The following is a 72,089-nucleotide window of genomic DNA, read 5'->3' on the forward strand; positions in this document are numbered from 1 at the left end:
GCAGGTACACCTTGGGAGAGTTCTGTTGTTTTAGTTAAATGCCAGCAGACAGCCAGTCAGACCCCTGTCCTTTTCTATTTAGGAAAAGAGGGATCTACAGGCTCTTAGTCACTGATAGAGTCATTAAGTCTTCCTTCTCTCTTTGAGACAAGCCAGTAGAATAATGCTTATGAGGATGTGGGTCCTGGTCATAATATCAGACCTAGATTTCAGCTCCTCAGGGCACTCACTGGGCTCTTGAACTTTGAATTACATTGGTTACAACAGTGTGGGCTGGCCCCAAGCACTTCAACATTTCTTTCAGGAACTCTGTTTACTGAAGGAACTGCAATTCTGGTGTGCAGGGACACAACCCAGCACCAGTGAAACTCACATTTTCAAAATTATAATAATAATAATTGGCTCTTGCGGAACATCCATGCCCAGGAAACATTACAACAGTGTTTGTACACTCAGTGTCTGGCTATTGCTGATTCATTTGGGAAGGGGCCCCTAAACCCCCTTGCTCTGTGGGCAATATTTCAGACCATCAAGATATATAATTATACCTGGGTAAAACCCTGTAAAGTGCGTGTGTCCTCACTAGCCATTGCAACTCTCTACTGCAAAGTTGGAGACAACTTCTTGATCCCCATTCTCGCGTTTGGCACCACCACTGCCTCAGAAGACATGGGTGGAGCACCTTCAGTCCTGGCTAGGAATAAAAGAATTTTATCTGCGTGATCCACTTATAGTTATAATCCCGTGACAGAAGGAAAACATGAATGTTTTTTGTTACAATACTGGTTGGCCCATATATATTTTGGACTTGGAAGAATATTGACCTCTAAATGGTTATCTTAATTACTATTCTATCCTCTAATTAAAGTCATTTTGTCAGAAGTCAAGGAAATGAGATGAAAGTCCTTATGTATAAGCTTTTACGTTGTTACACAGTAAAGGCTCCTCACAAGGAGGCTCACAGCTTATGGTCCAGAGGAAAAAAAGAAAGAGACATTGAGCCCCTCCTGGATAGCCCTTGTCCAGAAGAGAAGGCAGATGCAGAGTACAACTTGCTAACAATATTAAACCCTCCAGAACCACAGGTAATCAGAATGCTGCACAAGCCCCAGGGCTTATTCCCACGGCAGCTTTGCCTTCACTACCTCCTCCTCAAAACTTTCCAGATCATTTGGAATCTGCTGGGGCTACTGACCCACTCCAGTATGCTCTCTCCCTCTAAGATCCACAGGGCACTCATTTCTGCCTGGGTGTTCCCCTTTATGGTGCAGGGCAATTTCCATTAAGACAATACCCAGCTAGAAGGAGGAGGACGAGGAGGAAGAAAAAGAAAAAGAAGAATCCAAGAGACAGATGATAGAGCAAGATCAAAACTCTGATGAAGAATGAGGAAGACCAGAATGATATAATTTCCAAAACTTGTTGGAGCCTAAAGTTATTTCCCTACTGGAGCTCCAGGTGCAATTTACAGTGGAGAACCAAACAATTGCTCAACATGAGATACCCAAATGACTGAAAATATACAATGTATGGTTCCCATGGCCAGAGTCAAGGGAAAAAGGCAACAAAAATCTTTTGTCCAACCTGTAGAATGCCAACTAGGGGATATAAAACTGAAGCATAGCTTCCTCTATATGCCAGAATGCCCAATCTTTCTGTTGGGCTAAGATTTTTTTTTATGTAAATTAAATGCCCAAGTAACATTTTCTCCTGAAAAACAGCAACTCCATGGCCAGGTACCCCCCCCCCCCAAAGCAAGCCACCCTATGATTGCAGATGCAACTCACCCATCTGGGTAGAACCAAAGGAAGAACACATATCACCAGAAATCTACAAAAGAGTGAGTAAGCTTGTTTTGGCAGATGGGATACCTGGTTATGCCAAAAACATGAAACCAGCAGCCATTGAATTGAAGGAAGGGGCACATGCTCCGTATAAGAGACAATACACCCTAAAAGGGAGTCCTTAAAAGACATCCAACCAGTTTTACTAGCCTTCAACAATTCAGTTTTAATAACCTTAAACAAATTAGGTTTAATAACCTTCAACAAAAATCATCCACCAGAAACCTTGGCATCATTAGAAGCAGTTCTGCTGCTAGTTAAAGTTGCCATAATGCACTGCCTGAGTCATCAGAGAGATGATTCCCAAACAACTAAGGGAAGTTGAACAGCCAGCAGAACAGCAAAACAGGCAGCTAAAGAGATGCAGTTGTTAGGGAACTTTGATACCTCATGTGGATTTACCTGGCTTTAAGCCCTATTACAGATTGTGATGAGCAACATGCTTATGAATGGGGCTTTACAAACTCTTTATAGAAAGTCAATACCCATGGGACAATATTACTCCCTGAAGCCCTAGTCTACCCAGTTATGAAACACCTACATGAAGGGAATCATTATGGCCATGATGCTTTGTCAGATTAGTCAGGCCTTATTTAAAAGGACCCCATCTTCAGAGGACTACACAAAGAATTACTCAAGGATGCCACCCATGTGCTAGAAATAATCCTAAAACGGAAAAGTTCCCACCTAAGAAGGAAGTACAATAGAAAGGGATATGCCCCTTTGAAGACTGGCAACTAGATTTCACTTAAATGCCCCAAATTATGGGAAATTTTAAATTTCTGTTGGTGTTCATGGACACTTTCTCTGGATGGGTAGAAGCCTACCCCATCTGAACTGAAAAAGCCAAAGATGTAGCCAGGTTTTTGCCAAAAGAAATAATTCCCTGATTTGGCTTACCCAGAACAATACAAAGTGATAATGGGCCTGCGTTTATTTCAATAAAATAGGAGGTGAGTGAAGCTCTTCTAATCAAATGGAAACTACATTCATCAACTTCACTCACCTCCTGTATTATTGAAATAAATGCAGGCCCATTATGAAGACCTCAGTCCACGGGAAAAACCAAAAAGATGAATCATACTTTAGAAGGACTGCAGCCAAAATTTGCCAGGAAACCCATCTGAAATGGGACAATGCATTACCCATTGCCTTGCTTCATATTTGGGTGGCACCTAGAAGTGGGCTCAGACTGAGTCCTTTTAAAATTGTATATGGGAGGCTTTGCAGATGCAGCTGCCCCGAGTTTCTCCTTGCCAGCCGTGGTCAACCCCACCATGTTCTTCGACATTGCTGTTGATGGTGAGCCCTTGGGCCATGTCTCCTTCGAGCTGTTTGGGGAGAAATTTGATGATGAGAATTTCATCCCGAAGCATATAGGTTCTGGCACCTTGTCTATGGCAAATGCTGGACCCAACACAGATGGTTCCCAGTTTTTCACCTGCACCGCCAAGACTGAGTGGTCAGATGGCAAGCATGTGGTCTTTGGCAAAATGAAAGATGGCATGAATTGTCGGGTCTGCCGCCAGCTGACCCGAACAGCCCTAGCCTCGTTCCTTTATGGTGGGTGAGTGAATGGCCCGGATTCCTCTTTCCCTCATGTCTCCTTTGGAAGGAGATGGGGGAAGACAGCCGTAAAGAGAGGTGAGCACACCGCCGGCCCCAACCAGCCCGTTAAAGGACACTCAGACGTGGCGGGGGTTCTGTCGAGCAGTTCCGTTTATTATCACACAAGCACTTGCTTTTAAAGGCAAATGGGGAAGGGAGGTTTTTACATCCTCCAATCAGCTTAAAGGTTACGGGAGCATGCATCCTGTCTCAATGCTTAGCTATTGCAATCACGCAGTGTTCACGAGCACAGAAGCATGTATTTGGCCAATAAGGGCTAAGGCAAGGTTCCCGCAGACACTCCCACCCTACTTCCTCCTGGTGCCGGTGCCGTCTGCCACGTTAATACGCCCTTGTGGGCCCATAATGGCGCGGCTTGTAATGTCAGTTAAGGTGGCCTTAGTTTTTAAGGCCCGACAATGAATATCGTGGAAGACATGGAGTGCTTTGGGTCCAGGAATGGCAAGACCAACAAAAAGATCACCATTGCCATCTGTGGACAACTCTAATAAAGTTGGCTTGTTTTATCTTAACCACCAGCCCATTCCTTCTGTAGCTCGCAAGAGTACCCCTCCACCCCATCTGCTTGCAATATCCTGTAATCTTCGTGCTCTCACTGCAGTTCATTGGGTTCCATATTTTCTTTATTCCTTTACAAATCTAGCTGGATTGCAGAGCTAAGTTTATTATTATGAAATAAAAGCTAAATAACAAAAATAAATAAATAAGTAATTGTATATGGGAGACCCTTCCAAGCCTCTTTGTTTTTATTTTAATTTATTTATTTTTAAAATTTTTATTGAATCAAAATTGATTATACGTATTTTGGGGGTTCAAATTTTTGTCGATCAAATTTATATTATATAAATTTATATAAATGTATATAATTAGCATATATATTGTTACAAATTGTAATTATTCTTTATGCCCCTTGTCCAATCTCTCCCCATTCCCATGCCCCCTCTCCCCTCTAATTACCCTAGATTTCTTCTCTCCTTCTGAAAGAATAATGGTTACTCTGTTGATCTGTTGCCTAGATAATCTGTCCAATGCTGAGAGGTGTGATTACGTCCTCCAATATTATCATAGAGCAGAGGCGTCTTCTGTCACTCTGAAATGGCCTTTGTGGAGAGAGAGACATCCTCTTCTTTTCTATCTCTGCTGGTGACTCTAGTGTCAATGCACTCCAGTGGTTGGCGGACCATCTGCTTGGTGGTTGTGGTGTCTAGCTACTTTTGCAGCAGCCATGGTTATTGTGGTGGCTGTGGTGGGCTCCCCACATGGAGGTGATGTTTTGGGCATGCTCCTTGGTGCTGGCAGTGTGCCTGGTTGTGGGGAGTGTCTGGTTCCTGGCTCCATACCTCGGGTCCCCAGACAGGCCCTGAGGCACTGGTGTGGTGTGCCTGGTTATGGAAGGGGGGGTCCAGTCCCCAGCTGCATGCCCTGGGTGGACCCCGAGGCACTGGCATTATGAGTGGTTGTGGGTGGGGGTCCTGTTCCTGGCGCCATGCCTCATGTCTCCTGGTGGGCCCCAAGGTGCTGGTGGTGTACCTGGGCTGGAAATAATTTTTTGTCCTTTGCTTACTTCTAACATGGGGGAATTTCCTGTGAAAACCAGTACTTGAGCTGTATTGTTGAGCTAAATTGCTGCTTTGTTGCTGTTTCCCTAGGGAAGGCTTTTTGTGCAGCTCAGGGTTTAATGGTTGACCTTATAGGTACTTTCAGCTCTCCAGAGACTCAGTGCATCTGGGTTGTGTAGAAACTCCAATCTGGGCCTGAGTTTTTTCATCAAACTGCACCCCATGCAATTCTGCATTCCCTACCAGTCTCCTCTAAGTGGTACTGCATTGATTGGGGGTCAGATCAGCTGTCCTTGCTGTGTCCCAGTGTTCTCCCAGTGGGCCCATCTCCCCCACTGCCTGTGCTCCAAACATTTCCCATGGGACAGGCCCTGTGCCAGTCCCTTGTGTTGACTCACCGGCCTCTGAATGGCTCCCCTTTTTCAGCTGTTCTGGCTCCTCACTTCTGCATGGGTCCACGGGAACCCTATTAGAGGTCTTGCTGTTCTGGGGGCCACCAAGGTCCTTTTCTCCCTGCCACTTCCAAGTAACTCCATCTGAAGGGCACAGCGGCAGCTTCTGCGAGCTCCTGCTCCATGCATTCAGCAGCTCCAGCATTAAAACAGCTGCAGCCCAAAATGCTCAGAGCAGTTTTTTCTTTCTCTCATCGTGGTTTCTCATGCCTTCATGAACACTGTAGGTCTCTCCTCCTCTTCCTTTGAGCTCCAGTGGCCCCAGCTTGGCTGATGTTACATTTTTATAGTTGTAAATTGTTTGATTTGAGGGAGAGAGTGACGCTGGGAACTGTCTATTCTGCTATCTTGACTGAAACTCCTTCTCTCAAGCCCCTTTGTTAAGGACTCCCTCTCAACATAGAACATGACTGACATCTGAAAGCTTATCTACAGACCGACTGACTGAGGCCCAGACCAACTGACTGGAGAGGACCCCAACTGACTGGGTCCCTATATGTCTTGCTAACCACCCATACCTCCCTAAGGTTTGCCAATGTTAAGCTTTGGACTCATCACACACAGGTTTAAAAGGCACCACTGGAAGAAGAACCTAAGCCTGATCCATGGACTTGTGAGCTGTTAGAGGACCTCAAGCTTCTATTTAAAAAAGGAAAGTAATTAACACCATGGGTTTTAGTAACTGTCTTCTATTGCTACTCTTATGTATACCTTTGCTGTGCCAAATAAATGATTTCAACTTGTTTTTACAATGGGCCTAGCACTAAACTGACAGGCTACAAGTAGATTTTTGCTGGATAATGTGGGTTACTTTCTCTTTCCAGCACTTCAGGCCTCCCTTGGTGATTATCTAACTCCCACCATTGGATACTTAAGCCATACTGCTTCTTTATGCTGGGAACAAAGAAGCCATATTTATGACCATTGGCCCAATAATACCCCCAAATTAGGCTGGATTAGCCCAACTCTCTGTAAACACCCTATAATCCTAAAAGCAACAAAGTGCTTTGCAACCAGCTGGGAATACAGACTACGTATCTTATGGCCAGGCCCTAATGGAACTAATTGGTTGTGCAGAACTAACGTGTGGCTATGGTTGCCACCCAGATGATTAGGAAAACACTCTCTAGGTCTTTCTTGGACACAAGGGTGCTGCACTAAAACTATCCCCAGCCTGCAAATTACCCCCACCTCAGGCACCGCTGGACTCAATCAGTGTTTCATTGGTGTGACCACTTAATCTCTCTTTTCGTGCCCAAGATGGGGATAAAAAATGTAATCTGGCACATTGAAGCCCCACCTAAATATATCAGCCATGCACTTAACCACACTATATGTGAAATTACTTTAATTAATTCAGAAACAGGCCTGATGAGAAAAACTGTCTTTCAAAATGCAGTGGCTTTGGATGTGCTATCTGCAGCTCAAGGTAGAGCTCGTACTATAATTAAGGCTGAAGGCTGTGTATATATCCCAGATAATTCAGGTAACATCTGACGTGCCTTAGCAGATATGTGATCACAAGTTGTTTCTATGTCTGATCCCACTTCATCTCTAACTGACTGGCTCTCTTCCTGGTTTGGAAGAAAAGGACTGTTTTTGATGAAAAAGGTAGTGTTTTTAGGAATTTTACTGTGCTGTACCATACACTGTTGCTACAATCTTTACAAGGGAATACAGGAACGGTTGACTCAAAGGGTGTGCATTCTCTGATCTAAAGTTATGATACAGAGTTCCATTCCCCAAAAGGGGACCAAAAAATATTTTTTAAAGAAAGTCAAAACATTTAATTCCAAACTCCCTCATCCCCATTTGGTTAGAAGCAGTTAGAATGAGCCCAACACCCCTTATTCGATAGAGATGGAACTAACATTTGGCAACGGGGAGTTTGTAACAGCCTGAACAAAAGTGACTCCATTTTGTTAAACCTTTGAATTTAAAAACTTGTTATCTCCTGTGACCCAAAGCACATAACCTGCAGCTAATTGTCAGAACACAATGACACTTGCGCTCACATTATATACAAATAATTAAAGAAAAATTATTAACTCAGATAGCCATTCATTTCTAGCTTATTAACCCAATCTTCTTTGAGACTAATAGGATCTGAACCCATGACTTGATCCTATGGAGGATGACGATGCTGTTCAGCTCCCACCTGGGAAATTCCTTGATGTTTATGTGCAATTTTTATGATTATGCCTTCATGTCCCTGCTTAGGTCACCATAAATCAACTTTCCACCACAGACCCCTATCAAACCCTTTTGCAAACCAGGGAGAGGAGGAGATAGTCTTTGAGAAATAAGCCCACCATTTCTCTAGGCTGCTGGCTTCCTGATTAAAGGCTACCTTTCCTTACACCGAACCTTGTCTCTCAATTATTGGCTATTGAGCAGTGAGCAAATACCTTTGGGGTGTCGGTAACAGTATCCTTTGGCCATCTTCCCCATATCGTCCTCCCAGCCCCTTATAATCTCCATTCTAGTCTCTGCTTCAATGAGTTTCACTTTTTTAGATTCCACTTATGAAGGAGAGCGTGTGGTATTTGTGTTTCTGCCGCTCGGCTATTTCCTTTAATATAATATACTCTAGAAGTTCATTCCTGTTGTCACAAATGACAGGACTTCTTCTTTTTAAAAGCTGAATAATATTCCATTGTGTATATATGTATCAAATTTTCTTTATTCATTCATCCATTGATGGACACAGGGTGATAAGGTGAATAATGCTGCCATGAACATGGGAGTGCAGCTGTCTCCTCAACATAATAATTCTGTTTCCTTTGGATATTTTCCTAGAAGTGGGATTGCTGAATCATAATGTAATTCTAGTTTTAACTTTTTGAGGAACCTTCATACCATTTTCCATAACTGCTGTGCTAATTTACATTCCCATCAACAGTGTAGAAGGGTTCCCTTTTCTTCACATCCTTGCCAGCATTTGTTATTTTTTGCCTTTTTGATAATAGCCATTCTAAGAAGTGTGAGGTGATATTTCATTGTGGTTTTAATTTGCATTTCCCTGATGGTTTGGAATGTTGAGCATTATTTAATATACCTGTTGGTTATTTGTGTGTCTTCTTTTGAGAAATCGCTATTCAGGTTCTTTTCCCATTTAAAAATCAGGTTTTTGTTTGTTTGTTTCATTTTGTTTTGTTTTTTTGCTATTGAGTTGTTTGAGTTTCTTATATATATTTGGATATTAACCCCTTATCAAATGTACAGTTTACAAATATTTTCTCCCATTCAGTAGGCTGTCTCTTCACTCTGTTGAGTGTTTCCTTTGTTGTGCAGAAGTTTTTAGTTTGATATATTTTCATTTCTTTTTTATTTTTGTTTTTCTTTTCTTATCTGTGCTTTTGGTGCCTTATCAAAAAAATCATTGCCCTGACCAGTGTCATGAAACTTTTCCCCGATATATTCTGCTAGTAGTTTTATAGTTTATTCTTACATTTAAGTCTTTAATTCATTTTGAGTTGATTTTGGTATATGGTATGAGATAAGGGTCTAATTTCACTTTTCTACTTGTGTATATACAGTTTTCCTAATACCATTTATTAAAGAGGCAATCATTTCCCCATTGTATGTCCTTGGCATCTCTGTTGAAAATCAACTGTCTGTAAATGCATGGGTTTATTTCTGGGCTGTCTATTCTGAACAGATCAGTAATGAGTAAGGATATCGAATTGGTAATAAAAGTACTCTCACTGAGGAAAAGCCCCGGATCTGATGGCTTCACCACTGAATTCTACCAAAAATTTAAATAAGAACCAATATCAATTCTTCACAAACTATTCTGTAAAACTGAAGATAATGAAATACCTCCAAACTCTATTTATAAGGCCAGCATTGCTCTGATACCAAAGTCAGACAAGGACATCATGAAAAAAGAAAACAACAGACCAATATTCTTGATGAACATAGATGCAAAAATCCTCAACAAAATACTAGCAAACCAAATTTGAGAACACTATAAAAGAATCATTCTCCATAATCAAGTGGGCTTTATCCCTGGGATGCAAGGATGACTCAACATGCACAAAACAATAAATGTGATAACCACATTAACAGAATAAAGGACAAAAACCATATAATCATCTCATTAGATGCAGAAAAAACATTTGAGAAAATTCGACGTCTTTTCATGATAAAAACTCTCAACAAAATAGTCATAGAAGAAATTCGCCACAACACAATAAATAAAGGCCTATATCACAAGCCCACAGCTAACATCATATTCAATGGTAAAAGTTTTAAATCTTTTCCTCTCTAAGATCAGAAAGAAAAAAATAATACTCACTCCCACCACTTCTATTCCACATAGCACTAGAAGTCCTAGTGAGAACAATTATGTAAAGAAAGAAATAAAAGGCATCCAAATTGAAAAGGAAGAAGTTAAATTGTCTCTGTTTATAGATGACATGATCTTATGCATAGAAAATCTTAAAGACTTCACCAAAAAAAAAAAAAAAAACCTTTTGGAACTAATAAATTCAGTAAAGCTGCAGTCTATAAAATCAACATACAAAAATCAGTAGGATTTCTATACTCTTAACAATGAAGTATTAGAAAAAGAAATACTTTTTAAAATCCCATTTACAATAGCTGCCAAAAAATAAGGAATAAATTTAACAGGGAGCTCTATACAGTGAAAACTATAAAACATTGATGAAAGAAATTGAAGACACAAATAAATGGAAAGGTATCTAATGTTCATGAATCCAAAGAACTAATATTGTTAAATCTCTATACTACCCAAAGTGATCTAGAGATTCAATACAGTCCCTATCAAAATTTCAATGACATTTTTTACAGAAATAGAAAACACAATCCTAAATTCATATAGACACTATATAGACAAAGCAATCTTGAGCAAAAAGAACAAAGCTGGAGGCATCAAACTATCTGATTTCAAAATATACTGGAAAACTATAGGAATCAAAACAGCATGGTACTGGCATAAAAACAGACATATAAACCAATAGAGAGTTCAGAAATACATCTTCTTCATATACAGGGAAGAAATAAGGAATACTACATGTTAGATCAAAGCAGAGCATGGGAAGACCAGCAAGATGTGTGTGAACTCGGAGTTGTTAGTGGCATTGAAATTGATGCACTGTTTCTAGCAACGTATAACAAGAGGCCTAAAAGATTTCTAGCTTTTGGTTTCATAATTCCACTATTGAGAATTTATCTTAAATGAAAGCTATATGTACATACCTTTGTAAAACAGTATCATTTGTACCAGCAAAGCCCTGGAAACAGTCTGATTGTACAGCAGCTACACAATGGCTGATTAAACAATGATGGGTGATATGAATGAATCTATGCAACCATTAACAACACAAATATGAGGGTGCAGAAAAGTGAATGCACAACTATCTTCAGTACAAGCATATGTAAAGTGGTTATGACTAGGTAAAGCCAGTGTATGCATATATGTAACTAAAGAAGCCACATAGAGAGATAAATAATTCTTCAATATCAAAGGAATTTTGTTTATTTTTAACAGCTTAGTGAGATAAAATTTACATATCATAAAGCTCATCTGCTTAAAGTGTACTATTCAACAGTTTTAAGTACATTTGTAGAGTGCTTATTTTTTTATAATTACTTAAACTTTTTCTGTTTTTGTTCGTTTTTTAAAGATGGGGTAAGAGATCAATAGATCTAATTGCCTGACACAAAGAAAGAAGAGTTGCATTTTAATTTAAGAACTATTGATAAATTGTTGTTGCTATGCCCATGCAATAAACATAATTCCATATAATCTATTTAGACATAATTTCAAAATAGATGTTTGGGTAGTCTAACAAGATTTTTTAAAAATCTGTGTCCATTGTTGGCAGTAAATTACCCCTTTATTTCCTAGCTCACAAAAGGTTTGTATTCTCTACCACTGGTCCTAGCAAATTTAAATCCACTATGTCTGATATCATTTCCAGAGACTACAGTTTTTAGTGCATTCTGCTTTCGTAGGAAAAAGAAAATAACATGATGTATATTTTATTCACAAGAATAGATGTGAAACAATGGTAAATACACAGGCTTTGAATTTAAACTTGGATTTTAATCCCAGCTCTGCTATTTGTTAACTACTCTGAGGCTTACTCACCCCAATTACCTCACCTGTAAAATGAGACTAATGTCATTTACTTGCAAGGTGGCAACTGACATGATGAATATTAAACACTTAGCACAGTAGCAGGAATGTTGGTGAGGCTTGTTCCCTGGAGTAACTACATTAATTATTAATCCTGTTATATTAGCGTAGACCCAAATATACATAAGTCTTGTTTCTCAGACCACACCAACCATGAAAAAGGCAATTAAGATCATGAATTATAATTAAGGAATTATTTTAACACGCCTCCCATTTTCCTGGGACTCTCATTATCTCTACCACTCAAGCTGTGCGCCAGTCCAAAACTAAGGGGATGCCCCACTACCTCCTCCTTTTGTATGTATGAGCATGTCCATCCCTGTTGATAAACTCCAAAGTATGGACTTGTTCCTTGGGGAAATAACCCAGTCATGCCAGCCTGTGATTATAGAATGAAGTTAAAATTCTACTGCCTTGGCAGGAGTCCCATCAATCTATTTGCTGGAATTTTCATACCCCTGCACATGCATACCTGCTTAAAGTGTGCCCAAAACATTTTTGAGATTTTCCCAAAGTTTTTGATTATAAATCCCTAAGTTTCTTCTGACAGTGCTCCTGTAACTTTGTGTATGTGTGCATGTGTGTGTGTTTTCTTCTTAAATGTGGGTTCAGAAACATTTTTTCCTATTCTAAAGAGGGTTAGCAAGGTTTTGAGTATCGAGAGCCTGAACTTCACTTTTGCTAGGAAAAAAGATAAAGGCTTTGTTTTCAAAAACCTAGAATGGAGTCTAGGAGCTGAGTTGTCTGAAAAGGTCAGGGTTCTAAGGGCTTAAAGAGAGAGGAGTTGCCTGGGCTTGAGGGACAGGAGTGGGAGAAGAGTTTGCAAGTGGTGAGGCTGCCCAGTTCTCACGCAGAGGACGCCTGCATGGTCGTACCACAGTGAGATTCCCGCTTGTGAGGCTTAGCCTGGGGATACACTGGTCAGCTTGGACAGTGAACATTTTGACAGTGCCTATGATGGACTCAAGATCAGAGGTTCATCCTCAAATTACCAATAAGCTCCAGGATCCCTATAGAATCCTGAGATAAAATTAGATTTTCTGTCAGATAAAAACTAAATTTTTTTCCCCAACTTTGATGGGTGTGTGTGGGGAGAACCAATTGATTTGACTGGAAGAAATAAAATAATGTAATGTTTCTTTTACTTTGAGTGCATGGAGTAAATCATGTTGTTTACTCTCCCACTTCAGCTGCATTCAACTTGTGAGAATTCCCAGGCTCATTATTGAGAAGTTCTATTAACTTCTCTATTACCTCGAGAAGCTGCATTCTTAAGGGATTATCTGGAAAGCAAAGACAGACTTAAATAAGATGGATTATCTTTCTTTGGAGCTTATATGATTACATTCAACCATCTAGATTATTCAAATGAAATATTGTCTGACAAGGCAATTTGTGAACTCAGAAGAAAACCACAAAGAGACAATATAAGTGCAGTGCAAAAACCAAAAACTCTGAAGACAGAAAAAACAAGAGTAAACACCTTGGACAAGTTGTTTACTCTCTCTCAGGCTTTGGATTTTCATCTGGAAAATAAAGATATTAAGTATGTTTTTCATGAAATGACGGTGAAAAGAAAATAAGTACATACTTAAAGGCACGTGGCCTTCACGAAATGCTCATTCTATCTGCTATTATAACCACCATTGTCTTCTTTTGATCTTCCTTATATTTTAATAAACTTTATTGATATATAACAAACAGAAAATAATATTATAAGCATAAAGCTTGAGGAATTGTCATAGAAAGAACGTACCCTTATAAGCACATGATATCAAGAAATAGAACATGATCAATGTCAGGGGGACCCCTGCTTGTCTCCTCTCCCAATCATCACCTCCTAATGTAACCGCTCTCCTGACTTCTAGCCACCATTTAGTTTGTCTTATTTTTAGATTTAGTATAAGTGCATATTGAATCATATAGTTTGTATCATTCTGCATCTAGCTCCTATCACTTACCATTATGTTGGAGAAATTCATTATGATTTTTCATTCAAATTCATTTATGTTCATTGCTGAAGAGTTTTTCCATTATTTGAATGTGCCATGTTATATTTATTCCTTCTCTTTTATATAAAACGAGTGAGTTTTTTAATATAATAAGGATATGCACATTTATTTCTTCAAATAACAGATACATAAACTTAATAACAGATGAATAACAAAATACTCTGTAGAAAGTAGGTCTTCTAATTTTCACAAAAGCTGGAGATGTAAAACTTATGAAAATTTACATATTCATTTTATAATCCCTGAAATTATTTGAAATAGCTCTCTAAAGTCTTCCAAAATCATGCAAATATCAAATTAATTTCAGCAGAGGAGGCTGAATAAACTTTTCAAAGTCAAATTAACTTCTAAGCAAAGGACAAGTTCTCTTAATAAAAATAAATCAAGAACAGAAATTAATTGTCTAAATTCAGCAACATAAATTGCATAAAAATCAACAAAACAGAACACAAACACAAGAGAGCTTCAAAAGGTTTGTGGAAAAATAGAATCGAAAGACAATGGAAATCTTTCCATTGAAATAGAGCTCCCTACACCTTCATAACATACGCTAACTGCTTCTGTAGAATTGCTTGCTTAATCTAAGTAACTCCATTCTACCCACTGTCTGACCTGCAGACTACCCCCCCTTCTGCATGAGAAACCGTTGACCTTCTCATAGAAATAAAAAATAATTGCATAGAATAAGAGGCCGTACATAGTGAATTATTACATGGGAATAGGAACCATACACAATGAAAACTTTGTATGCTTGATTGCTCTAACGGCTCATTCTCGGCCTTTGTGACCTAGCTCCCTAGTTTGTTCTGTGCACCTGGACAAACCCGTATGCCAACGGGATGTAGTTTTTGCCTTTAAAAACCCTACAAGACCAAGGCCTGATGCTGCTCTTCCTTGGTTGCACCTTGGGAGACGGACGCTGGCCAGCTGGAGTGAATAAACTGCCCTTTTCTGCATGAGTGGCATCTAAGTGCATTTCTGGTGAGAGGGTGCCTCACAACACCATGAACTTTTTTTTGGTTTGTTTCTGTAAATTTTTGCTTTTTTTTTTTTTTTTTTAAAAAGACTAAGTTCAAAGAAAATACGTTCTCTGACCACAATAACAGAAGGAAATTTAGAAAACTCACAAATGTGTGGAAATTAAACAATACTGTCCTAAATAAATAATGGGTGAAAGAAAAATAACAGGAAAATAAGAGAGTACTTTGAGATAAAGAATAAAGTGCAACATATCAAAATTTATAGGACGCAGGGCTCATGCAGTGCTTAGAGGAAAATTTATACTTGTAAACACCTGTGTTAAAAATAAGAGAGATCTTAAATCAGTAATATAAACTTCTATCTTAACAAAATAGAAAAAGTAGAGCAAACTAAACCAAAAGCAAATGTCAGTACAAAGTAACAAAGATTACAACAGAAATAAGTATGTGTTTCCCTGAGTTCCAAGAGCTGCTCAAACAAACTAATCAAACCCTAAGGGGTTGTAGAGACTCTGTTTACAGCTGGTTGGTTAGAAATTCCACAGGCCTGGACTTGCAACTGGCATCTGAAGGTGGGGGCTGGGGGCCAGTCTTGGGGACTGAGACTTTACTCTGTACAATCTGATGCTATCTCCACGTAGATAGTGTCAGAGTTAAGTTAAATTAGAGTACATCCTTCTGGTGTCCACTAAAATCTTGTTTAGTTGCCAGTGGTGATAAATCTCCATATGTTTGGTCACAGAAATTGGTCTTCTGTGTTGATGATCATGCTGTGAGAGAGCAGAGGAAAACACACAGTTTGTGTGTATGTTGTGTTTTTCCCACTCATACAGGGTTTAAAAGTAATGAACCAGCTGCCTTCCCCCATCTCAACTCCAAACTATTTTATAGATGAGGACTAGAAAAGTAACAGATCCTAGAAAAGTAACAGGAGTTGCTAAAAGTCATTGGCAGATCTGAGCTCATCAGGACTTTTGTTCTCTGTGGTCCTTTTCTACTGTATTATAAGGTCTTTCACCTCACCCAAGCTAGGGTATTATTAACAACGAGTTCAAGCTCTTAGAGGAAGCAAGGATACAAACATCTTTTAAGAAAATCTGCTGCTGAGAAGAACAGAAAGACAAATTTCAGAAGGACCAGCCCTATACTGCAAATTTCTATTTCTTCTTTTCCCTTTTCCAGCCAGAACGACAGGTCACTGGCAAGGGTCACAGATGGGCAGACAGGAGAGCTAACAGCAAAGAGTGGGGGCAAATTTTTTCCTTTTGCTCCAGAGCTAATTTGAAAGAACATAGCCACATAACATCATGAAATCTTGTACTTATTTCTGCTGAGTTTCTAATTCAATTAAGTACTGTAGAGATGTGTTAGGATTTGGCTTTTTTTTCTTGAAACCATTCTGTAAATTTTAAAATGTTAGAGAATTAGAAGTTGAAAACTTCATGAGTAACATTTACGATAAAAAATCAGGCTTAGATCTCCTGATAGTTTTCACAACTAACTTGCTCTGTTTACATTAAATCATAAGATAGATTACCTACCAATTAATTGACAACATCTTAGGACCTTAGAACAAAAATCATGCCCCACTTACAATGCCTGATTAATTTCAACAAAATGTAGCTTCTAAAGCCAAGAAAAATAATTGGAAATACTTCATAAATATGTGCTAACAAAATTATTTTAAAAAGATGGAATGTGCTTAAAACGCTGCAGGCCTGGTATGCATGTGTTTATTTCAACATAATTTCCCTTGCTTTGGTATTATTATCTGAAAAATTTAGCCATTATGGTTTTATTATTATTGTTGTTCTGATCTAAAAGACAAGTAAAAATTCAGGTATGTACTAATTTTATCCCAATCTAGAATTGATGGATTATGCTGATTTATGTGACTAGGATTTACATGAAGTATCTATATGAAATATTATGTAAGAAAAGGGAAGAAAGGCATACGCTTTCCCATTTTTGGAACAGAGGGCATCATAATTTATTCCAGCCTTCAGTTCTTCCCACGTGGCCAATATTCTTTCCATCTGTAAGTGCTTTGTTTTGATCAAATATATTGTTTTCATCCTTTTACTGTTATTGTCCTTTGTTGGCAGTTAATCCTTTCTGCAAACCACAAAGCCCCATAAAATTTTACGGAGTGCCTACAGGACGGTGGCTTCAGCTCACTTATGCTTTGTGAAGACATAAACGTACTAAAGGAACAGCACCGAAACCAGGAGGTTGATAAATGTCACTTCTAAGAAAATAGGTAGCTCCAAATCTTGCATAAACTCTACACTGGCTACTCCACTAGAACAGAAACTAAATTCAATTGCTTGATTCTTATTTGGCTCCCAGCTTACTAAGTTATAGACCCTCATGGTGCTTTAAAACGAGACAAAAATAAACATTAAGAAATATTCAGTTCAGCTGAACACTTCAATTAGGAGTTGTTTTACTGGGTCTGAGTGGAAGAGAGAAAAAGGTGACAATCTAGAAAAACCTGGTGGGGCACATGGTCCAGACTTCTCCTCCCTGTTACTAAAGCCCTGGGAACATCCCTGAACTCCTCATGGCAGGCACAGCCAGCTACTGCTTCCTGCTGAAGCTATACATCTGTCCTAGTTATTCCCCTTTTTTCTTTTTTTAGGGAGCTCTCCTTCTTTTCATTTTCCAAGAAGATATTTGCACTAGGAATCTTAAATCTTATCTGCCAGTTTCCTAATCTCTTTCTTCAGCCTTTCCAGGAGGTGGCATTTCACTTCCAAGTGAGAGACCACATGGACTATCAGTGTCAGGCAGCTGCAGCTGGGGCTTGGGTCAGAGTTTATATGGTCACCATATTCAGAACATTGGACCAGCTGCTGAGGGAAGGGCTGCCAGCCTTTCACACATGGGAGAGATGACCCAAAAGAAAAGCAATACTAATTCATAACAACTATTAAATATATTATTTGTATAATGCATAGAATAGTGCCTGCCACATAGTATTTGATAAAAGAAAAACAAATAGATTTAGAGGAGGCAAGTGGGGCCTTAGGAGTTAAAGTTGCAAAAGAGGCTTTATGGACACTGTAGTGGATTGAATAGTGTCCTCCCAAAATTCATGTCCACCCAGAACCTCAGAATGTGACCTTATTTGGAATGAGGGTCTTTGCAGATGTAGTTAGGATAAAGGATGAGATGAAATCATAATGGATTAGGATGAGCCCTAAATTCAATGAAAGTGGCCGTATAAGAGACAGAAGAGGACAAAAACAAGGAGAAGGCAACGTGAAGATGGAAGCAGAGACCCAGGTGATGCTTCAAAAAGCCAAACGATGCTAAGAATTGCCAGCAACCACCAGAAGCTAGGAGAGAAGCACGGAACAGTTCCTCCCTCAGAACCTCCAGAAAGAACCAAGCCTTTTGACACCTTGATTTCAGACTTTATGCCTCCACAACTGTGAAAGAAAACATTTCTGTTGTTTTAAGCCACCCAGTTTGCGGTTATTTGTTGTGGCAGCCCTAGGAAACTAATATAGATTTCTATCTTAAGTCTCTACAAATTCTGTATTTGTCAAACTACAGAAGAATACAGACAAGTTTTGTTCTGGAAGGGTAGACTGGAAGAGTGTCTGTCTACAAATACTTGTTTAACTTTAATTCAAACAGACTTGTATATGCAAAGGATATCAATGTATTGGACACATACAACAGTCTAATTGTGGATGTATTTTGGGTTTTCTGGCAACCCATATACTTCTCTGAAAACTATCCTCGTCTAATCACACAGCCATATTTATGGTGTGTGATTTTGTTATCCTCTCATAGCCACAGTAATTTGCTGCAGGGGTGGACCCTAGGCTAATTAAAGTCTTTTTCATCATACTTTGAAATTGGGATTCAAAACCAGTGGTCAGTGTTTGCTGGTTGCTTCAATGAAGGATATATCAAGTTGAGAGGACTCAGTTGACTGAACCAACAAGGTTGGAAATCTGCAAAGAGAAAATGAAAAAAGCAGATACAGATATAGTCAGGACAAAAGACTATACCACCCCAGAGAATAAGGAACCAAGAGATTACCTGCCTTGGTTTCTAATTCAAGTCACTGAAGATCCTCAGAATGGATTCATTATCATTGAGGCAGTTACTGGGTGGTGGTGAAGAGCCAGACTGCTTGGGGTGAGTTTCTTAACCTCTTAGTTTCATCACTGTAGTTGGGACTAATAGTAGTACCTCCCTATAGAGTTGTTCTATGGATTAAATATCAAAAATACTTAGGATGAGTTAAGGTGAATTAAGAGCATTAATGTGAAGCACTTAGAAGTACATACCCTTGGGAAATGTTGGCTGTTGTTGTTATTACCCCATCCCCAGAAAATGGCTTTTAAAATGTGCCATGTTTCTACCATTATTTTGTGCTTATAATAGCGCATTTAAGTGCTTTTCCATATATGTTTATAATCTCAGGTTTGCAGTAAGTCAGCTTCCCCCAACAAAGAGTAGAAATTAGTTACAGCACAGGGAGGTCACTTTTTACCTTCCTGACCTTATTTTAAGTCAATAAACAAAGTAAGTAGTAAAGAACTACTTCGTGTATTTATTGTAGGTGTGTTTTCTCCCACCTAGCTGTTTTCTTTCTGTGTGCATGGTTGGCACAGTCTTGTTTCATTACCTCAGTGTGAAGGCAAGACATAGTGCCTACTCAAGTTTAAACAGAAAAATTGTGTACGGAGAAGAAAAAAATGTTATTTTAAAAGCTTGTTAACCTGGGAGGTAAGCAACAGTGTGAGCTGCTGGCTTAGGAGGAAGGCAGAATTTGTTAGGGAGACTGTAGCACCGCGTTTAGGAAAATCCATAAATGGATTTTGACCCTCTGGGTCAGGCTCAGGGCAAAGAAGAGTTAAGTACTTTGTATATTAAAGAAACAAGATTTTTTAGTGTCCTCCTAAGTCAATGATGGAGATTCAAATACTAAGATGGAGAAATCTTGGAACAGAGAAGGCGTGGATCCAGCAGACCCTGAAAAGAACCTGCTGGAGATGGCAAAATGGCTGGAGGCTCTGGGACAGTGAGACAGCTATTATCCTATTTAAAATTGTTGCCTTCTTTTGTGCTTTGCTGTAATCGTCATCCATTACTTCCAAATCTTCGGTAAAATCTGTTAAGCATTGCGAGCCATAAGATGGAGCAGGTTAGAGCCAAATAATTATGGTAGCTGCAGGGGTTTTACAGGGAGCTGACTTGAGACAGATGCTGTATGAGAGCCTTTCGATTTGATACTAAAAACTGGAAGCATTAGGGACATCTGTGTTGTGGCTGTTTTTTAGGCCTTCCCTGGGAAGCTGTCTATCCTTTAGAAAAACCAGGCAGAAAAGAACACTTTTAAATAGTCCAGTAGCCCATTTACTGGTGGCAATCCGTACTCTGCTTTACTTAAAGGGAACAAGAAATTAGACATCCTTGGGCCCGTTGATAACTGTAATATTTTGGAGATGCCTAATGAGTAGTTCCCTAAACTGTGACATCTCTGTAGGAACGATGGGGTGAACATTACTGTGATGACTATGACACAGAGCTCTATGAAGGAGCCATGAAGACCCGGGCAAACAAGGCAGTGTGCCAGTATCAGTGTCTGCAGGCTGATTGCCCTCCCCTGCCCTGAACCAGATGTTAGGGAAATAAGATTGCCCTTTAAAAGCAATTATTTTAAAAACATTATTGAACAGTATATCGAAGAGTGTAATAAACCCCCAAAGACTCATCACCAGTTTCAACAATGACCAATCTTATTTCATCTTTACTGTTTTTCATCCACTTCCCCCTTTTAAATTTTTATCACTTCATTCATAAATATTTTAGTCTGTATCTCTAGTGGGTAAATACTCTTATTTTATATGTAACCATGATATAATTATCACACCTAGAAATAATTGATCATAATTTTTTAATATCACCAAATATTTTGTCAGTGTTCAAATTTTCCTGATTGTTTCATTTTTAAAAATTACTATTTTAGTCTGTGTGTTTTAATCACTATCAAAACAAAGGCCATCCTTTCCCTCTCCTTTTGTTTTTTCCATCCAATTTATTTGTTGAAACACTTGGGCTATTTGTCCTGTAAAGTTTTCCACACTGGATTTTGTTGATTGTATTTGTGTTGTGTTGTTGATTTGTGTTGTGTTGTTGTGTATTTGTGTTGTGTTGATTGTATTTGTGTTGTCTAGTAGCTGCTGGTTGGCTCACAGTAGAGCGGGTAGGGACATATACAACCTTGGCTGCAGTGTCTTAATTCCCTCTATATACCCTCCTGTTGCCCATGCCTACCTCTGGTTGTAAAAGGCCACCTGGGTTGCAGCTGCCCATTCACTGTACATCTTTCAGGTGAGAGTCACCCTTTCTAGATCAAGAACTCTTGTTTTCAAGCATAGCTTTGCATTTAATCTGAAGAAAACCCTACTATTTTGGAAACTTAAAGTACATATACAAATGAGGAAGGAGTATTATTGAGACTTATGGTTTTATCACTTAATTTCTACTATATCCACTTGTACTGGTTAAATTTACCAAATCCTCACTCTGTTATCTGGCCATTATTGGGGCTATAGGGGAGAGGAGGGGAAGATTTTTTCTTCCAAAGTTTAACTCACCCACTGTCTCACAGGAAGCTTTCACCAGTTCCCCATGGATGGCACTAATTTTTCTAGTGCTCCAGTAGCAATCTTTTTTTACATATAGTTATAATGCAAAACGGATTTATTTGCATGCACAGCAATGAGGAAACTAAAAAAGGAAAGCCATCTTCAGGCAAATGGAAATAATCAAGACTCTTAAGCAGCTGATTTGGGGACCTTCAATAGGAAGACTTGCTCTGTTGCCTTCCAGAAGTTATGTCTCTTTGTTACTGGACTTAAGATGCTAGGTTCTTTGGGAGTCAATGTCATGGAAGTGAACACTGAACCCACAGTGAGAGTGAGAAAGCTAAGTTTATCGAAAGACAGCTTGTGCACAACGGAGTCAACACGAAAGAGAACTGTTGCTCCCTGACAATTCAGTGCAAGGGGTTTTTAAAGGCAAAAGATCTTGGTAAGGAGCTTGGGAAAGAAGATGGGATCTCCAGTTTCACAATTGAGGTCTTCATCAGTTGGACACAAGGCGTTCTATTTTCAGCCTCAGCAGGTGGGGGCCCCATTGTTTCCTTGAGGCCTGTAGAAGAATGCTTACACAACGGGGTTAAGCAATGGTGGGTAATGACATGCTTGTGGGAAGGGGACATACAGGAGGGTTTTTAGGGTTTATCTTTAACTCCTGCTCTCCCTGTTGTTTCCTGGAACATGATGTGGTCTGCTGCCCCCGGGGTCTCTGCTGCATTTCCAGCATGTAGACTCCTGCTAGGTTCTTGGTGCGGACAACAAAATGGCATCTCGCCTGTCAGCCCTATCCTTACTCCTGCTTCATCTTCACCTGAGGCCTCAGCAGGTTTTTCAGACAGACCTTCCTGTTGGATCAGCTCTTATAATTTTTTCTGGTGGGCAAGATGGTATTCCAGATAATCTTTGTTCTTTGTCTGTTTATCCAGGAACTCCACCATGAAGTTTAAGAGCTATAGAAATAAAACAGGGAAAAACCCACACTAGAGGCAGCATATCCAAATTGTGGCCCATGGACCAGCAGTCCTGGGAAATGCAGAATCTCAGGTTCCACCCCAGACCTACACTGCATTTTAAGAAAGGATTAGGTGATTTAATATTCATATTGAAGTTCCAAGAGCACTGATCTAAGACCTTCAAGACCTCCAGGTGAAAGACAAGCATCCATTTTCAAAGAGTAGGAGGGTTAAGTAACTTGTATTTTTGATGAGAACGCTAAGTAACAAGGTACTACTGTCATGGTTTTCAGTTCTGTTTATGTGAATCATCTGGAGACTTTGAGTAGCTGCCCAGACCCTATTCCCAAAGATTTAGACTTAAGTGGTCTGGCATAGGGCTCAGGCACTTGCACCTATTTAGAGCTCCTCAGTGAGTCCAATATTCATCTGGGGTTGAGAACTTTTGTCCTAGGGCATTTGCTTTGACTTCCTGAGAAGCTAGGGAGTTGGTGAGAAAGAAGTTGCCACTTTGAGGTAGGGTGTTCACTGATAACTAGGAAGACATCAGAGAAGTCTGTAGAAAAATCGGTCACCACTAACATCTACTTTTGCAGTGATAGTCTAGGACAGTGGTTCTTGAACGGTGGCCTTCAGCCAGCAGCATCATCACCTGGAAACTTGTTAGAAATGCAGATTCTTGGATCCCATACAAAACCAGCCCAAACAAAAACTCTGAGGGTGCAGCCCAACAGTTTTTGTAGTAAGCCCTCCAAGTGATTCTGGTGCCCAATAAAGCTTAAGCATTTCTGGTCTAGGAGATTTACAAGCCAGCAACAGCACCATTATTTTGTTTAATTTTCCGTAGTGCATGATTCCTGGGAAGACTTTTCCATCTTGTATCGAGATTCATTCTTCCCTGCTAGGACACTTATCCTCCTACTCCCAAGCCACCCCTACAAATGAGTTCCCATACTTCTTTGGAGGGAAATAAGCACATGTTGTATGATTCACTGCCTTGGGCCCATTTCCCCATTTTTCAGAAGCAAATCAGAATCCAGAAATGAAAGATGATACCATTTGTCAAAACCAGTTAATTACTTACGTCACTTTCTCTATTCTCAGAAGCCGAGATCTTTAGGTCTTGCAGGACATTACTTAATATATTCTCCATCTGCAGAGAAGAGTTTAGGACTTGTATGCCAGTTCCCCCGTTGTCTATACTGGGCCTCAACTGAAGAGAAATAGAGTTATTTTTCTACCTCAGGCACAGTTTTGTTACATCCTACTTCCTGTGTAGGATTTTGACTAGGTTTGCATGGTCTAGTGGCTTCCAAACTTTGTGGTGCAATAGAATTATCTGAGAATCTTAAATAGTGATGCCTGGCTTTCAACTGCAGGCACTCTCACTTAATTGGTAGGTGTGCTGTTAAGGTCAGTACTGACCTTAACAGTGCAACATTGGCATCAGGATTTTTAAAAGATCCCCAGGTGATTTTAAATGTTCTACAAAGCAAGGGTACCACTAGCACAGGTATGAGTATATACAATTACTCCAGTAGCTTTGGAATTCTACAATGGTCGTTCAATTTTATTAGCAGACACTTAACTCCAGCTTCGTAAAGAGAAGTAAAAGAACCCCTTTAGATGAGTAGTGATGCTCCTGGATGTACTACTCCCAACTAAGGTTCAGATTGTTTCTTTGTAGTGTCTGTCCCAGCGGAAAAAAATGTTTCACTACAGTGAAGAAACAGCCATACTAAATACTCAAGTATTTATGTATGCCTGAATTAGATTAATGGTCTGAAATAGAATGCTAACAGCTCTGGGAAGAAGTCATTAGAGTTGTACTTCTCAAACTATACACAGCATTAGCATCACCTGGAGAGCTTGCTAAGACATAGATCCTTGGAACCCACCCACAGAGAATCTGATTTGTAGGTCTGGAGTGGGTGTTAATGAGTAGGGACTCATTAACATTTGCATTTCTAATGAGTCCCTGGGTGCTGCTGATGCAGAGACCACACTTTGTATAGCTCACTGAGAAAAACCAAAGAAACATTTAGTGACTAAAATTTACCAAAAATGATACTGACACTTGCCTTCAAAGTCAGTTTTTAAGAAGCTCATGTAGGAATATGAGTAACCTAACAAGTAAGGAAGCAACTAATAATTTTAATTCTCAGGACCTGGCAAAGGCCCCCTTGGAGGTCCTTATAACAAAGTTATGCAATCACCTTAACAACTGGAAGGCAGACAGTACCCTCTCGTTTTTTTAGATATCTTAGGAACTGCTTTGCATGCTCCCTCTTGTCTTCAGCCTGCTCCTTGAAGAATGTGGCAAAAGGAGGCATTCCCATCTCTTCATTGTAATAACAGGTCTGGAAGAGAGGTGAAAGTGGGGAAGATTGGAGGTGAGAGAAGCTAATCTTTAGGACTGAAATCTCACAAAAAACTCACTGTATTTCAGTGGTTGTCCAGAAAGAGGCCTTTAGAAACTTTTGAGTGTTCTGTTTGTCCTTTGACATTTTAGAAGGCCCTGGTTCTCTCCCTGAACTCAGGTTACCTCAAAGAGCAGCCACCATATTCCAGTATGCTGGTGCCTAATCTCTGGATATTATGGCCTCTTTAAGGATCAGATTTGTGAACCTACATGCTAGCACCTATATCCGTTAATTGTGTAGATACGTGAGAAGTCCAGCAAAAATTAAGTGACATCTTAAAGTCAATCTATTTCATAAATCTTAACACATCTACATTAATTAGAAAATAACATATGGATGTATAATTGTTTATTCAGTCTGCCAGCAGTGTTTGCCCACACAATTTTGAGAACCCACTGGAAAGAACTGTGATTTTTCCTGTCCTAGCCCATAGTTTGCAGTCACAGCTCTAAGTCATTGGGCTACAGAGTGGCAGTTTCCTAGCCACTGAATCTTCATCTAGTATCAGACTACAAATATAGCCATAACCCCCATTAAGGAAAAAGAAGATACATGACCCAGATGAGAGCTAAAATCTCCCTTGCAGTTACTCAAGAACCCATATGAACCTTGGACAGATAGATACGCATCACTGACATGCAGCTGGTGAGATGCTCCCCGGTTAATAGCAAGTCTACACTCTTCAGAAAGGAAGCCCTGGAACTGGTATTCCATCTTAGCTTCAGGGAAATATAGCCATAAGAAGTGTTACCCGCTAAGGGTAACACTTAATTTAAGACTTCTTAAATACTAATAGGCAAATAGCTGGCCCACTTCTTAAAACAACAAGATGAAATTCTGTTCAGCTGAGATTAACGGTTACCAATCTACCAAAGAGGACACTGTTTCTAGATGAAAAAACCAGTCTGACCAGAGGAAAGGGTGGGAAATCCTCTAGCTATCCCAATCAGTGTTCAGTGTTCTCTCTCACCTTCCCTCTGGCTGTGGTTTGAGAAGGCTGGAGTACTTCCTGAGTAGTGATGCATTAATAGAATGGAGGTGTTACCTTTACATTTTTTCTTTTCCTCAAAAATGATTATGGCACAGCACTCTAGGTCCCATAGAGAATCTAAGACTGGCTAAAATACATTTCTTTCGCCTGTAAGACCCTATATTCCCCTCTTCTCCTTCATAAGGCTTCAACACACGTAATTGGTCTTAAGGTAGGATAGGATGGGAAGTGTCAAAATCACATCAGCTGAGGGAATTAGGGCAGATTTCATTGATAAGTTGGCATTTTATATTGACCTTAAAAGGCAGGCAAGAATGTAGAGAAATGGAACTAGAAGAAAGACATTCCACCTGGAAAACAGGCACACACGGGCTGTAGATACAAGATGTGATAGTGGTTTCTCCAAACTACAGTAGGACTGCTCTGGTTGGGAACCTTTTGGATCCTTCCTCAAACAGTCTCCCAAAGGTCCCTACCTGCCCCATCATACACCTACTCCATTCGCCTCCTTTGAGGGCAGAGATTGTTTTACTTATTTTGGTATTCCTACAGCTCATGTGGAGTGTTTTGTAGATAATATGTGCTGAATCAATGTTGACTAAATAAAAATATATTTTACATGTAAGTAAAGTGTAAAATTTCCCATAAATCTGGTGGATTCCTATGTTGAGTCTAAGCCATGTCTGGTTGAAGTGAAGTAGAAGTGGCAGGTCACCAAAAGTCTGTCTCTATGAGGCAGTGGGGAGTGAGGCAGCTTCTGGATGGAGAACCCCTCCTAAGAGAAGGAGCCAATCAGTCACAAAGATAAGGTCATCACAGGGAAGGGATGATTATTAAAATAGTCTATGTTGTCACTTTTGTTTCCTGACCCACCACTGCCCTTGTCTTCAGTAGAATTCGTGCCTTGGTCCTAGGGAGAGGTGCTTTTCAAACTGGAATTTGCATATGAATTACCTGAGGCTTTTGTTAAAATTCAGGTCATGATTAGTGGGGCCTGGAGATTCTGCCTTTCTAACAATGCTGCCAAATGGTGCTGGTCCATAAACTACAATTTTAGTAGCAAGGGTTTAAGTACATTTTTAAAAAGCTATTTCAGTAAAAATTGAGACAGAAATGGCACTGCTGGTGAACCTTCTAACAGGAGAGGAAAAGGGGACATTCTATGCTGCTTCTGCACAGACCACTGCACTGCCTTGGCATGTTGGAGCTTCCGGGGCCTCCAAAGCAGCACTGGGGGGAGGTGGCAGTGCTGGGGCACTCTGCAATGTCTAGCATATGAAGGTTGGAACAGGCAAAGAGGAAAGAAAATGGTAACTGACCAGATGGTTAACTGGTTTTGCTCATAGTACATGTAATACATTACCCAAATTCCCCCTAAATTTGGGGAAACTTTTTAGGACATTAGGTCCCTATGTGAGCAGGTGAGGACAAATGCCAGTAAAATCTGGATTATTACTGTTAATGTGATCCAATATATAAGAGAGTAAATCTAGAAGATATAGATAGATTTTACTTAGTGGGAGACGTTATGAAAGTTTGGGCATTACAGGATGATCTATAAGATCCCTTCATGTAAACATTCTATGATTCTACCATCCCATTTGGGCTGAAACACAGAACTGGATGCATATGAAGAAAATATTCCTGTTCTTGTGGTTAGATATTGTGAGAAATGTCCTCATCCCTGCAATGCCAAAGGATGGACATGGAGATGTGAGGTACAGTGAAGCAAGACTTTAATAACTGCCTTGCAAGCCCAGGTGTTTGTGAATGGGACAGGCACACGGAAAAGGGCTGTAGCAAGCAATTTATTCCCTAGTACACTAGTCCCTCCCCCCAGTTCCTCATTGCTGAGTACGAGGTGCACAATCTTCCCCGACAATGCTAAGATTTATTACCCTTTGTTAGAAATTTCTTTGTCTGGGGGCTCGGGGCAAGCTTGCAGAAAAGGCCCACTTAAGTCCTGAGAAGGGACGAACATCAGAGAATGAAGAAAACAATGGGGTCTAATAACTAATTATCATCTCAAGGACAGCTCTATCTGTTCGAAGAAAACAATAGTGGCTAGTAACTAATTAGCATCTCAATGAGAGCTGTATCTGTTCAGAGAACCTCCAAGAATGGGCTGGACCAGTCAGACAACTTTTAGGCAGGCCTGAATCAGTTAAAACACCCTTAGATAAGACATTTCTGAAAATGAATCACTTAGATTATTTTCTTACAGATATTATAAAGAAATATTGCTATCTAATCACTTTAAAACAACCTCACCAATATACAGAAAAAAAAAAAAAAAAGAATGGAAAGAAACACATCATGAGCATCAGTAACAGTTGTGCTAATATGGTAGACTTATAGGTAATTTTTTTCTTTTTTCTATTCTTCATATTTTTAAAACTTTTATCGTCATATATATTTTTTCATTTTGCAAAAGGAAACTGTTACCTTTCTAGAGAATAAGCACAATGCCTTTTCTTAATAGAAGCTCCACATGTGAATTTATGATGTATTCATTTTTTCTAATTACAAATGTAATACATGATCATTATAAAGTATTCCAATATTACAGAAAGATATAATGTAGAAAGTGGAAGCCTATGGCTTTCATATTAGATCCAATATATTTTAAAATGTAATTTGATTCATAATGTTATAGCCGAGTTTCAAAAGAGACACACTCCGAAGGGAGTTTTAAAGATTTATTCCGGCCGGGACCGCAGCAGCCAATTCAAGCTGCGGTGCCCAGCCTGATTTACTTTCGGTTTTTATGCTTAGTTGGACGCGATCGGGTGATTGCTTGTTTTGTTTTTAGCCAATGCAAGCAAGTCTTGTGTACATAAGCTAATTTTTGCGGTTAACGTTTGGCAGGCACTCAGGGACTCAGGGACTCTCTGACAGTCCTTGGTCAGGACTTTCTGACCATTCTGTTCCCCTCCCTATTATCCTTGAAATGAACCAAAATAGATGTTTTTGCAAAATGATGTTATTCGTATTTAACCCTGAGCCGTCAACTAGAGACATCCTACAAGGCGCACAGGCAAGAGCAAGCATAGCTGGTTTACAGAAGCTAAAATATGCAAGTTATAGCAAGAAATAAAACTTTTCATACAGACATAATTTTAAACAAGCTTTGGGTAAGGGCCTTTATCACATCTACGCACAAAGGCAAAAAGGGTGGTTACTTAAGGAGGGGTCTGCTTTAAAGAGCAACGCTGTTTCTCATCTACACAAGAAAGAGCTGGCAGCTTGTAGTTTTCTTGCTAACACAGGCACAAACTTGTGATCATAGAGCTGTAGGGTACAGAAATATTCAGCAGCTTGCATTGGAACAAGATGGGCTAATGATGTTACCTGTAACAATAATACTATTATTACATTCTGGTAACCTGATAAATTGGCCTTTGAATTATGGGATATGATCAGATTGGCTATCTTACTTCCATGCATCTTCTCCCTTGGAGTGTGCTGGAAATACTAGAGCACTTTTAAAAAATTATACAACTCTTATTGGAAATTGGGGCAAATATCGCCCTTGCTATGAACTGGTGAGGAACTTGGCTGCATTCTGTTCATGTCCATAAGTTTTGTGGAATATGGAACTTAAAGATGCTGACCCAGTATTGGGTGGAAGAAATTTCTAAGCAGCAAAGCATTAAGGAAGCTGCATGGCTACAGGTAACAGCCTATGCTAGTTTTGGTGGCAAAGGCATGACCTAATGCCAGAATTTAAAAGGGAAGTAGAGCATAAAGATTTGAAAAATTTGCAGCCTGGCCATGTGGTAGAGAAGCAGAGAACGTTTTCAGGAGGAAAATGCAATGGTACTAAGAAGATTAGTACAAAAGAAAGGAATTATCAAGAGAAGGGGAAAAGGGCTCTAAAGGCATTGCAGAAGCCTCTGGGGCCAACCCTTCCATTACAGGCCCAGAGGCCTAGGGAGACAGAATGGTCTTGGTGAATAGGCCTGAGGCATCCTCCATGAGCTTGCTGTCCAGGACCACCTCAGGATGCTGCTCCCCACACCAGCACCTCAGCTGCTTCTGCTGCTATAGCTATGGCTAAATTGGCCCCAGGTGTGGCTGGACCTGCAGCTTTGAAAAATACAATCTAGAAGGCTTGGCAGTGTCCACATGATGGTAAATTTTCAGGCTCACAGAATGTGGAGGCTTGGGAGCCTCCACCCCAATTTCAAAGGATGTATGGAAAAGCTTGGGGACCCTGAAGAGATCTTTTATGAGGGTGGAGTCACCACATAGAGCCTTTGCTAGAGCAATGCTGAGTGGAAACATGGGGTCAGAGCTTCAGCAGAGAAACCTCATTAGCACCATGCCTACTGGAGCTGTGAGAGCAAGACTGCCATAGAGATTGCAGAATTGTGAACCTACCAATGTGCAACACCAGCCTGCGAGAGCTAAAGCATCACCTGAGACCAGGAAAGTCACAGAAGCAGAGCTGCCCGAGGACTTGGTGACCCAACCCTCTCAGCATTGTACAGAGGAGGCTGAACATGGAGTCAAGGTACATGATTTGCCAGCTTTGAGATTTAATGCCTGTCCTCTTGGTTTTCAGACTTGTTTGGGACTTATTACACCTTTCTTTCAGCTTATTTCTCCCATTTTGAATGGGAATATGTACACTATGCTTTTCCCACCATTGTATCTTGGAAGTAGATAACTCGTTTTGAATTCACAGTAGGGACTTTGAACTTTGGGCTTTTGAGATGAACAAATTAAGACTTTGGGGATGGACTGAATATGTTTACCTGTGAAAGGGACATGAACTTTGAGGGCCAGGGGTGGAATGCTGTGAATCGACTGAACCGTGTCCCCGAAGTTTGTGTATTAGAAGCTTAATTCCCATTGTAACTGTTGAGGGTGGGAAATCTTATGATGGTAGAAAAGTGGAACCTTGAAGAGGTGATTAGTTTGTAGAACTCTGACGTAATGAATGGATTAAAAATAGTGGTCAGGGGCATGGTTCTGAGGGCTTTAAAAGAAGAGCACATGAGAGGTTAACCTCTTTCTGCTTCCACCATCTTGCAATGTGCGACCCCTGGGTCACGGCTGCCACCACCAGATCTGTTCTTTGGACTTTGGACTTTCCAACCTCAGAAACTATAAGCAATAAATTTTGTTTTCTTTATAAATTACCCAGTTCCAGGTATTTTGTTCTAAGCAACAGAAACAGACTATACACAACTCCTCTTAAAAAGTTTTTAAATTTAATCCAAACTTTCTGTATTTAAAATGGTACTTCACCTTACCTCTCTAGTGATGAAGGAAGAGACAAGGGGTTGCTTTTTGGACTTAATTTTAATCAAGAAATGTTTTAAAAATATCTTTAGAACAGCATTTATATTCTTTTATTGTGTTCTTTGTACGCATTTCCCCTATTAGTTCATAAGCTTCATGAGGAAAGTGCCTGAATCTGAGTCATCTTTGTGTCTCCCAAAGCATTTAATATGGTTCCTTGCCCATAAAAGCCACCCAATAAATTACATTGATGTGAACAGTTTGAAAGTAAAGAAGACCCTAAAAATTTAAAGTTGTTGATCGTCAAGGAAGAAACAATGGGCAGACAGCCTAGTACTTTGATTTTGGGAAAGCAGATTTCAAAAGTTCCTAAAAATTTTGGGAGAAAGCAATGAATTACATGGTAAATGTCTTTGAAAGGGAAGACTGCATTTAACACAATACTGGGCACTGACTGGGTCTTTAATAAATGCTTGTGAATGAAAGAGTGAATGAATGAAGTAATTTATTAGGACAACTTGAAGGAATGGTAGGCCTTAAAAACTAGAAATGTCACAGGTGATTCTGGTGAGAGAAAGAGAGATGGCATCTGCAGAAATCCATGTGCCTGCATACATATTCTGGTCTCTCCACAAGCAGCCTCTACTTCCAGACTTACCACAGCTAGTATATAATCTAGAACATGTTTTCTGATGTTTACTGTCTTGGTTATAGTAATTCTTTCCACACCTTTGTAACTGCATGCTTACCTATCAGTCTTCTCCACTAGTTTATGAGCTCTAACGGCTGTTACTGTGTCATGACTTGGTATCACCAACATCTACCATCTAGCATCAACCAGGACACTGTAGGTAGTCAATAGATGTCCATTTGCTATGAATAAATAAGTAAATCAGTAAATATTCAAGTGGCAAACAAAAAGATGGAAGATAAATACATGAGGGGAATGAAAATGTAAAAGAATATCAGGAAATATAAACTTTGATGTACATTGGGATTTATGAATATATATGCATTTTTAAAGCTAAGACCAACAAAGAGTTTGGCAGAGAGAAGTACATGGTGTTAGGAGAGGGAGAAGTTTTTGACCAAAAAGAACAAGATAGGGAGAGAGAGAAACATACTAATAGGACAAAAGTGCAATGTTAACCAAGGACAAAGAAAAAACAGAACAACTAAAGTTGTACATCAAAGAGAAGCATATGTAAACAAAACTCAAATATTAATAGAGAAACATAAATAGAGTAGTAGGGAAGTAGGAAGTAGTAGGGAAGTCAGAGAGAGTAGTAACAAAAAGAGCACCTAGATAATTTAAATCAATAAACATATAGGTCTAGGTGAGCTTTATCCTTTGGTTGAAATATGACTTCTAGAAGTGACTTAGGAAGCAATGGTAATGTTTAAAGAATATTGGCGAAAAATGCCAAAATGCAGTTAAAGACTTATGATATCTTGGTGGTAAGGTGCAGAAATTTATACTGGGTGATAATATAGTTAGGCCAATTGGCATCTGAAAACCAAAAAAGAGCATTTATTGGTTTGGGAACAACTTTAAAGTTTCTGGTGACACCATACAAGACATCGTACTCAACCATGTCCTGTTTTCCTTTTTTTTCTTTTTTAAGTCAAGGATTTGGATGAAGAGTTTTATACATAATCAGATTTACAAATGTCACAGATCTGAAAGGACTAGTGAGCATGCTGAATGACAGAACCAAGTGTCTATAGAACTGAACAGGTTAAATCAAATTGGCTGAAGTTGTTATGATGAAATGTATTTAAAAATAAGCATAACAGCCTATATTTCAGTTTGGCAAATCAACAGCCCATCAACAGAGAGGGAGATCTTCTTAAATAGAAGTTCATGTGAAAAAGGCTTAGATTTTTAATTGCTTAAATATTCACTATGACCAGAGGGTGGACAGAAAAACAAATGCAATTCACTTTTTCCCTTCTCAGGATGTATTTTACTGCATGATTGATCTGTATAATTGCTGAGGCCATTATGTACAGACAAAAGAGGGGGAGTTTTATTTCTAGGTCTCCCTTGATGATCTCCTTCTTGGCCTGGGGCTGCTTACCTGCTTCCTTGATCTTAGACCTGCGGGCCTCAGCTCGGTCAGCCAGGAGCTTCTTGTGGCCCTTGTCGGCCTTTGGCGTGTGGAGATGTTCCATGAGAATCTGCTTGTTTTTGAACATGTTCCCTTCACCTTCAAGTACAGGCTGCAAAAACGTGTCTTAAATCTTAGACTATGAGCAGCTGGCACAGAATTCTCGTCCTCCACATCCAGGTTACCTTCTCAGGCATTTGAACATTGACAGTCCCCTTTTGCTTGCCTACATCCATATGCCTGCTCTTCCGGGTGGGTGCCAAGGTATTTTTCCAGCATCGTGCCTAGGAATGAGCAGTCATAGGCTTGTGCGTGTTAGTCCATCTTTGACCAGCTTCTGATCAATCCACTGATGAGTGTGGGTGTTGGTGATTTCATTGCTCTCATCATGTCCAAACAGATCTTTTTGCCACAGAGGAGGACAGTGGAGGTGATCCCCTTCTGAAGCTTTGTGGCTATAATTGTTTTCAATAAGCAATTTTACTGACCGGATCCCGGGAGATACTAGTCCTGTTGTAACCATACAGTGACTTATGTTCTCAAGGTCCAGCCATTCATGGCAAAGAGGACTTTGTAGACGTGACCTTTAGGTGGGGACATTATCCTGGATTGTCTGAGTGGACCCAGTCTAATCAAATGGGTCCTTACCTTGGGCCTCCCAGAAGTATCCAATTGGTGCTACATGGTAGTAGAGATAAATGAGGACTTGAGAAACTTTTTGTCTAATATTTTGTCATATTTGTATTTTATTTCTGTCACACTTTTGTTGTGTTTTTATTTTAATTCTGGTGTCTTGTTTTTAAGATATTGATAAACTGTAGCCTAACTGGATGAAGGAGAGTTTTATTTATTTCAATATTGGTGTTATATAGTTGTGTGGTTTAGAAATGCTAAAATGTTGAAGAAATTGATGCAGAAAATCCTTTCCAACAAGGCAGGTGTTATTTTTCCTTTTTATAAAGGTGAAAAACAAAATCTAAGAGTGGTCAAGTGATTTTCCTACAGTCACACAGCTAGTTAGTGGCAGAGTCAGTATTTGAACTCATCTGGGTTTGACCCCCAAAATCATCTTTATAATGTGCCATTCATCCCATTGTATTCAAATAAATGCTTTCTTTTTTTGATTTATTAAAGTATAAATATGAAAAGACCTATAATGATACAAACATTTAAACTTATGAACTCTTTCATTTATACTTATGAACTCTTCTAAATTGAAAAAATAAAAATATAGTAAACAAAATATAAAATTTGATAAATAGAAAATAATCCTAAGATATTTGAAATTTGTTCATTAGTTCTCCAGATATGCCTTTTTTTCTCTAAATTGTTCCCTACAGACAGTAACTTTATTACTTATAATTTTAGTAAGAGTATGTGAAATTGGAGCTTTCAAAATGAATGCAATTTTGTGACTGAATAAAAGATTGCTGTATACAAACTTAATGTATTCCAAGGAAAATATAAATCATTCATTTTCAATAGGCTCAAGGAAATAGCAATAAGCAGGAAAAGTAATTTCATATAATAATGGAAATATGTGTGTGTGTGTGTGTGTGTGTGTGTATACATAAATATATTTCATAAAAAATAAAATGAACAGGGAATAGAAATATATTAGTATTTTTGACTGCATAGTTTCTCTGGAGACAAAAATACAAAAGACTTATATCTAAAATTACCGTACTAGCCTTCTATAGCTTCAATTGAGAAATGTTGATTTGTGGTCTATTTAAATGCATGTTTCAATGAAAAAATATGAATGATATTTTTGAATACTCTCCTAGCCCACTAAAAAATAACCTGGCCATTTCCCAAGAGAGAGGAAATTGTGATCTCTCAGGAGAAACTTTAGAGTCTGTATTATATGAATTTATACTGGTAATCTTTTCTTAAAATCAGAGCAGATATGTTTCAAACACAGACATACACCACCACCACCACCAGCAACAGAAAAATTTCTACAACGCTCTGTAGTCTGGACGATACATTTATTAGTCAGTATCCCTGAAGTGCTGTAGCTCTTGGACTGCTGGGGGAAAATGCTCAGCATTAAGTGTGAAAGCCCCAGCTGTCTGCTTCTTAGAGGAACATGTGTTTGGTTTTAATTTCAGCTTAATATGATCCAGTGGCTGGAAACAAGACTGCTGAACTAACAGCCAACACAAACATGTCCTTCAGCTGGGAAGAGTCACACAGGGATTAGGTTCAGGTGTTGGGAGAAGGGTGATGAAGGTGGGTTTCTGTAATCTGTGAAGCTCATTGGCAAGGGCTAAAATGCTGGCTGGGAAGCAACAGGAATATGATCTTAAATAAACCTAGTTGGAAAGAGAAGTATTTTAAGATATTCTTCAGGCTTTCAGTTTTTCCCATCCTCCTTTCCTCTGAGAAATCTAGATTAATAGATATAACTTTGTAATTATGCTCCTATACTTTTGTTATTTTCATTCTTATAGCCTAAATAGGAGATTTGAAATAAGTGAGTGACATTATAAGCTGTGTAGCACCATGGTTAAGAACACAGGCTTTATCAGAGACAGCCTGGGCTTGAATCCTGTCTTTACCATTTTATTCAATTAAAGGTACTTTTCTAGGCACTGGGAATGTAGAGGTAAATGAAACAAAATCTCTACCTTCACAAACCATACTTACTATCTTTAGGACATCAACTATACTATAACTCAACTTCCTTCTCAATAGGGATCATAAGAGTGCCTACTTCTTGGGCCTGCTTTGAGCGTTAGGTGAGTTTATACACAAAAAATGCTTAGAACCAAGTTTTGCACATAGAAAGCATTTAATAAATGTTAGCTATTACATTTAAGGCCTTTTTTCCCCCCTTTGGTTGCTGTTAACTTGTTTTATTGTGAAGTATAATGCATACCAGAATCCCCAGAAACTCCTTCACCCAAGTCCTTTTCTCAGGCTCTGTTTTCAAGGGAACCCAAACTTAAACACTGTCTGTCTTTAATGGTGCACGAGTGTACTTCAAAAAGTTTGTGGAAAAACAGAATTAAAAGAGAATATGAATGGGCCGAGCCCGTGGCGCACTTGGTAGAGTGCTGCGCTGGCAGCGCGGCGACGCTCCCGCCGCGGGTTCGGATCCTATATAGGACTGACCAGTGCACTCACTGGCTGAGTGCCGGTCACGAAAAAACGACAAAAAAAAAAAAAAAAAAGAGAGAATATGAATCTTTCCATGAACTTCTGGAAGTACCTTCGTATGCTCCACATACCTTCCCTCACTCTGTGGCTTCCATTTCACTCTTTAATAGGATATTTTGATGAAAAGTCTATACTTTTAATCTAGGTCAATTTCTCAATCTTATGTTAAGTGTTTTTTTTGTGTTCTGGTTATGAAATCCTTTGCTATCCCAAAATCATGAAGACACTCTTTTATATTTTATCCCAGAACTTTGTTTTTCACTCTCATGTTTAGAGTCACAATTTATCTGGAATTGATTTTTGTGAATGGTGAGTGGTAGAGGAACATTTATTATATTTTACATAGGAATGTATAATTGACTGTGGTAGGCAGAATAATGGCCCCACAAAGATGTCCTAATCACTGAAACCTGTGAATATGTTAATTTCCCTGGCAAAGAGGACTCTGCAGATGTGACCTTTAGGTGGGGACATTATCCTGGATTGTGTGTGGAACCAGTCTAATCAAATGGGTCCTTAAAATTGGAGAACCATTCCAGGCTGAGTTAAGAGTGACATGTAGTTAGAAGATAGCAAGCAGTCAGATATGAAACATTGCTGGCTTTGAAGATGGAAAGAGAGGTCAAGAGCCAATGTGGAACATGAGTGGGAATGTAAGTGGCCTCTAGAAGTTGGGACTGTCAAGGAAACAAATTCTCTCCTAAAACTGCCAGAAAAGAAAGCAGCTCTATCAACACTTTGATATTAGCCTGGTAAGATCTGTGTTGTACTTCTGACCTAACTGTAAGATAATAAATGTGTGTCGTTTTAAGCCACTAAGTTTGTGGTTTTTTGTTTCAACAGCTATGGAAAAATAATACATTGACCTGGTACCACTTATTGAAAGAACTATCTTTTACCCATTCTTCTATAGCACCACTTTTGTCACAATTGTGTGTCCATCTACACATTGTCTGTCTCTGCATTTTCTAGTCTGTTCCAGGAGTCCATATGTCTACTTTTGTGCCAGTACACACTCTTTTAATTTCTATAGCTTTATAATAAGTTTTAATACTTAGTACAGCAAATTCTCCCATGGAATTCTCCTTTAACAGTGATTTGGCTCTCCTTGCCCTGATATAAATTATATAATCTATTTTGTTTGTCTATTTCAAAACCAACAACTAAAATAACATATTGGGATTTTAATTGGGATTGCATTAACTCCATGGATCAATTCTGGAAGTCAACATCTTTACAATAGTGATTTAAAAAAAATTATTTGTGGTAGTCTTTCATTTACTAGATCTTCCTCAATTTTTCTTAATTATTATAATACTATAATAAATAATTACATAATATTTATTAGTAATGATTGTGGTTTTCTATACAGAGGTCTTGCACATCTTAGATATTTGTGTTTAATCTTATTTGATTGTATTGTAAATGACATATTTCATATTTTTTCCTTCTTTTTGCTAGTGTATAATTTTTTTTGGAATTTATTTTTTAATTGAAAAGTATTTGCTGTACATATTTATGGGGGACAGAATTATATTTTAATACATATATAGAATGTATAATGACCAAAACAGGATAGCACATTCATCACCACAAAAATTTATCATTTCTTTGTGATGAAAATGTTTGAGGTCCTCTCTTCTAGCCATTTGAAAACATACAATAAAGTATTGATAATCACAGATGTCTAGCACTACTGTAGAACACTAGAACGTGTTTTTCCTATTTAGCTGTAATTTTGTTTCTGTTAACCAACCTCTCTATCCTCTCTGTTCCCTCCTTCCCCCCTACTTACCAACCTCTAGTAAACACAATTCTACTTTCTACTTCTAAAGGTCCAAATTCTTATTTATGTTTTTAGGTCCCACATATGAGTGAGAACACATAGTATTTATCTTTCTGTGTCTGACTTATTTTACTTAACATAATGTCTTCCAGGCTCATCCATATCGTAGCAAATGACAGGATTTCATTATTTTCTACAGATTCATAGTATTCAATTGTGTATATATACCACATTTTTGTTATCCATTCATCTATGGATAGATACCTAGGTTGTTTCCATTTCTTGGCTATTATGAATAGTGCTGCAATACATGGGGGTGCAGATATCTCTTCGGTATGCTAATTGTCTTTCCTGTGGATAAATACTTAGCAGTGGGATTGCTGGATCATATGATAGTTCTATTTTTAGGTTTTTTAGGAAACTCCATACAGTTTTCCATAATAGCTGTATTAATTTACATTCCCACAAATAGTGTATAAGAGTTCCACTTTCTTCCCATCCTTACAAGCATTTGTTATGTATGTATGTATGTATGTATGTATGTATGTATGTCTTTTTGATAATAGCCATTCTAACTGGGGTGAGATGATATCTCATTGTGGTTTTTGATTTCTATTTCCCAGATGATTAGTGATATTGAACATTTTTTCATATACCCATTGGCCATTTGTGTGTCTTTGAGAAATGTCTATTGAGGTCATTTGCAAATTTTTTAACTGGATTATTATTTTTACTTTCTTTTGCCATTCCTTATATATTCTGGATATTAATCCTTTGTAGAGTGAATAGTTTGCAAATATTTTCTCTCATTTTGTTGGTTGGCTCTCTGCTCTCTTTATTGTTCCTTTTTCTGTGCAGAAGATTTTTGGCTTGATATAATCTCATTTGTCTATTTCTTCCTTTGTTACCTGTACTTACGATGTCTTCTCCATAATTTTTTTGCCAGACCAATGTCTTGGAGTGTTTTCCCTATGTTTTATTCTAGTAGTTTTATAGTTTCAAGTCTTACATTTAAGTATTTAATCCATTTTGAGTTAATTTTGGTAGATGGTGAGAAATAGGGGTCTAGTTTCTTTTTTCTGCATATAGATATCCAGTTTTCCCATTGCCACTTTTTGGAGAGGTTATCCTTTCCCCAGCATATGTTCTTGACACCTTTGTCAAAGATCATTTGGGTGTAGATACATGGATTTATTTCAGGGTTCTCTATTTTGTTCCATTTGTCCATGTCTTTGTTTTTATTCCAGTATCATGCTGTTTTGATTACTATAGCTTTGTAGCATATTTTGAAGTCAGGTAGTGTAATGCCTCCAGCTTTGTGCTTTTGCTCAGGATTGCTTTGGAAATTTTGGGTCTTTTGTGGTTCCATATAAATGTTAGGATTGTTTTTTCTATTTCTGTGAAGAATGTCATTGGTATTTTGATGGGTATTGCATTGAATCTGTAGATTGCTTTGGGTAGTACAGACATTTTAACAACATTAAATCTTCCAATCCAAGAGCATCTTTTTGTGTTCTCTTTAATTTCTTTCATCAGTCTTTTGTACTGTTCATTGTAGAGATCTTTCACCATCTTGGTTAATTTTTTCCAAGCTACTTTATTTATTTATTTTTGTAGCTATTGCAAATGGGATTGCTTTCATGATTTCTTTTTCCACTAGGTTCTTTATTGGTGTACAGAAATGCTAACTGACTTTTGTATGTTGATTTTGTATCCTTCAACTTTACTGAATTTATTTATCAGTTGTAAAAATTTTTTGGTGGAATCTTTGAGGTTTTTCTATATATAAGATCATGCCATCTGCAAACCGGGACTATTTGTCTTCCTCTTTTTCAGTTTGTATACCCTTTATTTCTTTCTCTTTTCTATTTAATTTGGCTAGAACTTTCAGTATCATCTTAAATAAGAGTGGTGAGAGTGGGCATTCTTGTCTTGTTCCTCTTCTTAGAGGAAAAGCATCCAATTTTTCCCTATTCAGTATGATGTTAGCTGTAGGTTTGTCACATATGGTTTTTATTGTGCTGAGATATTTTCCTTCTATACCTAATTTATGGAGAGTTTTTATCATGAAGGGTGCTGAATTTTATCAAATGCCTTTTCTGCATCTATTGAGATAATCACATGATTTCTGTCCTTCATTTTGTTCATGTGGTGTATTACATTTATTAATTTGCATATATTGAACCATCCTTGCATCCTTGGGATAAATCCCACTTGATCATGATGTATAATCTTTTTGATGTGATGTTGAATTCTGCTTGCTAGTATTTTGTTGAGAACTTTTGCATCTAAGTTCATCAGGGATATTAGCCTGTAGTTTTCTTTTTTTTGTTGTGTCCTTGTCTAATTTTGCTGTCAGGGTGATGCTGGCCTCATAGAATGAGTTTGGGAGAATATTGTCTGCTTTGATTTTCTGGGATAGTTTGAGAAGAATTGTTATTAATTCTTCTTTAGAAGTTTGGTAGAATTCAGCAGTGAAGCCATCTGGTCCCTGGGCTTATCTTTGTTGGGAGACTGTTGATTACTGTTTCAATCTTGTTACTTGCTATTGGTTTGATCAGGTTTTCTATTTCTTCTTGATTCAGTCTTGGTAGGTTGTATGTGTCCCTTTTCTCCAGATCTCCCAATTTTGTGGCTTATAGATTTCATAGTAGTCTGTAATGATTCTCTGTATTTCTGTGGTATAAGTTCTAATGTCACTGTTTTCATTTTTGATATTCATTATTTAGGTCTTCTCAGGTCATTGGTATTCCTGAATGAAACCTGATTTTTATTTTTACCAACATTTGACTTTTGAATGGTTTGATTTTGAAAGGGGGCACGCAGCCAGACCTGTACCTGGTAACAGTACTTGTCTTGAATTGAAGAAAAACTATTTTCCCATGAAGTATGATATTTGTTGTAGGTTTTTTAGAACCATCTTTGATCAGACTTGGAAGTTCTCATCTATTCCTAGTTTGCTAGGAGGTTTTTTTTTTATTACACTTTTTATATAATTGTGATTAACATGAAGTTGTAAGAAATAACACAGAGGGATTCTGTGTGTTTTTACCCAGTTGCCTCCAATGGTAACATCTTGCAGAATGATAGCACAATATCACAACCAGGATCTTGACATTACAATTCACCAATCTTATTCAGATTTCTCCAGTTTTACTTGTACCCATTTGTATGTGTGTGTGTTAATGTGTGTATATTTGGTTCTCATGTGTAGGTTCCTTTATCCACCACTACAATCAAGATACAGAACAGTTCCATTATTGCAAAGATCCCTTGTGTCATCCTTTTATAAGCACACCTTCCCTCCTATCTTCTCCAAACCACCTCCACCATCCCTGACATCCAGTAGGCACTAATCTGTTCTCCATTTCTAAAATCTAATCATAAAGAATGTAACCTTTGGGCTTGGCTTTTTTCACTCAGCATAATTGCCTGCAGATCATTCAAGTGTTTCATAAATAAATAGTTCATTCCTTTTATTGCTTAGTAGCATTCCATAGTATGGCTGGACCACATGTTTCTTAACCATTCACCCATGGAAGGACATCGGGGTTGTTATCAGTTTTTAGTTATTATGAGTAAAGCTGTTATGAGCATTCATGTGTAGGTTTTTATGTGACCATAAGTTTTCATTTCTCTGGTATAATTGTCCATGAGTACAAATGTTGGGTTATATGGGAATTTTATGTTTAGTTTTGTAAGAATCTGCCAAACTATTTACCAGTGTGGCAGTACCGAAGAGTTTATTATTATCATAAATACATGTTGAAGTTGAGAAAATTCCTTTTTTTCCACCTTTTTAAATGATGTTATGATTTTTTTTTTATTTTGTGACTATGTTCTATGGTTTGAAAGCCCCCTCCAAAACTCATGTTAAATTCTAATCCCCAATGTGGCAGTATTGAGAGGTAGGGCCTTCAGGTGATTGGATTATGAAGTCTTTGCCTTCCTAAATGGATTAATCCATTCATAGATTAATGGATTAATGGGTTAATAGATTAATGGGTTATCATTGGAGTAGAACTAGTTGCCTTATAAGAAGAAGAAGGGACACCTGAGCTAACATGCAAGCATGCTCTTGTCCTCTTACCATGTGATGCCCTGAGCCACCTCATGTCTCTGCAGAGAGTCCCCAGCAGGAAAGAAGCTCTCACCAGATGCACCCCTTTGACCTTGAACTTCCCCAATTCCAGAACTGTAAGAAATAAATTTTGTTTCTTTATAAATCACCCAATTTCTGGTATTGTGTTATAAGCAACAGAAAATGGACTTTTACGAAGCTCTGTGGTAAATTATACTGATTGATCTTTGAATTTAAAGAAGCCGTGCAATCTCAACAAAATGCAACTTGTTCAGGATGTACTACATATTGTTGTACTTTGTTATGTTTTGTCTTAAATTTTTGCCTCTGTGTTGATTAGAACAACTGTCTTGAAATTTCCTTTGCTTATAATGTCCTTTTAGGGTTTTAGTGTCAAGGTTAGGTTACTCATAAAATGAATTGGGAAGTGTTTTCCCCTTTTTATATTACATAAAGAAGTTTGTGTGAGACTGTTGTATTTCATAATAACATTGACATTAAAAACATTAATTGCTGAAGCCTACTGGACCTGGAAAATTTGGTAAAAAGGGTTTAAATTTTTGATTAATTATAAAACTATTCATATTTTCTATTTTTCATCAGATTTGTAAAGTTGTACTATTTTAGGAAGTTGTCAGTTTCATATAAATGTTCAAATTAATTGGCATAAACATGTTCACAATTTTATATTATCATCTTTATTGTCTGTAGAGTCTGTTGTAATAACTCTTTTTGATTCCTTTTATTGTTAATTTGTGAATTTTCTCTTATTTATTTATTTATTTATTTAGTCAACCTCACCTGGGATTTCTTTTTTTCAAAGAATCAACTTTTGGCTTTGCTGAAGTTCTCTATTGAATTTAATTTTTCCATGTCATAAATTTCTACAGTCATTATGGTTTCCTTCCTTTTACTGTCTTTGGAATTAAGTTGCTGTTAATTTCTAGAGTTGAATGCTTAGATCATTGGTTTTCAGCCTATTTTTTTCTATTATTTGCCTCTAAGGCTATAAGTTTCATCCTAACCACCTGTTTAAGTACATTTCACAAATTAGGATATATCATATATTCATGTTCTTTTAATTCAAACCATTTCTGTTTACTATTGTAATTAATCCTTGACCTATGGGTAACTTAAAAATGAATTGCATGCTTTCCAAACATATGAGGATTTTCTAGTTATTGCTTTATTATTAATTTCTAGCTTAATTGCTTTTGGGTAACATGTTCACCCACAAAGTGTAATATTATTTGGTACATTTACTGTCCTCCTGGAAAATGCAAGAATATTAGAACACTAAATCCATATACTGTCATTTAAAACTCACTTACCTACTGTTGTTTTCATGTATTTTTATTCTATATATATGACCCATGGACATAATTATTACTAGTTTTATAGAGTCAGTATTTTTTTATATTTACCTGTACATTTCAATGTTTTTCATTTCTTCCTGCTTATATGAGTTTTCATACAGGATCATTTTCTTCTACATGAAGGTAACTTTTCAGTTTTCACTTGTCTGAAAATTATTTCAATGTGGCTGACAGATGCCAAACTGACCTCAGTGAGTCATGCCCTTGAATAATGTCCTCCCTTTAAGTATGGGTGGAACCTGTGACTTGCTTCTAACGAATAGAATATGGAAGATGTAATAGGATATCATTTCCTTGGTTAGATTATGTTACAGGGCAAAGATGAAGAGTTTTGCAGAAGTAATAAAAGTCTCTAATGAGTTGACTTTTTTTTTTTTTTTTTTAGTGACTGATAAGGGGATCTTGACCCTTGACTTGGTGTTATCAGCACCACGCTCTCCCAAGTGAGCCACGGGCTGGCATCAGATGACTTTTAATTCATCAAAAGGGAGATTGTCCTGGCTGGGTCTGACCTAATCAAACGAGCTCTTTAAAAGAGGGTCTAGAGGTCAGACCCTTGAAGCAGCAATGACTCTCCCTTTGTTGCTGGCTTTGAAGAAGCAAGCTGCCACGAATTCTACAGCTATAAGGAAATAAATTCTGCCACCAACTTGAGAAAACTTAGAATTCTTCCCTAGTTGAACCTTCAGATGAGAATGCAGGCTGGGGACACCTTGATTTCAGCCTTGTGAGACCCTAATCAGAGAGCCCAGCTAAGCTATGTTCAAACTTCTCACTTACAGAAACTGTGATATAATAAATGGTGTTTTAAGCCATTAAATTTGTGGTAATTTTTTATATAGCAAGAGAAAACTAACACATTCTTCTCCCTCCCGTACCCATGGCTAACATTGAGGTGATTGTGACACTGTTCACTGCTGGGGGTAATGTGAACTCATAACCAATTAGTTGGAGGTGGCCCTCATCAATAAGAAGCTTCTTTGCCATCTGATTTAGTTGTAGTTTGTGTTGACCTCTTGATCAATTGGCAGTATGTAAAAATGATTAAACCAATTGGACAGGGGGGCAAAATGTTTACTCAAAATATGACAAGAACTTGTAAAATTGCCCAAATCTACCCTTGGTTACTCATTTTGTTTTTTATTCAAATGGAAATGAACAAGACATCCAGAAGACAGTTAAACTGAATCTGTAGTGAATTTGAAGGTCTGCATAATTTTCTTCTCTTCTTCCATTTGACCATGGTCCTCATTCTCAAAGAACTTTTATCTAGTAGAAGGAAAAAACAGTAAACAGATAACTATCATGCCAGGCATAATGTGAAAAAATTCTGAGAATGGTTAGGGTGCTCAGAAAAGGGAGCTGTTCCCTTCTATTTGAGATGATCAGGAAAGATCATCTTGCTATTTGTTTTCTGTTTCTGTCATATGTGTTTGTTCCTCTGTTCCTTCTTTTGATTAATCAAAAAAAGTTTTATTATTCTATCTTAATTGCTCTACCATATTTTTAGCTGTACCTCTTTGTATTTTTAAGCCGTTGTTCTAGTGATTACAGTATTAATCCTTAAGAATAATCCAATATGCCCCCTCCCTCTTCCTTTGTGCTGTTGTTGTCATATATTTTATACATATAAAGTACTTTGAACAATTCATGGAATAATGGAATTGAAAGATAACGTGTATCTTTCCATGAACTTTTTGAAGACCCCTCATACAGATGTTATATAACTAGTAACACAATGTTATTATTTTTGCTTTAAACGTTCAGTAGTTTTCTGAAAAATTAAGGAAAAAAGTCTGTAACAGTCTGATAGCAATTCTTTCAGCTTTTATATTATCTGAAAATGTTTTTATTTTACCCTATTTTTTAAGGAACATTTTTACTGAATATAGAATTTGGGGTTGATAGATTTGTTTTTCCAGGACTCTAAGTATGAAATTCTATTGTCTTCTGGCCTCCATTAGAAGTCAGCCATTATGCATATTATTTTTCCTTTTGTATGAATGTGTCCTTTATCTCTGATTGCTTTCAGGCTTTTCTCTTTACCTTTAATGCTCATCAGTTTGACTATAATATTTCAAGCTGTGGTTTTCTTTGTAATTATACTACTTGGTATTTGCTAATGTTTTTATATTTGTAAACTGATGTTCTTCACCAAATTTGGTAAGTTTGGGGCCATTATTTTCTCAAATATTTTTTTCTGCCCCATTTTCTGTATCTTCTCTCTTTGTGAGTACCAAGGTACACAGATTTCTTGATATTGCCCCACAGGTCATTAAGGTTCTTCCCATTTTATTTCAATGTTTTTTTCTTCTATATTATCATTTGATAACTTCTACTGATTCTTTTTCCTTCTGAAATCTTCAATTATTGTTAAGCCTATCCATTAAATTTTTTATTCCAGATATTGAATTTTCAGTTCTAGAATTTCCTCTTGAATAACTTGGGTAAATTTCCATTGGTCTGGATTGACCATATGCTTCTCTCCAGAAATACTTACCCTTGGCCAGTGCTATAGAATGTGTTAACTAAAGATAAAAGATGTTCTCTAACCACCTAAAGATGAAAGAGGCATAAGAAATGGACACCTCTGCTGTGAATGTTTTAGGGAAAGCAACTCTAAAAGCTTTGCCACTAAAGGCAAACTACAGTGTTAAATATGGGTATCAGCTTTATTCTCCACTTTGATTCTTAACATCATCAGTTAACGTCCACATTAATGAAAGCTGACCATAATTATTCCAGAATAAAAAGAAAAGAATGGGGGGAAGGGAAGAAATAAAAAATAACAGGGCCAAGAAATTAGAGTGGATTCTTCGAGAAAAGATGGGAAGATACCTAAAGAGAAATTTGATCTCTTTCAATTCTTATTAATTTGATCTTGATCTATTAGAGATCCACACCAGAGAAGAAAAGTTTTTAAATAGTCGCTACATGACAGGCACTGTGCTCAATAGCTAACATATCTTATTTCCTTTTATTCATATAAAAACACTGAGGAATTTTACTTATTATCTCGATCTCACAGGTGAGAGAGATTCAGTGAGGTAAATTAAAAATAGAAGTTGCTACAAAAAGACAAATATTACATGCTCTCACTCATATGTGGGAGCTATGAAGTAGAGAGTAGAATAGTATTTACCAGTGGCCGTAAATGGAAAGGGGAAGAAGGATAGGAAGAGGCAGTTAATGGATACAAGAATACAGTTAGATAAGAGGAATAAATTCTAGTGTTTGATTGCACAGTAGCATGACTATAGTTAACAATAATTTACTCTATATTTCAAAATAGCTAGAAAAGTTTGAATGTTCCCAACACAAATGATACATGTTTGAGGTGATGGTTATCCCATTTACCCTGATTCGATTATTATACATTGTATACATGTATCAAAATATCATTTGTACTCCATAAATATGTACAATTATTATTTATCAATTACAAAAATAAATAAGTGAAAAAAAAAAAAAAAAGCGGGACAAAGAAAAGAAGTTGCTACAGTGACAGTGGAGTCAGGTGGGTAGACATTTCCTGGACCAGGTAAACTTTCAGTTTAATTTTCAACACAGAATGGAATGCGGGACAGATTGGAACTGGATAGTTTCTCCCATGAGTCATCAGAAAATTGCCATGTTGTCTGTCTAATCTATGGATCTGCAGAATTGGTATCCAGGGGGAAAAGGGTCTCTGTGTTTAGCTTTTACAAACATTTACTGGACATTTGATAATGCCAAAAATGATGATGGCTAATAGCTGGTACGGCTGATGGCCTCCACCACAATGTAGGACTGTAATTAAAAACTAGCTTTGATTCTCTCTAGACAGATAAGTGGCTTTGTTACATTGAATAGATTCCAGGCCAAAGACTTCAGAGTTCCAAAGTTTGTATCCCTTTATATGGAAAATTCTGTATACAAGTTAAACCTTCTCACTCCTCACATACTCCAGTTTGTCTTGTTCTTTTGACTTGTTGAACCAGCCCCAAAGAAACCTTTTAAAAAAATTCTTTCCAATCTCTATTCTTTACCATGAATTTGAACAGTAACCTTCAATTTTACCTCTATGCACCTTGCCTATTGTTCTCACACTCAAATAATTGTTAACTCTCTGAGACTCATTTCTGTCCTCTGTAAAACAGAGGAATTGGTTTAATAATGACTTTCAGACTTGGCTCCTCTTGGTCCTAGGGGTTCAAAGAAGTGATTCACATAATCAGTTGTTGGAGGCAGACACACAGAAGAGGCTCTGCCCAGACAGAAACCCCCTTCAACAGAAGCAGGTCTGCTTTCCATTCACATATTAATTGGACTTCTTCATGGGATTTTGTTTGATGGGATCTGATACTGAAACATCTTTGAGAACTACTGGATCAGGTTCCTTTTAGCTCTAAGCAGTCCAATGTAATATACCATGATTCTGTAATACCAACAACTCTAACAGAGGGGAGAGCTGTTTTATCTCTTTACATTTTGCTTGTTTTCAGCTTAGACACTAGATATATGGGTGAGACGTAAGGCTTGGCTGAGTGCACAAGTAGGAACTGTTCCTGGCAGAGGGAACACCAGGAATGAAATCCTTTCCCATAAAATCATTGGTAGTCACTCCCCACATACAAGACAAAAGATGTAGCTGTTTTTCCTGGCACTGCTAATTTGAAGGTAGCAGAACAGTGTTGGTGAATTCTAGGCAGAGACAAGGACAGCGTGACCCTAGCTCTCCTCTTCTCCTCTGGCTCTACCCACCCATGTGGCATCTCCTCCCATCTGGCTAGGGGCATGATAATCAAAACTGAAGTCTATTCCAGTACCTCTTAGATCAGCCACTTCAGAGCTGCCATGGTACCTGGAAACCTACCCCAACATCTACAGGATCACCAGGATAGATACAGATACTGTTAGATACAAAGATACGAAGATACCATTACGGTATGGGGAAAGCATAAACAAAAGCCAAGTGTAGTGTTTTTCCCTTTGTGCTCTTAACTCAACAACAAGCAACTCAGAAGACCGATTTCTGACTTCTGTGACCAAATGCGAGGGGACTTCTCAGCAATTCTGCAAGCAAGACAGCAATTCTGCAGTGGACATCAGCTGGGTGCCTCCAATTCAATTCCGACACTATCTAGAGATAGCATCAGGTCCCATAGGTGGAGGGCTCAATCCCCAAGACTCCCCTTCCCCTTCAGACGCCAGTCCTAAGTCCAGGCCTCTGGAACTTCTGACCAACCAGCTATAAATCAGGGTCTCTACAACCTCCTCCTTGGGTTCGATTAGTTTGCTTGAGCAACTCACATAACTCAGGGAAACCCATTTATCGGTTTATTATAAATGATAAAACAAAGGATACAGGTGAAGAGATGAACAGAGCAGGTATGCGAGAAGGGCTATGGAGCATCCATGCTCTCCCTGGGTGCACCACCCTCCAGGAACCTTCATGAGTTTGGCTACCCAGAAGCTCTCAGAACCCAGGCTTCTTGGGTTTTTATGGAGGCTTCATTACATAGTTATGATTGATTAAATCCTTGGCTGCTGGTGATCAACTTAACCTTCAGCCCCTCTTCTCTCCCCACAGTCTTTATTGTGACCAGTCCCCATCCTGAAGCTACCTAGGGGCTGTCAATCATCATTAGAGTAGGAAAAGACTCATCACCTTGGAGATTCTAAGGACCTTAGGAATTGTATGTCAGGAGATGGGGATGAAGATCAAATATATATTTTCACTCTATCACAGTACCCCATTCTCAGCTTCTGGTGCTGTCAGCAGTCCTGTTTTCCCCTGGTGACTGCATACTTGACAGGAGTCCTCTTTGCAGGACCTGCTGCTTCAAAACTTAGGGAGGATGCCTGCTGGGCACTCTATACTATGTGGTATGTACAAATCATAGGGTGGGGTCGGGGTAGAGTGTTTTATTACAAACTCTATTTTGAGCTCCCAAGAAGAAAGGATTTATATGATTCAAATTGTTAGTATTATAGTCACTGATGTGAAAATCCTAACACTTTCTGGAGACCCTTAGGTTGGAAAAGAAGTGGCTTTACATCTGCCTGAACTCCCCTACCCATCTGCCTTCAGCCTCACCCATTACATTCCATTTCCCACTTTGCTTCCAGCGTGATCTATCTTAAATATAAATCTGATCATGCCATCTTCTGCCTCAATGCCTTCTGATGGTTTCCACTGACCTCTGGATAAAGTGCAAGCTTTTGACAGAGCATACAAAGACCAAAGACCAGCCTCATGTTGGTCCTTTTTCCACCCTGCACCTTTTTTTTTTATACGCCATATTTTATTTTATTTTTGAAACTTTTATATATATTTTTGGGTGCCCCATTGTCCAGTGTCCTCTGGTTGCATTTACAAGTGTCAAAGAAAATGACAGCCCTGTCATTCTTTCTTAAAATGTTAAAGACCACATAAGACAAACTTCATTCAGAGACATCCCCCACTTTTGCACATTTTACCAAGTAACCAGCATTCCACCCTACATTTTTGGTTCCTTTCATTCTATCACTCAAACTGAGAGTTAGAACCTGAGGTCTTAGCCTGGATGGAGTCTCAAGAGTGTTCTCTTTTTTATTTTTTATTTTAAAAATAGTCCTGTGTTTTTCCAGGTTGGTTCCTAGGTTCCCTGCAACAAAATCAATGAACATTATTATTAAAAATAATGCTTATAATAGTAGAGCTAATATTTATTGCCAGGCACTACGTCGTGTTCTAGGGTAACTCATTTAATCGTCACAACTGGTCTAAGAGGTAGGTAGTATTTCTGTCTTCATCCGATAGATGAGGAAATGAGGCACAGGGAGGCTAAGTAATTGTCCAAATTCACAAATGGCAAAGCCAGGTTTCAAACCCTGGCAGCTAGACTTCATGAGCAATCCTCTTAACCATGCTCTTATATAGACTCCCATAAAAATGCAGATTCATGGGCCCCTCCACAACCTAGGAATATACATTTTTAACAAGATCCCAAGGTAATTCTTCTACACCCTGGTTTGGGAACTAGCAATAGGTGATTGCCCTCTAGTGTATACACATGCGCATCACACATTTGTAGGCACTGAAATATTTATTAGATTTTTTCTATGTACTTCTTACAAAAGAGCCAAATTTCATAATGCATATATTTTTAAAAAAATTTTTTATAGTAGTTTTAGTTTCACAGAGAAATTAAGCAGAAAGTACAGATAGTTCCCATCCCCTCCCTCCACCCACGTGTACAGTTTTTCCTGTTATTAACATGTTATAGTAGCATGATACATATATTTCAACCATTGTAACGGGGTAAATTATTTTCATGTTAATGACTTAATTGGTTAGTACTACCTTAAATTTATTTTTGTCATAAAGAAATGACATGAATATTGCCAGATAACTCTCTCTCTCATTAGACCTCAGCAGCTCCTGGTAATTCAATTTAAATATTGGAAGCCCCCATACAAACACATCTGGTTGTTAGGAATAGAGGCTCATAGCGCCAAAGCACAACAACTAAGTGGGAAACATCATATCCACTTTGCAAGAGGCAGATTTTATTCATTCTATCTATGGTGGCCTCATTACACTATTAATTGTCTTTGGTAGGCCCCGCTCAGTTTATTCCCTCAGAAGGGGATACTATTAGACCTAGAGCCCTCAGTTTTTCTCTTGTCTTCTTTAAATGAAAGTTGAAAGGGAGAGAATCCATTAACTATTTAGTGTGATGTGTGTGAACCCCCTGTGTTACTGTGTTAGGCTGTTTATTCCCAAACAGGAAGCTATTAATGTATTTATTAGGTTATAGTTAAGTGTCTGTAACAAAAAGATGCCAAAATGCAGTGGATAAAGCAAGGACTGAAGTTTATCCTCTCTCACAGTGGTCCAGGGTGCATAGTGCAGCTCTGTCATTCTCATTCAACACACAGATTCCATTTCTGCTCCACTTTCTGCCCTCGCATCTGTCATCTAGCAGGTGGGGAAAAGGCCAGAGAAGAGCACATTTATTCCTCTTAAGGACAAACCCAGAAGTGACACACAATAGTTTTTCTCACATCCCTCTGGCTAGAATTTGGTCATAAGCTTCAAGAGAGGATGGGAATGTAGTCTTTAGTAAGTTAGCCCAAAGTCCCACTAAACCCTGGAGTATTACTTTTAAAGGAGATAGGTAAGAATGAATTTTTGGTGGGCAACTGGTTGTCTCTGCCACAAACCACTTCTTGTATTTGGACATTTTTTTTAATGTGATCCTCTAAGTGCCAATTATTCACAGAAAATAGACAAGAAGAGAAGTGTCAGATATTTCAAGAATTCCTGTTAGTGAAATGATAGAAGTTTGTAGAAATGCTGCTAATTCTGTTGAAAACTTTGTTTTTTTTTTGCTTCACAGTCCTTTATGGTAGGGACTTCTATAATTACAAACCTAGACAATCAGTTCAAAAGTAAATGCAGGCAGTCCTTTCATTGTGTTGTTTCAATATTTCAGTTAGTTCCCATGGTATAGGTAAACATCACCAGATCCCCAACAACACAGTTCAAATCTGTTACTACATTACATAACCGTGGGTAATTGTGTAAAGTACAAACTTTATGCTGGCTCTTCTCATCTGTTATTTGATTTGTGCACAGTTTATGCAAAGTGTGTATCTATGCTGTTTCCTTGTCTCCCAGTGATAAACTCATGTGACATTTTACAAAAATAGATAAAAGAGGGAATTGGTCAATGAAGATGAAAGTGCAGCAGGAAACAGAAAGTGATATCACTGGAAGTGAAATTCTACTCAAACATAAATGGAATTATAGAAGAAATAGCTGACCAGGGGAATGTTGACAATGTTGCCTTTTGAAACACTTGGATATTCAGCCAGAGGAACAGTACCAATAGAATGTGTGTGTCTATATATGTATATATATGTGGGGTTGGGAGAGAATGATTTATTTTAAAGATTATGGAAGCTGGAAGTCCAAAGTCTGCAGGGTGGATCAACAGGGGACCCAGGGAAGAGCCAATATTGCAGTTCAAGTCCAAAGGCCATCTTCTGGAATAATTTGCAGAATTTCTTCTTGTTCAGGGGAGGTCAATCTATGGTTCTATTCAACTGATTGAATGAGGACCGCCCACATTTTGGAGGGCAATCTGCTTTACTCAAAGACCACTGACTTAAATGTTCACTTCATCTAAAAAAACACACTCACAGAAACATCCAGGATAATGTTTGACCCAATATCTGGGCACCAGGTCCCAGCCAGGTTGATCCATAAAATTAACCATCACAGGAGCTTAGTAAAGGAAAACTTATTGACATACTTGAAGAAAGTGTTTGTGCTGGATGAAGATGTCTTAGAAGAAGTGATGCTGATAAAATAAACCAAAGACAAATAAAAAAATGACAACTTCACATTAAAGGAACTATTATAGTATTTCACAATATGAAAGAACAAAGGATAAAATGCTGGAAGCTGATCTAGACTCAGAAAGGAGTATGATAATCACCAAGGTACAGAAAGATACTTGGCGTGTATCATAAGTTATACAAAAAGAAGGTAAGCATTGTTCGAACCATTCTTCATAAGTGCAAAAAATTAAAAAAAAACACTTCAATTCTCGATGTTTCTAAGTTTAAATTACCATGTACTAAATAAATATTAATTTTGCTATTTTCTCATATATAATTTACAGTCACTGAATTTTTAATGTTTTGACAAAAAATTCAAAAATCACAAAATAATCATATTTTTTCCCATTGATTATGAAGAATAATATGTCTGGCTTCTGCTTGCATGGTCATTTTCATGGTCCTGCAGAACCATGCAGAGGGCAGACTTCCTGTGTAATAATTCATTTGAAGAGATTATCTGCTGGCTCAAATGGCATCTGTTTCTAGGGGGTGAGGGAAGCTAGTAGCTCCACTGTGCCCTGAAGCTCCTAGGAAGGTGTACATGGTTAGTTATTATTAACATTGTATTAGTGTACAGCGATTCTGGGTCAGATGGAGAGCAGCACAGTAATGTTGACAGCATTAGAGACAAGGTCTAACCTTGGTCTATCCCTAAACCTTCTAAGCTCCAGTGTCCTAATCTATCATATGAGGGTGACAATAATGGTCCTGTTTACCTTATAGAGTTGGAGTTCTTTAGAACATAGCAAATAGATGGTGCTAAATAAATAGTTATAGAAAGAATGATGATCAGAATTCAGTTCGATCAAGGTTACCCTACATAGTTCTCATAACTCTTCCATTACATTTTAAAAAATTAATTTATATATTATTATATATTTCTTACATTCTAAGATGTTGCAGAGCAGTTAAAGGGAGGGGGGAAAGGGAGTGGAATAGGGTGGGAGGAGGCATGGATGAGGCCTGTGGAACCCCTGTCATGGCAGCGACTCCATCACGGCTGGGCTGGATGTGGACTTCAGAGGGCGTGGCTGAGGACCTCGGCACCCATGCCCTCGGCACCCCCAATACGGGGAGCTCAGGGTGCTTCCTGCATGACTCAGTTGTCTCTGGGCTGGATGCAGACATCTAGGAGGCATGGCTGAGGCCCTCTGCACCCACGGGCCTGGCTTGGGAGCCTTGGGGGCTTCCGGTCCTTCTAGGTTTTTAGGTGTTCTTTGGTGGTGTTAGACCTTTGCTGGTTAACATCAGAACTTTGTCTCTGATCTGTGGGTTTTTTGTTTTTTCTTTCAGTTCTGTGTTGGATTATTTGCTGTTCCCACCACTTAAACTCTGTACTGGAGCTAATTTGTTATCCTTTGGTTACTTCTAAAATGGGCTTCCCATGGGACAGCACTTGAGCCCTGTGATTGAGCTAAATTGCTGCTTTGCTGCTGATTCTCTGGGGAAGACTTTTTGTGCAGCTCAGGTTTTAATTGTTGACCTTGTAAGCAAGCACTTCTGGGTCTTATGAGGTCTGGTACACCTGGGTTGTGTGGAAACTCTGGTCTGGGCCTTGAGTCTTTTCAGCAAACTGCATCCCCTGCAGTTCTATATTCCTGACCAGTCTCCACTGAGTGAGTGTGTGATTATTGGAGGGCAGATCAGCTGTCCATGCTGTGCCCCAATATTGCCCTGGTGGCCCGTCTCCCCCAATCCCTGTATTCCAAACACTTCCCATGGGATGGGCCATGCACTGGTCCCTTGAGATGACTCACTGGCCCTTGAGTGGCTCCTTTTTTCAGTTGTCTATGGCCCCTCGCTCCTATGTGGGTCCATGTGAACCATATCAGTGGTCTTGCTGGCCTGGGGGCCACCAAGGCCCTCTTCTCCCCTGCTGCCTCCAAGCAACTTTATATGAAGGGCACAGCTGTGACTTTTGCCGGCTCTTGCTCCTTGTGCTCACCAGGGCCAAACTTGAAGTAGTCAGGGCTTAAAACAGTTGGAGCAATCCTTTCTTTCTCTCATCGTGGTTTCTCCTGCCTTCATGCACTCCATAGGTCTCTCCTCTTCCCCTGAGCTCTAGAGGACCCAGCTTGGCTGTTGTTGCTTTTTAATAGTTGTAAATTGGTTGATTGTGGGAAAGGGGGATGCTGGAGACCATCTATTCCACCATGTTGATCAGAAGTTCCTTTCATTACAGTTGAGGTTAGGATATTAAGGCCACCTCAGTGCTAGAAAGCCAGGTCCCTTGAAAATACACATAGTAGGACTCAAAGTGGCTATGCCTTGCCTCCAATCCTCCAACAGTTTTTCTCTGTTGCCTCACTCCCTTCAGCAAAAAACAAACAAAACATGCTCGTCTTTCAACCCAAATAAAAGATCAATTTCATAAAATCCCACCCTGAGCTACTATTGTTCTATATACTTTCAATTTAGCTGCCATCCCACTAGGTTATCTGAAGCTCTTGACCTAAAGGCAGCCAGTGACTTCATAATTTCCAATGTAATCTACCCAGCACTCTGTTCTCTGATGAGAGAGTGCAGCTTTCTGCCCATTGACCACACTCTCTTCCTTGATGTCATCTCCCCCCATGTTTCTGTAACATAGTATCAAAGGCCCTAATACTTCTTGTTTCCCTTGTCCCTAAATGTGTCTTACTGCCCTGTGCTCTGACTTTGAGCCCTCTATCCTGTTGTTCTAATTCTTCTGGGTGAGTTCATCATTCCAGCATCGTGGGTATTTCCCAACTCTATCCTTCTAACTTCACCCCTTGCTGGACCCATATTTCCATTTATACAGCCCACCAGCACCTCAGGTTCAATGTGTCGGCAGTGAGAGAGTATTTCAAGTGTGCTTTTCCCTCCTTCTTCATTCATTCGCCCTCATCACTTCTAGAAGCAGGTCCTAGTCCTAGCTAAAGTTAGACATGGGAAAAAGGTCACCTATACAGATGCACAGAACAGAGGGAACTTATTCTTGACTCCTAAGTTTTAAAAGATGTTCATGTTGGCTTAAGGTAAAAGGTCTTAAATGTGTATTATCCAAAAACGTATGCCAGCCCAACCAGACCAGATGAACTCTGGATGACATCAGAGGAAGCAGCTTTGCATTTCTTAAGCAAGTACCACTGGCTGCAAGTGCTATGAAAGCATCATGAAGGTAGGTAGCCAGGAGAAATATTGGATGTCTCTTGCTTCTGACTGATGAGGACTACTCAACAGGTACCCAATACCCATTGTTTCTTATTGTCTAACAGAAGGAACACCTGAATATACCCTAATGCTTTGTCCCCAACATCTTCCCAAATGACTCACTTTTTTGGTTGACCCCTGACATTCTTAAGTTTCCTAGAATGGATGGTGAGACCAGGGTGGGTGGCCAGGAAAAGATGGAGTGCCAGGAAGCTTCTGTGCCTGGGCAGATGGAACAGGTGGAGATTTTTGGCTAAACTGGTAGAAACAACTCTACTGACAATTGTCTTTATCAGACTGATTACCTCCTGTCCCCCCTACAAACTCCTCCTCTGTACTTGCTAGTTCTTCTTTCCAAATTCCCTATTTTTGTTAATCATACCATGGAATCATCTTTAAAAATTTCTTCCTAGAGTGGGCATCTATGGTATTGTCTGCTCATCACATTTCTTATTTTCTAGAAATGACATCCCACATCTTCACCAACCTCCTCACCCCAAACACTAATCACAGAGGGAGGTCTTGATGTTCTTACAAGATTCCATTCCCCACACCTGGCCATTATTTATTGGTTCCAGAGTGGGCATCTGAACCAAAATGGAAACAGTCTGTATCAGAAAGATGTAGGCTGCAAATAACAGAAAACCTGAAAAACAGTACGTTAAATTATTTTTTATTGTATAACAAGAGGTTCAAACATAAGCAGTCCAAGGCTGGTGCATCTGCTCAAGGATGTCATCAGGACCCAGGCTGCTTCTATCTAACTACTCTGCAAACCTTTTCACGGGATTTGCATAATCTTGATCATAAAATAGTTGCCGCAATTCCAGACATCATATCCAAATTACTATAGGGAGGAATTATGGAGAAGCTAAAGGCAAAAGGTAAAAGACTGAGGGGCAGACACTATGAGTCTGTCTCTTTTACAAAACTTTCTTTTAATATTTGAGTGATACCTATACCTCTGTGAAAAATTAATTTTAATTATTTCAGTTAAAGAAAAAGGAAGTCAATGACAAAAGATGGCATTGGATATTTAGTCTACATACAGTTTTAAGAATCAATTATTAATGATCTATGTAAGCACTTGCCTCTAACGATCTAAAAGTTTAAAATATAAATTCTTGAACAAAAATAGAATAAAAACCTAAAAAATTCGACTTTTTTTGTGAATCTCACCCTCACCCCCATAACCCCTACCAGAATTTCTGATAAGGTGAGCAGAAGCAGGTTAAGGCAAACACACATGTTTAGCAAGACTTTGTTACTAATTAGCCTGAGTTTCTGTATTTATCAAAGCAAACAAAAGCAACAAAACGGAATTACTTTGATAATACATTTCTTAAGCTCAACACTCAAAATGTGGGAATTGATGAAAACAGTATAATTTGTAAAAATAGTGGGAATTGGTTGTGTGTGTGTGTGTGTGTGTGTGTGTGTGTGTGTGTGTGTGTGTTGTTAAAAGGCAGTAAGCTACCAGAAAGATGAAGTCAGAGCCCCCTCAAATTCTTCCTAGAAAAGGGAAGAATAATATGCCATCACCAGGCCTAAAATCAGTTATGTTCAGCAGGGCTTTGGGGAACAGAGGAAGGATAAAGTTCATAAGAATTCTGAGAAGCATGTGGAGTATGAAAAATGATATTTATGTACCTACACCTAATAAGTTTGCACAAGGCTAGTTAGAATATTTTTGGCTGGTAGGGTCATATAAAAAATAAGTAGTGCAGGAAACAGATCAAAAATAGATGAGAACCCCTACCTTATGTTTTACAACTTATTGTAAACTTTTAATTTGTCCCACCAGCTTTCTGATGCATAAAATTGCTTAGATAGGGGATGTCTTTTATTCCATACTGACAAGACTTAAATACAAGTATACTGCTTAGGGACATTTGAACCCTCAGGAAGATGACTTAAAACTCACACTAACCAGGATATTAGGCCTTTCTTAAGCATTGCATAATGGGTTGAAAGTAGGGAGGGTGCTGGGACCCAGAGGAGGAAAGGAGAGAGGCCCTTTGCATAAAAAAGCTGAGGATGGGGAGGAATGGAAACCTAGAAGCTAGTACACAATTTGCTCAGGACCAGCCTTTGTGACTGGGCAAATATTCAAGTTCTGTAACTACTTATCTTTTTCTAACTTCATGGGTATTCGCAGAATCAGAGCAATAATGAATGAGTTTCTTACAGATAAATGGGCAAGAGAGGATCCTTGTCACTAATGAGGTTCATTTATCATCTCCAGGCCCAGGCAAACCCCATCAGAGGCATCCAGAAAAGGCAAACAACCCTTTCTAGGGTGATAATTCTTATCTTTCCTCCCCCTCCTCTTCTAACTCAGCCTCCTGGCAGGTTACATTATGGCTAAAAGCTAATGGTATTTCTTCCCTAAAAGTAGTTTGCTTACTCCTCAATCCAGGCCTTTACTTTCCACTGACTCTTAGCTGCTTTGCTTGGGCAAGCATGCCCCCCAGCCAACATTGCGTTCCATGTGAGTTGCCAGATGCAGTTGAGGATGGATGAGATACACTGGTTTGAACAACCGGCTTGACTCACAGCTGTTGGAATCCCATCAGTGCCTTTAGCCACTAAGAAAACACTTGTGGGAACAACCTTCAGTGGCTTAAATTACTTGCCCCTGGAAATTAAAATCATCCTGGATACTTAAGGAACAAATTAGCCCATGACAATACTTCTTACTACGGTATGGTTACTGGGACTCCCCCCCCCCCCCCCCCCCCCCCCCCCCGCATATCGCATCTGTTAGTTTCTTTCCTCATTCTTTAAAGCGTGGGGGTCAGGGGGAGGGGGACAGGGAGAGAGTGAGAGGAAAGAGTGTGGATGTTTGCCTTTCTAGTTTACAGGAGTTGTTGGAAGTATTAAACGTTGAGAAATATTTGACAGCACCCCACAATAGTAGGATAAGTATTTTTACATTTCTTATTTCTTAATCACCCAAACACACCAGGTTAGGAGTTTTATGCTGGTTAAGTAAAACAGTCATTTTATTTTTCCTATTTCTAAAATAATCAAGTGGGCACTGTAGAAGCAAGGCCTGGGAAGATTTTAAGGACAGAACTGAGATGCCGACTTGATCCCAGAAAGACTTTTCCTAAGATCCTCTTAAAAGCCCTTTCCTAGCTATTCCGACTCCCTTCAGAAACTCGCCCTTAGGTAAGGGCTTCCCGGCCCCGCCCCCAGGGCTCCTCCGAGCTCTGGAAGCTCGAGGATTGGGACCGGGGGCGAAGGGGCGAACCGTAGATTCCGGGACGGTTCTGTACTCTGCAAACCCTGTTTGAAAATGTGAGTTGGGCGGGGGTGTCTGCCATGTTTCCGTCCCGGTCCGTCCGCAGCCTCCCGGCCGTACTTTGCCTCTTCCCTGTGGCTAAGCACACGTACGTAACACGACAGCCTCTGTCAACTCTCGCTTGGCTGCCGCAGCGCTCCGGCCTTGGCACCGGCTCTCGTGGACGCGGCCGCTGCAGGCGGCGATAGACCGGACTACAACTCCCAGCAGCCCCCGCTTCCCGCCCGCCTCCCGGAGCTCGACCCGGCAGTAGCTCTTCTCTGCAAGCGGTTATCTCTCCCAGTGCAACTCGCCGACTCCGGGCCCCCGAGGACTTGGGACCCGGGCTCGTGGACGCCGGCATTGCCCAGGGTGACAGCACGGGAGCATGGCCTTGTCCCTGAGCCGACTGGACGCAGGCCCCTGCTGGCGCGCGGCGCGCGGCGTCTGCGGAGAGCTGCGCGCTTGGTCCCAGCGCTGCGCTCCAGGACGCATCTGCCGGCCCCCTGGCACGGCTGGCACCGAGCTGAGCCGCGGGCTGGGACACGGCCCGACGGCGAGAGGCCGCCCCTGGCTGGGGACCGGGCTGGCCGCGGGGCTGGCGGGGTTGGCGGGGCTGACCGCCGCCGCCTTCGGGCATGTGCAGCGGGCGGAGATGGTGCCCAAGAGCTCTGGGGCGCCGAGCCCCTCTCCCGGCAGGCGGGAGGAGGAAGACGAGCTGGCCCGCCGCTGTCAGTGCTTCATGGCCTCACCTGTGACTGACCTGCGCGAGCTGCGGAGTAGGCCGGGCGACATGAAGACCAAGATGGAGCTGCTGATCCTGGAGACCCAGGCCCAGGTGTGCCAGGCGCTGGCACAGGTAGACGGGGGCGCCAGCTTCTCTGTGGACCGGTGGGAGAGGAAGGAAGGTAAGGAGGTCGGCTCCTAGCGGGAGGCGGAGATAGGGGAAAAAGGTCGGCCTTTAGGTTGCAGGCAAAAAGTGGCTTGAATAGGAGATAGAGGTAGGTAGGGGATACCCACAGAGGGGGCTGCTTGGTTAGAAGGGACACCGTTAAAAAGACTGACACCGGGGGTCATCAGTTCTCTGCTTGCTGGTGGGGACCCAGATCTGTTGTTATTCTAGTACTGGGTACTTAAAAATCTTTGCAATTCTGTAACGACGTTTTTCGTAGAATTCTTCAGGGATATTTGCAGCCAACAAGCTTAGATGTCCCAAGTTTATTACTGAACATAGATTTCCCCCATATTTGATCTGCTTCTCTGGGTGCGTTTGCCCTTTCTCCTCCTCTGGAGATGGAAAGATGAGCTTGGCTCCTCCGTGCTAACTAACCCTCAGCCAGGTTCCTCCAGTTGAGGGTATTATGGTGTTGAAATCTCCCCATTTCTTTTTCTTTTTACACAAGAAATATTTGATGAGTTTATCAGTAGCTCTGCCAATTGCACCTATCAGATTTCCTGCTAGGAAAATTTTTCCTTCCAATGCCAAAATACTTCAGTATCAAAACCCATCTGTCATAGGGTCATATATTCGTGACCATGTTGTTGCCTATACAGTGAAACCCCACGTCTTGATTATACACTTGAAGGATCCCTGACTTTTTCTAGCTAAATACAACAGCAGCTTCTTACCAGCAGATCTTGAGCTGTGATACTGCCACCTCTGTATTCATGAAGTTCAATCTGGTTTTCATAGTGTTTTCCATTTTGTAGTGATTTCGAGTGAAGACCACTGAACCAGGACACAACCTCAAGTACTAGACTAGCTGTGTGACCTTTAGAAGTTATTTAACATTTTTGTGCCTGTTTCCCCATCTATGAAAAGAAATGAAAAATTATGTATATGTGTATATGTAGTATGAGGATTAAATGAGATGAATATATGTAAGATACTTAGAATATTGCCTGAAACATAGACAACACTTGGACAAATTGTTTCAGCCACTTGCTAGCTGTGTGATCTTGGATAAGGTGCTTTGCCTCTCTGGACTTAAGTTTTGTCATTTGGAATATACTTGGGTTATACTGGATTGTCTTATGTCACATCCTGCTCTAAAAGTTCTTAGAAATAAAACAAGCCAAATATGAACCCTTCATCAAACAAATGGCCTTGCAATGATCCTAGTCACTTAAACAAAGAAAAAAAGCTATCGAAAGTAGGGCTCGTATGCCTAATTATTGATGTCTCACTCAGTTTAAGGTTCTGAATCCCTTAAGAATTTGAATATCTACTGTTTTTAAATTGCCTTTAAACAAAATTAAAAGGCAAACAGCACACTGAGAAAAACGTTTTTGAAACAATATGGAGCTCTTAAATTCAGTAGTAATAGAGCACTCTTCAAGTATTTCCATTTCTGTTTTTAACGTTAGCTTTCTCTCATATATCTATGAGTATTCCAGTGATTTATTTTAGATGGTGGCATAAGAATGTAGAAGAAATAATCAGATTAGTGATATAGGGAGGTTCAGTATTAGCCTAGTATCAGTAGTTTGTGTCATAAAGCTAAGCTATTTATTTAATTTTATTGTATGTAAAAATTATCGATATATTATAGAAGGTTTAGGAAATAGAAGAAGAAAAAACTTCTAATCCCACCATCTTCGTGCAAGGATTGTTTTTAATTTTGCACATAGTCTTAACATTCTCTCCTTATTTTACATTTCCATAAACAGGAGGTGGCGGCATAAGCTGTGTACTTCAAGATGGGCATGTTTTCGAAAAGGCTGGGGTGAGCATTTCTGTCGTTCATGGAAATCTTTCTGAGGAAGCAGCAAAACAAATGAGAAGCAGAGGAAAAAATCTGAAGACTAAAGATGGTATATCAGACAATCTTAACAGCCTTTAATAGTCCTCGCAAACCTTTTTTTTCCCACAAGTTTTATTTATAAAATAAATACTGCTTCTGTAAAGATCCATTTGGGTGCACATACCAGATAAGCATGTTCACAAATACTTTTTAAAAATTATGTTTTAAGAGATAAATTAAAAAGCAGCTTTTGAAAATTGATTCAGAAGTCACGTTAGAGTTAATTTGTATCAAGCCAGCTGGTTGAATGCAGCTTACTACATATTTTACTTTCCAGGTAAATTGCCATTTTCTGCTATGGGCGTGAGCTCTGTTATCCACCCCAAGAATCCTCATGCTCCTACTATCCATTTCAACTACAGGTACTTTGAAGTAGAAGAAGCTGATGGTAAGCGTCTCAGGAGCTGTGGAAAGTAATACTGTGCTAAATGTATATTTTAAAACTTATTTTATAAGGCATAACATCTAAAAGTGAGAAAGAATAAATACATCCTTAATTAGATTTTTCAGAAGGCATATGAAGACTTATTTCTTAGCAGGTGTAATGGTTTATACACTAGACGTGAAAAGTGAGAATGGAGTTGGCTGACTTTAACCTCCCATATTTCCTCCAACACAGAAGGAATGATTTAATGAACCCGAACTTCAGAATGCACACAAGATTCTTGCAAATATAAATTCATTACATCTGAAGGAAAACCTTATGGGCCAGGTTATGTTGAAATTGAGAACTTGGTTTTGGAAAATATTTTCCACATGCATAGCTTTGCTAGTCACCAGTGCTTTAGCAGTCAGTTTAAAATGGGGTGTAGTTGATCATGCCTCATGTGCATGTGGTTCCAGCTTATGTCTCCTATCAGCAGGGCCATCTGGTACCACTTGTCAGAGCACCTGTTCAGTGCCACACCTACTCCTGTTGGTGTCCTTGCAGGTCATGGCATTTCAAGTCACCACTGTAATTTTTCATTTTGAAGCCATTCAGTTTGGTTCAACTTTCTAGTATTTAAAAGTTGGTAACTGGTATCGACAACCCATAAACCTAAGTAAGCATATGAAACAGTTATTCTTCAATGGTAAGTTGCCTCCCTCAACAAGTGTTTTTACCCTCTCTGGGGGAAAGGGGAGGGGTGGCAGTAGTTCTTAATATAGTGAGCATCAGAATCTCCTGGGGTGTTTGTTTTTTTTTGAACTGTGATCTAGCAGAAGTATTTTAAGCTCCTCGTGTGATTCTGAATACAGCCAGAGTTGAGATCAACTGCCTGGTCCACCTGTATGGTGTTTTGTCTTTCACTGCCCTGCATATTATTCTTCTGCCTGGTTATACTCTCTCACTTTTTAATTTCCTACTTCCTTTTCTCTCTGCTTGTACCTCTTTCCTGCCTAGGACTTACTTACCTTTAGAGCTAACTTCAGTTAAATGTTTTTTGATTGTCACCCATTTTATGCTTAATAAATTAAGCTGATGAATTAAGTTTGCTAATACAGTAAGTAGTATGCTGAATCTTAAAGTCCATATCGGAATCCCATGTCTTGATTTGGTAGGTAACAAGCTGTGGTGGTTTGGTGGTGGATGTGACCTCACTCCAACGTACTTGAACCAAGAGGATGCTGTCCATTTTCACAGAATTCTGAAGGAGGCTTGTGACCAGCATGGTCCAGATCTCTACCCCAAATTTAAAAAATGGTAAGTAAAGGTATTGAACTTTTCATGACCTCCAAAGTATATTTCATTCCTTCTTTGGGTCCTGAAGGCAACTATTATGTCACTAAATACCTTCTTCAGCTTATGAAGATTGAACTTTCTTACTCTGCTCACCGGAAGTGGGATACCAGTTTTAATAAATTATTTACTTAGAAATATTTAGATATATGCAGTATATATTGAGTAGCACCCTTTTTTTTGATCCTAAATGATTTAGAATGGTGCAATATAAATGATAAGGTGATGTATACTTGAGAGTCAGGTTTTTCAGTCCTAGGGCAGGATGTTAAATTCTCACTCTGATGTTGAATTGGGACTGTGTGAGGGCATTGGAAGGGTTGGAGAACCATTAGGGAGAGATGCCAGTGTACCAGAGATTTTGGACAGGGAGAAAAGTAGAATTGGAGACTTTTTAAAAGAAACTCTAATGTCGAAGTAAGAAAAGAAAAACAAAAGTTTTGAGGAGACTCAGGATATTTGTTAGATGTCAGATGAAGTCTTGGCATAAATCGTTTGGAGTAAGAGTATAAAGTACTCAGTTCTGCTTAGAGCTAATTGACATTCTTGAAAAAGGCAGAGCAGACTGGGTTTTTGTCTCTTTGTTTTTAGAGCTAACTTTAGAATGTTGATATCACTTATACAAGAGCATGAATTTGAGACTTAAATCCTCAGAAAGGTTAAAATATTTGAATTTTCCCCTCTTAATTTAGCATTACCACTAAAAACTGCATAGCCATGGATGCATGCCTATAAGATATAGGTTTTTTTTCTTTCTCTCAAAACTCAGCATACTTCCTGGAGGAGGACTATTGGGTCCTCCCCTTTTTTTGATTTCTTCTTATAGCTATTACTGAGATGACTTTATCTAAGCAGTATTAGTAAAATATCTAGGATGCACGCCTGTTAAAACTAAATTTTTACTATGAGTGTTTAGTAAATCTCTTAATTTTATAATCTTGTAAAGAGAGATTTTGAAATAACATGACTTAGGTTAAAAGCTTAGGTCAAAAGACTTTACAACCTTGCCCAGGATATACTTTTTAAACTGTTTTAATGAAATGTGTGTATAAAAGAAAGCCAACAAGTCACAGTTGATGTGAATTATTTCAATGCATCAGTTCTAGGGATTTCCACCTGCTGCCTTTTGTTTTGTTTAGGCTGTTAAGGTTTTATTTAAGGTGATCTTTTAAGTAGCTTTTAGTTTTTGTTTGAACAGTTTTTTCTATTTAAGGACCCTTATTATATAGAGATAATCAAAAGAACTATTTCCAAGATGTAAACTATTCTACAAGTTTAGCATTTAGGAAATAGCTTCTTAGGAAACCTGTTTTAGTAGACATAGAGGGGAAAAGACTCAAGAACAGATTGTTTCATGTACTGTCTCGTAGGGTAAGCTTTAATTTGTCTGAAGACTCTTATTCTCTGAATGTTTCCTTCCATTAGCTCTTTTCTTAGTCATGCATGCTGTAGAGACATCAACTTATACTGCTGAGAGACCTTAGAGATGGTTTATAGTACCTTCCTTTGGTGAACAAAGAACTGACTCAAGACAGCTCAAGTTTGCACCCTGGTTGTTATTATCATTAGTAGAAGATTCCTGACCTGCTGCAAAAGCAGCAGTACTTCTGAGGGCAGCCCCATTCTCTTGTTTCAAGAAATACAGCATTAATATTGGACTCTCTTTCTCTTTTCACTAAAATTCTTAGAATTTCATATCCTTTAGATAGACTGGTGTTAAATTGCCGGGGTGCTTGGCAGATAAGAGTATAAGCATTTTTCTACATTGATATCTTCAGAAAATCTGTTTGAAGTTCTAGTTTCGTTTTCATAGTTGGACAGAAAGTAAGGACACTATGCTGGCATCAATCAAGGATAGTGCTCTGAACTAAGAGGCTCACATTGACTTTCATGTCTCTCTTTTTTTCCCCCTTTGTCCCTGATTTGATCCTGCTGTGTTTTCCAGGTGTGATGATTACTTTTTTATAGCCCATCGTGGAGAGCGGAGGGGCATTGGTGGTATATTTTTTGATGATCTCGACTCTCCATCCAAGGAGGAGGTGTTTGGCTTTGTGCAGAGCTGTGCTCAGGCTGTTGTTCCTTCATATATTCCCCTTGTGAAAAAGCACTGTGATGACTCATTCACTCCCCAGGAGAAGCTGTGGCAGCAGCTCAGAAGAGGACGGTGAGTGACAGAATGAACTGTCTCATTGCATAACTTGGGGAAGTGGAGCAGCTAGAATAAGAGTGGGCGTTGTATTGTCTTGGGCAGATACTTTGTAATGGTTGTGTTAACACTCACCTTAATTTCTGTAATTAGATGAATATTAAATGAATTAAACATGGTGTAAAATAGTATTATAAAAATAGCAAAGTTTATTTAATTAACCTGTACATTATTAGAGACTTATAGTAGGTGTGAAGTACTTACTGAATTTAATTCAGCAGATTTGAGTTTTCTAGCAATACCCTCCAGCCTATGCCAAGATATGGGCATCATTTAATGTTTTTGCTGCTTTGTAAATTTGGAATCACACCTTTCCTTCATTCATCTTAAAGATTTCATAAAAGTTATTTTAATGGAAGTAACAATTTCAGGAATTATTTATACTTAATGATACATTTTACTAATTCTGGAGTCTTTACTATGTGCAGTTGCTGTTAGGCATTTTGCATCTATTGTCCTCAGCAAACCTCTGACCTTTTTACAGATGATAATATTTACTCTCAGAAAGGTAAGTCCCTTGTCCAGGATTACACACTTGGTAACTATCAGATACCAGATGTGGAACTGGATCATCATGACTTCAAAACTTATAGTCTTCTTGGTATACAAAGGAAGTTAAATTAGTGAAGCAGTTTTGTGTTTCTCACTGTGCTACTCTCCATAGCCACCTTGCTCTGTTCACTGAGCTTAGTGAGCTCAATTGGGTAGCCAACCTGAGGTCATCTTCAGCCACAGCGTACTTGTGAATCAGCTCCCAATTATTCCACCCTGCTTGCCCATGTCAGTTTCTCACTGCCATCTTAATTGCATGTATACTGCTGGTCGATGGCTATAAAAATGGATTTTTCTCATTTACATTAATTATGTCTCAGGCATATGAAGCTTTGTGTACTAAGGAGGTAAAGCTTTTGACGTGAAGAGGTCAACTTAAATAATGTTTCAAGTATAAAGTTTGTGTTTGTTCAATTTTATGACTGCCTATGCTATATAGTCCCCGTTTATCAACTTGAAAAAGTGAGAGTTCTTTAAGCTTTCTTTTTAGAAATTCCTTAAGCAATGCATCTGTTTTGGGACATGTTTTCCTTTTTTTGTTTGTTTCTGTAATTTCTCAAATATACCTTCACCACTCTTTTCTTCTCTCCCTTGACATTTATCATGGGCCCCCTAGCATCAGGCACTATCCTGCTTACAAAGGTGGGCATAACATGGACCTGCCAAAAACAGGCTCACAGTTTAGTGGGGAAGACATATGTAAGAGGATAATTTAAACTCTGTGGAGGAGTTGGCCAGGTAACTCAGTTGGAGTGTGGTGCTGAGGACACCAAGGTCTAGGGTTCGTTTGGTTCCTGTCCTGGCCAGCCACCAAAAAAAAAAAAAAAATCCTTTATGAAAAGTAAAGTGTTCTAGTTTTGCACAAGATTTTATATGCAAAACTGGCAGATTTTGTGAACACTAATTAGGTAAAGGCTTTAAAACTTCTTACACATAGGAATAATGTTTTTTTGTGTGTTTTGTTTGTTTTATATTGATTACAAGTTATTCTGAAAGTTCCATTGTGCGTTTCATTGCATGTCTGGTGTATTTTGAGTCAGGTAGACATGTGGGTGTTAGATTAATTTTCTGTGGTATGGTGCGCAACTGTACTTCAAAGAAGGCCTCCTTCTGCCACCCTTATCTCTGGACCTTAAGATGGCCATAAACCCTGGGACTTTAGATAACTCCAGCTCTTCCCTGGAAGTATCAACACTGTTGCCAGTTTTCTTATACTACATTCATAACCCATTACCTGTATCCTTTACAGGTTACTTTTCCCCACTTCCCCCCTGCTCCACCTCTCCAAATACAAGTCTCCTTTCAGTGGTCAGCCTGGTTCCCTTTTGACTTTACAGTCTCTTATTTGGAAATCTCATCTAGTCTCTTGCTGTCAATTACTACTATTCTCTCTCCAGACCTTGAACTTTGGTCTTATAGTCATCTTTTTCATAGGAGAATAGAAACTGAAGACCTTTAACTTATTTTTGTTTTGTCATATTTTGGGAAAGGGCAAGAGGAAAAATTTAGGCACTAGCTAAATTGAAGGGATTGGTTAAAGTCCATAATTTACAGGCAGCCTCAGAGAGGATAAATGTGCGGAAAGCATCAGAAAGATCAGATCTCAGTAAAACCTGGTGGGAGTCAGAGAGGCTAATGTATAGAGAGGGGCATCATTCACTCGCAAAAGGAAAGGAATACAAGGATCCTACAGAAAATACATTTAGGGAGCTCCTTACAAGGGTCTTTGAAGTAGGTCTTCCAACACATCATATGAAATAGAGAATGACAGCTGTCCCTCAGAGATCGTGTTTCAGAAATATTGGGTGAGGAAGGTGGCTGAGAGATGAAATTCTTTTCCATGGTCTTAGGAAGGAGTTCAGAAGACTCATTTAAATTATCTTTTGAAACAGGCATAAGAAAGTATTAAATAGCTATTAGTACACAAAAGTCAATCAGTGATAATTGAATAGTGAGAACTGGAAAAGAATCCATGATATAATTATTTAAATTTTTTCAGGCCTTTGACAAGTTTCTGCACAAAAAGGTGCTTTTTAAATAACTGAAGTACCGTGGGATTCTAGAGAGTATTTTGCTATAGGTGGGCCTAAAGACAGTAACCAGTGGGATAAATGAGAATATCTGAGTGAGGTTTAGATCAAGAGAATAATTTCTGGGTGAACAGAGAAATGACCTTAAAGAGGGTCCTATTACTGAAATTTTATGGATCATTCTAAATTTTGGGGGGAGAAATTATCCTTTTGAAATTGGGGATAAGACCCTCTTATATCCCATGTTTTTAAAGGCAGGCACAGATTTTTAAGCTAGATGGAGTCTGGGTCTGACTCTATGGCAGCTAATGGAAGCCAATATACTGAACCAAGTTTTAGTTGATGCTAAGGATATTTTTCTAAAGAGATAAAATCAAGTGCTACAACTCAGAGCACTGCCTTTTATTAGGATTGCTATTTCTCTGCAGAAAGACTGAATTATATGACTGCTTATTAATGCTATTAACTAGTTTAACAAAGGAATATCTAGAATATGCTAATCATTATTAATAAATTACTGTTAGCTGTACTTGGACTTTCAGTTACAGAAGTTTTACTCCATCTTAGTATCAATACTTGTACATTACAGGTAGTGAAATGAAATCTTCGACTGAAACATCTCAGACTATGGGAGGGCAAGAAGGAGCTGTGTTGTTCAGAGAAGGGTTGTTATTTCTTTTTTTAATTGTTCATTCTTTTTTGTGTCCATTCTTTTTATTTATGGGAAAACATAACCTTCTTGTTCAGTAACTGCTCTGTGTTGGGGCAGAATCTATTTCCTATTGTTCAGTGGGTAGAATGCCCTTTTATTTATGCCTGTGCAGATGGAGAAGCTCAATGGGCTGTAGACTGGTGTTTTCTGAGCTAGTTCCATCTGATGAGGGGTGAAGGGAAAAGCCCCCTGCAAGTATTTGTTATGGGCTAGTTTTGAGGAAGACTTTACTTTGCTGGCCCTTAATGTCATTTGATGTCTTTATGTCAGATATGTAGAATTTAATCTGCTGTATGATCGGGGTACAAAGTTTGGCCTCTTCACCCCAGGATCCAGGATCGAAAGCATCTTGATGTCTCTACCTCTTACTGCCCGGTAAGGAAATAAATCATCTTAGTAGTTATCTGCCCACTCCCAGTCCCCCAGCACCCGCAAAATATGGAAGTTAACACCACACATGTCTTACCTGAGACTTAGGTTGGTTTAGACTTTGCTGATTTTGTAAGAAAATCATGGTCAAAGGATTAAGACAAATCAAATTGGATGTTTTAAGTGGTGACAGGATGAGTGGTACACTTTTGTGTGTGAGAGCAGGGAGAGGATAGAGGGAATGAGAAGATAGGCTGGGTCGTTGTGTCTGGAGGTTGACATTGACTCTCCCTATCTGCATTTTCCTGGGAAGAGCTGTGTGTAAGTATTAAGCTAAAAAATGTTTGAGATTCTACACCTTACAAAACCCTGGTTTATATTAAAAGTATGTTTTGGCTGTGGGATATTAATATTAGTCAAAGTATGCCCAAGAATTATTAAGAAACTTTATTTCTTTCACAGCAAATATCTTTTAAAAGTCTAATGTGTGCAAGGCTCATTAGGCACAGTGGAGACAAAGAAGTATAAGACATTTTTTACTCTTAGGATTTTTTTTTTTCATTTATTTTAAGTAAAGAGTTATGTGTGTCTTTCATTTTCTTTTTTTTTTTTTGTTATTGCTTTTTTGTCATTTTTTGCTTCTGTTTTGGACCTGCATAGATGGGAGTACATGCATTCACCCTCAGAGAATTCCAAAGAAGCTGAAATTCTGGAAGTTCTGCGCCATCCCAGGGACTGGGTGCATTGATGCAGGCAGAGCGGCCGTGCTGGGCTTTGGAGGACACAGATGTGTGTCCCCTTCCACTGGCTGGCACTGTCGCCACCATGTGGCAGTTAGTTACTTGTGCCTCAGTGTTTCAGTCTTCTCCAGTGTGGGTCTCACCTCCTCCTTGTCAGGTGGTAAAATGTTTTGGATGCCATCAGTGATGGGCAGTGAGACAGCAGATTGTTGTCAGAGTCAATTGGTGATATAGAACTCATTCATACTTTTAGAATCATTTTATATGACTAGTTTACAAAATATGACATTGAGTTTCCAAGTATTGAGATAAGGGAATATGAATATTATAATATATACAGGGAAACTCCTCATCTTATTTTTGTTTCATGTATTTTAAAAAGTTTCAGTTTCTGCCACAAAAATCTATGTTGTGGGATACATTTATTTCATTCAGAGAAGTTGAGATGACTTGGTACTTTAAGCATGCAGCTTGAAGGTAAAAGTTTGACTTTGTCATTACTGAAGTGTCTTTGATATAATCTTTACATATTTCTCTAGAGATCATAGTATTGTAAAACAAATATTCATTTTTATAATGATAGATATTTAGGAGCACTTAATTTTTTTTAATCTTGTATATGTAACAATTCAGTGATTACCTGTAGTTTTTAACTCTAAAGTGACATTACCGTTATTTAAATAAGGGATGTCTAAGTTGTAATTTTGATTTTTTTGGAACCATAATTGTTAATGTTGGGATTCTTTGCCCTTTTGAATGTGAAAGCTTATATCTCTGGATTCTGATGTTTAAAGTTTTATATTCCAGACATTTCTACGTGGAAATTTAGACTAAGAACAATCCTAGGGATATTGGAAATTAATTTAGGAAATGTTTCTCATTTGGAAAATGAGATCAGAAATATTTTTCCTCTTTAGGGCTGGCCCATGGCTCACTTGGGAGAATGTGGTGCTGATAACACCAAGGCCATGGGTTTGGATCCCTATACAGGGATGGCTGGTTAGCTCACTTGGGAGAATGTGGTGCTGACAGCACCAAGTCAAGGGTTAAGATCCCCTTACCAGCCATGTTTAAAAAATAAATAAATAAATGAATAATTTCCCTCTTTAATTAAAACAAACATTTCTAGTGTGAGAAGCGTATATGCATATTTTATACATATATTTCTTTGCAAAATGGACTAATTGAAATTGTCCTCTTTTTCAAATTAAAGACTACAATTCTTATCTTTGTTTTTAAGAAAAAATCACAACAGGATTCTTAATGTATGACTTTTTTGTTCGTATAATAATATGAATGTATTATTTTATTTGATTCATAATGAAGTTTGTAAAAAATAATATCTCGTACATATTATTTAATATTTTCCTGGAATATGATTGTGTGTGGCTCTTTTAGGGCTGGAAAGTATATGAATTTATTCAACTGTCTTACAACAGATCTGCTAATAAATTTCATTATGAAATGAGACTAAGGAATATTTGTATTCTTAATTTTGTCAGGATAATTGATACAGAAAAACACAAATGTACTAAAACCATAGTTTCTCATTCCTAGGTGTTTTGCCCAAGAGAAGTATAAGTTTTGTACTCAGTTTTCACAGCAGCTTTATTCATAATAGTAAAAAATTAGAAACAACGCAAATGGTCAGCAGATGAATGGTTAAACCATTGGTGATATATGCGTACATTAAGATACTACTTAGCAATGAAAAGGA

General features: G+C 38.8%; 2 protein-coding genes and 1 pseudogene across 2 annotated transcripts; 2 read left to right on the plus strand and 1 right to left on the minus strand.

Moving 5' to 3' along the window:
* Positions 1-3,058: 3,058 nt before the first annotated feature.
* On the plus strand, positions 3,059-3,961 carry LOC134391053 (peptidyl-prolyl cis-trans isomerase A-like). Its single transcript, XM_063114964.1, has 2 exons — positions 3,059-3,356; positions 3,864-3,961. The coding sequence occupies exons 1-2, from the start codon at positions 3,059-3,061 to the stop codon at positions 3,959-3,961; spliced, it is 396 nt and encodes a 131-aa protein (XP_062971034.1).
* A 28,817-nt stretch (positions 3,962-32,778) lies between these two features.
* LOC134391115 (large ribosomal subunit protein eL19-like) lies at positions 32,779-33,455 on the minus strand (annotated as a pseudogene).
* A 26,045-nt stretch (positions 33,456-59,500) lies between these two features.
* On the plus strand, positions 59,501-71,840 carry CPOX (coproporphyrinogen oxidase). Its single transcript, XM_063096834.1, has 7 exons — positions 59,501-60,147; positions 61,910-62,053; positions 62,321-62,431; positions 63,586-63,727; positions 65,709-65,927; positions 69,534-69,638; positions 70,293-71,840. The coding sequence occupies exons 1-7, from the start codon at positions 59,628-59,630 to the stop codon at positions 70,378-70,380; spliced, it is 1,329 nt and encodes a 442-aa protein (XP_062952904.1). The 5' UTR covers positions 59,501-59,627; the 3' UTR covers positions 70,381-71,840.
* Positions 71,841-72,089: the final 249 nt, after the last annotated feature.

Source organism: Cynocephalus volans, chromosome 1 (genome assembly GCF_027409185.1).
Source record: "Cynocephalus volans isolate mCynVol1 chromosome 1, mCynVol1.pri, whole genome shotgun sequence".
NCBI lineage: Eukaryota > Metazoa > Chordata > Mammalia > Dermoptera > Cynocephalidae > Cynocephalus > Cynocephalus volans.

Excerpts from the sequence above, each read along its gene's own strand:
- LOC134391053 (XM_063114964.1), top strand. The coding sequence starts at position 3,059 with ATGGGAGGCTTTGCAGATGCAGCTGCCCCGAGTTTCTCCTTGCCAGCC. Across the intron at positions 3,357-3,863 it reads AATGAAAGATGGCATGAATT|GCCCGACAATGAATATCGTG; the intron begins GTCGGGTCTGCC and ends TTAGTTTTTAAG.
- CPOX (XM_063096834.1), top strand. The coding sequence starts at position 59,628 with ATGGCCTTGTCCCTGAGCCGACTGGACGCAGGCCCCTGCTGGCGCGCG. Across the intron at positions 62,432-63,585 it reads TGAAGTAGAAGAAGCTGATG|GTAACAAGCTGTGGTGGTTT; the intron begins GTAAGCGTCTCA and ends TTGATTTGGTAG. Across the intron at positions 65,928-69,533 it reads CAGCAGCTCAGAAGAGGACG|ATATGTAGAATTTAATCTGC; the intron begins GTGAGTGACAGA and ends TCTTTATGTCAG.